The following is a 72089-nucleotide window of genomic DNA, read 5'->3' as shown; positions in this document are numbered from 1 at the left end:
CCACACAGTGTAATGCCCCTTATGCAGGATGTATGATGCCCCCCACACAGTGTAATGCCCCCATTATGCCCCTTATACAGGATGTATGATGCCCCCACAGTGTAATGCCCCCATTATGCCCCTTTTGCAGGATGTATGATGCCCCCCACACAGTGTAATGCCCCCATTATGCCCCTTATGCAGGATGTATGATGCCCCCACAGTGTAATGCCCCCATTATGCCCCTTATGCAGGATGTATGATGCCCCCACACAATGTAATGCCCCCATTATGCCCCTTATGCAGGATGTATGATGCCCTCACACAGTGTAATGCCCCCATTATGCCCCTTATACAGGAAGTATGATGCCCCCACACAGTGTAATGCCCCATTATGCCCCTTATGCAGGATGTATGATGCCCCCACAGTGTAATGCCCCCATTATGCCCCTTATGCAGTATGTATGATGCCCCCACAGTGTAATGCCCCCATTATGCCCCTTATGCATGATGTATGATGCCCTCACACAGTGTAATGCCCCCATTATGCCCCTTATGCAGGATGTATGATGCCCTCACACAGTGTAATGCCTCCATTATGCCCCTTATGCAGGATGTATGATGCCCCCATTATGCCCCTTATGCAGGATGTATGATGCCCCCACACAGTGTAATGCCCCCATTATGCCCCTTATGCAGGATGTATGATGCCCCCACACAGTGTAATGCCCCCATTATGCCCCTTATGCAGGATGTATGATGCCCCCACACAGTGTAATGCCCCCATTATGCCCCTTATGCAGGATGTATGATGCCCCCCACACAGTGTAATGCCCCCATTATGCTCCTTATGCAGGATGTATGATGCCCCCACAGTGTAATGCCCCCATTATGCCCCTTATGCAGGATGTATGATGCCCCCACACAGTGTAATGCCCCTTATGCAGGATGTATGATGCCCCCCACACAGTGTAATGCCCCCATTATGCCCCTTATACAGGATGTATGATGCCCCCACAGTGTAATGCCCCCATTATGCCCCTTTTGCAGGATGTATGATGCCCCCCACACAGTGTAATGCCCCCATTATGCCCCTTATGCAGGATGTATGATGCCCCCACAGTGTAATGCCCCCATTATGCCCCTTATGCAGGATGTATGATGCCCCCACACAATGTAATGCCCCCATTATGTCCCTTATGCAGGATGTATGATGCCCTCACACAGTGTAATGCCCCCATTATGCCCCTTATACAGGAAGTATGATGCCCCCACACAGTGTAATGCCCCATTATGCCCCTTATGCAGGATGTATGATGCCCCCACAGTGTAATGCCCCCATTATGCCCCTTATGCAGTATGTATGATGCCCCCACAGTGTAATGCCCCCATTATGCCCCTTATGCATGATGTATGATGCCCTCACACAGTGTAATGCCCCCATTATGCCCCTTATGCAGGATGTATGATGCCCTCACACAGTGTAATGCCCCCATTATGCCCCTTATGCAGGATGTATGATGCCCCCACACAATGTAATGCCCCCATTATGCCCCTTATGCAGGATGTATGATGCCCTCACACAGTGTAATGCCCCCATTATGCCCCTTATACAGGAAGTATGATGCCCCCACACAGTGTAATGCCCCATTATGCCCCTTATGCAGGATGTATGATGCCCCCACAGTGTAATGCCCCCATTATGCCCCTTATGCAGTATGTATGATGCCCCCACAGTGTAATGCCCCCATTATGCCCCTTATGCATGATGTATGATGCCCTCACACAGTGTAATGCCCCCATTATGCCCCTTATGCAGGATGTATGATGCCCTCACACAGTGTAATGCCCCCATTATGCCCCTTATGCAGGATGTATGATGCCCCCATTATGCCCCTTATGCAGGATGTATGATGCCCCCACACAGTGTAATGCCCCCATTATGCCCCTTATGCAGGATGTATGATGCCCCCACACAGTGTAATGCCCCCATTATGCCCCTTATGCAGGATGTATGATGCCCCCACACAGTGTAATGCCCCCATTAAGCCCCTTATGCAGGATGTATGATGCCCCCCACACAGTGTAATGCCCCCATTATGCTCCTTATGCAGGATGTATGATGCCCCACACAGTGTAATGCCCCCATTATGCCCCTTATGCAGGATGTATGATGCTCCCACACAGTGTAATGTCCCATTATACCCCTTATGCAGGATGTATGATGCCCCACACAGTGTAATTCCCCCATTATGCCCCTTATGTAGGATGTATGACGCCCCCACACAGTGTATTGTTCCCATAGTACCGCCATCCCCCCACACAGTATAATCAGAGGCATAACTATGATGGGACCTGTTGCTTGTTGATTTTGACCACCACCCATCCTGATATATACAGTGGGTACGGAAAGTATTCAGACCCCTTTACATTTTTCACTTTTTTTTTCATTGCAGCCATTTGGTAACTTCTAAAAAGGTCATTTTTTCTCATTAAAGTACACTCTGCACCCCATCTTGACTGAAAAAAAAACAAATGTAGAAGTTTTTTCAAATTTATTAAAAAAGAAAAACTGAAATATCTCATGGTCATAAGTATTCAGACCCTTTGCTCAGACACTCATATTTTAGTCCCATGCTGTCCATTTCCTTGTGATCCTCCTTGAGATGGTTCTACTCCTTAATTGGAGTCCAGCTGTGTTTAATTAAACTGATAGGACTTGATTTGGAAAGGCACACACCTGTCTATATAAGACCTCACAGCTCACAGTGCATGTCAGACCAGATGAGAATCATGAGCTCAAAGGAACTACCCAAGGAGCTCAGAGACAAAATTGTGGCAAGGCACAGATCTGGCCAAGGTTACAAAAGAATTTCTGTAGTACTCAAGGTTCCCAAGAGCACAGTGGCATCCATATTCCTTAAATGGAAGAAGTTTAGGACCACCAGAAGTCTTCCTAGACATGGCTGTCCAGCCAAACTGAGGAATCGTGAGAGAAGAACCTTGGTGAGCGAGGTAGAGAGGAACCCCAAGATCACTTGGCTGAGCTCCAGAGATGCAGTAGGGAGATGGAAGAAAGTTCCACAAAGTCAACTATCACTGCAGCTCTCCACCAGTCGGGCTTTTATGACTGAGTGGCCCGACGGAGGCCTCTCCGCAGTGCAAAACATATGAAAGCCAGCATAGAGTTTGAACAAAAACACATGAAGGACTCCCAGACTATGAGAAATAAGATTCTCTGGTCTGATGAGACGAAGATAGAATTATCATCAAAAAGTTCTAAGCGGTATGTGTGGCGAAAACCAGGCACTGCTCATCACCTGCCTAATACAATCCCAACTGTGAAACATGGTGGTGGCAGCATCATGCTATGGGGGTGTTTTTCAGCTGCACGGACAGGATGACTGCTTGCAATTGAAGGAAACATGAATGCGGCCAAGTACATATTCTGGATGAATACTTCTTCCAGAGTGCTTTGGACCTCAGACTTGGCTGAAGGTTCAACTTCCAACAAGACAATGACCCTAAGCACACAGCTAAAATAACAAAGGAGTGGCTTCAGAACAACTCTGTGACCATTCTTGACTGGCCCAGCCAGAGCCCTGACCTAAGCCCAATTGAGCATCTCTGGAGAGACCTGAAAATGGCTGTCCACCAACGTTCACCATCCAACCTGACGGAAGTGGAGAGGATCTGCATGGAAGAATGGCAGAGGATCCCCAAATCCAGGTGTGAAAAACTTGTTGCATCATTCCCAAGAAGACTCATGGCTGTACTAGCTCAAAAGGGGGCTTCTACTCAATACTGAGCAAAGGGTCTGAATACTTATGACCATGTGATATTTCAGTTTTTCTTTTTTATTAAATTTGCAAAAGTTTCTACATTTCTGTTTTTTTTCAGTCAAGATGGGGTGCAGAGTGTACTTTAACCCCTTAAAAGCCCAGGGCGTACTATTACGCACCTGCCCCCTGGGCTTTCAGAGCCAGGTACGTATTAGTGCGCCCTGTTGATTTTGCCCGCACATAGGCTGTGCGGGCGTGATCGCCGCCGGGTGTCAGCTGATTGTCACAGCTGACACCCGGTGCTATGTGCCTGGCACATTAACCCATGCAATGTACGATCAAAGTCGATTGGGGAGGTGATCGCCCATACTCACCTCTCCTGCCGGCGTCCAACACTGTCTGCCGCGGCTTCCCGGATGTTGCCATGTCATAAAAACATCCGGGTCACCAGACAGCAGGAGGATACTTTGGTCATATGCAGTGCACGACCAAAGTATCTTCTGCATCTGCAGCACTGACAGCCTGTATAGCACAGGGATGGTGCTCCATCCCTATGCTATACAGGTGATCAGAGTGAAAAAAGTCCTATTGTGGGAAAAAGTCTAAAAGTAAAAAAAAAATTGTTAAAAAATGAAAAAAAAAATTGTAAAAATATTAAAAAAAAAAAAATCAAAAAAATAATCCACCAAAAATAAAAATATAATGTACCCATCAATAAATATTATTATGAAAAAAAAACAACAAAACAATAAAAGTACACATATTTGGTATCGCTGCGTCCGGAACGACCTGACCTATAAAACTGTCCCACTAGTTAACCCCTTTAGTGAACACGGTAAAAAAAAAACTAAGCAGAAACCAATGCTTTATCATCATACCGCAAAAACAAAAAATGGAATAACACACGATCAAAAAGACGAATATAAATAAAAATGGTACCGCTGAAAACGTCATCTTGTCCCACAAAAAAGCAAGCCGCCATACAGCTCAATCAGCCGAAAAATAAAAAAGTTATAGCTCTCAGAATAAAGCGATGCAAAAAAAAAAATTCTATAAAATAGCTTTTATTGTGTAAAAGCGCCAAAACATAGAAAAACTATATAAATGTGGTACCGCTGTAAACGTACTGACCCGAAGAATAAAGCTGCCTTATCAATTTTACCACACGCGGAACGGCATAAAAAAATTGTAAAAAAAAAAAAACATTTCCTGAATTGTTGTTTTTTGTTTATTCTGCCTCCCAAAAATCGGAATAGAAAGCAATGTCACGTGCCTGAAAATGATACCAATAAATACGTCAACTCATCCCGCAAAAAACAAGCTGTCACATGACTCTGTCGGCCAAAATATAGAAAAATTATAGCTCTCAAAATATGGCGATGCAAAAGCTAGATTTTACAAAAAATGCGTCTTTTAGTGAGTGACAGCTGTCAATCATAAAAACCCGATATGATTCTAGTATCGCTGCAATCGCACCAACCCGAAGAATAAAGTCGTCTAATCACTTATACCGCACGAGGAACGGCGCAAAAAACAAACTCTAGGGTTAGGGTTGGGGTTGTATTAGGGTTGGGGGTAAGGTTGGGATATTTAAAAAAAAAATAGATGACGATATGGCGACTAGTGTTGAGCGCAAGTGTTCGCTACTTGAGTTTGCATCGGGTGCTCGGATATGCACATTGCGGGGATTGCTTGCCACATCTAAGCAACAGCTCTGGGAGGGTATTCTGTCCTCATGCAAAACAATTGAAGCAGAAACCATCCAAAACCTGACAAATTCAATAGATAAGAGAGTTCAAAAGCTCCTTTCCAACAAGGGGTCCTATGTGAAAATGTAACATCACCTAGAATAAAGTTTTGAGTTGAAAACTGTTGGATTTCAGTTTGTAATAACCTGCTAATGCTTATAATTTCAAAAATGACCATTTTTTTGTTCTTTATTAAAATGAAAAGGTTGAAAACTCTGCTGTGCATAATAATTTGGAACATGCATTTTGAGTGCAGTTTGAGTTTTTTTGTTTTTTTTTAAATATACTGTTATCATAGGCAGTTTGTACAAAAACCTTTCAATTGTACTCTAATAGTTATTTGACTGGAATTCATATAGGTAATTTGGGAAAATCTGAGAAAATATTATTTGCATAATAATTTGGAACACAGTGTAATGCACAGCCCATGGTCCGTACATGTAGTATAATGCACAGCCCATGGTCTGTACATGTAGTATAATGCACAGCCCATAGTCCGTACATGTAGCGTAATGCACAGCCCATAGTCCGTACATGTAGTATAATGCACAGCCCATGGTCCGTACATGTAGTATAATGCACAGCCCATGGTCCGTACATGTAGTATAATGTGCAGCCCATAGTCCGTACATGTAGTATAATGCACAGCCCATAGTCCGTACATGTAGTATAATGCACAGCCCATAGTCGTGCATGTAGTATAATGCACAGCCCATAGTCCGTACATGTAGTATAATGCACAGCCCATAGTCATCCATGTAGTATAATGCACAGCCCATAGTCATCCATGTAGTATAATGCGCAGCCCATAGTCTGTACATGTAGTATAATGCACAGCCCATAGTCATCCATGTAGTATAATGCGCAGCCCATAGTCCGTACATGTAGTATAATGCACAGCCCATAGTCCGTACATGTAGTATAATGCACAGCCCATAGTCCGTACATGTAGTATAATGCGCAGCCCATAGTCCGTACATGTAGTATAATGCACAGCCCATAGTCCGTACATGTAGTATAATGCACAGCCCATAGTCCGTACATGTAGTATAATGCACAGCCCATAGTCCGTACATGTAGTATAATGCGCAGCCCATAGTCCGTACATGTAGTATAATACACAGCCCATAGTCCATACATGTAGTATAATGCAAAGCCCATAGTCCGTACATGTAGTATAATGCACAGCCCATAGTCCGTACATATAGTATAATGCGCAGCCCATAGTCCGTACATGTAGTATAATGCACAGCCCATAGTCCATACATGTAGTATAATGCACAGCCCATACTCTTACATGTAGTATAATGCGCAGCCCATAGTCCGTACATGTAGTATAATGCACAGCCCATAGTCCGTACATGTAGTATAATGCACAGCCCATAGTCCGTACATGTAGTATAATACACAGCCCATGGTCCTTACATGTAGTATAATGCACAGCCCATAGTCCGTACATGTAGTATAATGCACAGCCCATAGTCCGTACATGTAGTATAATGCACAGCCCATAGTCCGTACATGTAGTATAATGCACAGCCCATGGTCCTTACATGTAGTATAATGCACAGCCCATAGTCTGTACATGTAGTATAATGCACAGCCCATAGTCCGTACATGTAGTATAATGCACAGCCCATAGTCCGTACATGTAGTATAATGCACAGCCCATAGTCCGTACATGTAGTATAATGCACAGCCCATAGTCCGTACATGTAGTATAATGCACAGCCCATAGTCCGTACATGTAGTATAATACACAGCCCATAGTCCATACATGTAGTATAATGCACAGCCCATACTCTTACATGTAGTATAATGCGCAGCCCATAGTCATGCATGTAGTATAATGCACAGCCCATAGTCATGCATGTAGTATAATGCACAGCCCATAGTCCATACATGTAGTATAATGCACTGCCCATACTCTTACATGTAGTATAATGCGCAGCCCATAGTCCGTACATGTAGTGTAATGCACAGCCCATAGTCATCCATGTAGTATAATGCACAGCCCATAGTCATGCATGTAGTATAATGCACAGCCCATAGTCCGTACATGTAGTATAATACACAGCCCATAGTCCATACATGTAGTATAATGCACAGCCCATACTCTTACATGTAGTATAATGCGCAGCCCATAGTCCGTACATGTAGTGTAATGCACAGCCCATAGTCATCCATGTAGTATAATGCACAGCCCATAGTCATCCATGTAGTATAATGCACAGCCCATAGTCCGTACATGTAGCGTAATGCATAGTCCGTACATGTAGTATAATGCACAGCCCATAGTCCGTACATGTAGTGTAATGCACAGCCCATAGTCATCCATGTAGTATAATGCACAGCCCATACTCATACATGTAGTATAATGCACAGCCCATCCTCTTACATGTAGTATAATGCACAGCCCATAGTCCGTACATGTAGTATAATGCACAGCCCATAGTCCGTACATGTAGTATAATGCACAGCCCATAGTCCGTACATGTAGTATAATGCACAGCCCATAGTCCGTACATGTAGTGTAATGCACAGCCCATAGTCTGTACATGTAGTATAATGCACAGCCCATAGTCCATACATGTAGTATAATGCACAGCCCATAGTCCGTACATGTAGTGTAATGCACAGCCCATAGTCCGTACATGTAGTATAATGCACAGCCCATAGTCCATACATGTAGTATAATGCACAGCCCATGGTCCGTACATGTAGTATAATGCACAGCCCATAGTCCATACATGTAGTATAATGCACAGCCCATGGTCCGTACATGTAGTATAATGCACAGCCCATAGTCCATACATGTAGTATAATGCACAGCCCCTGGTCTGTACATGTAGTATAATACACAGCCCATAGTCCATACATGTAGTATAATGCGCAGCCCATAGTCCGTACATGTAGTATAATGCACAGCCCATAGTCCGTACATGTAGTATAATGCACAGCCCATAGTCCGTACATGTAGTATAATGCACAGCCCATAGTCCGTACATGTAGTATAATGCACAGCCCCTGGTCTGTACATGTAGTATAATACACAGCCCATAGTCCATACATGTAGTATAATGCGCAGCCCATAGTCCGTACATGTAGTATAATGCACAGCCCATAGTCCGTACATATAGTATAATGCGCAGCCCACAGTCATACATGTAGTGTAATGCACAGCCCATAGTCCGTACATGTAGTATAATGCACAGCCCATAGTCCATACATGTAGTATAATGCACAGCCCATGGTCCGTACATGTAGTATAATGCACAGCCCATAGTCCATACATGTAGTATAATGCACAGCCCATGGTCCGTACATGTAGTATAATGCACAGCCCATAGTCCATACATGTAGTATAATGCACAGCCCCTGGTCTGTACATGTAGTATAATACACAGCCCATAGTCCATACATGTAGTATAATGCGCAGCCCATAGTCCGTACATGTAGTATAATGCACAGCCCATAGTCCGTACATGTAGTATAATGCACAGCCCATAGTCCGTACATGTAGTATAATGCACAGCCCATAGTCCGTACATGTAGTATAATGCACAGCCCCTGGTCTGTACATGTAGTATAATACACAGCCCATAGTCCATACATGTAGTATAATGCGCAGCCCATAGTCCATACATGTAGTATAATGCACAGCCCATAGTCCGTACATGTAGTATAATGCACAGCCCATAGTCCTTACATGTAGTATAATGCATAGTCCGTACATGTAGTATAATGCGCAGCCCATAGTCCATACATGTAGTATAATGCACAGCCCATAGTCCGTACATGTAGTATAATGCACAGCCCATAGTCCATACATGTAGTATAATGCGCAGCCCATAGTCATCCATGTAGTATAATGCACAGCCCATAGTCCGTACATGTAGTATAATGCACAGCCCATAGTCCGTACATGTAGTATAATGCACCGCCCATAGTCCGTACATGTAGTATAATGCACAGCCCATAGTCCATACATGTAGTATAATGCACAGCCCATAGTCCGTACATGTAGTATAATGCACAGCCCATAGTCATCCATGTAGTGTAATGCACAGCCCATAGTCCGTACATGTAGTATAATGCACAGCCCATAGTCTGTACATGTAGTATAATGCACAGCCCATAGTCCGTACATGTAGTATAATGCGCAGCCCATAGTCCATACATGTAGTATAATGCGCAGCCCATAGTCCGTACATGTAGTATAATGCACAGCCCATAGTCCGTACATATAGTATAATGCGCAGCCCACAGTCATACATGTAGTATAATGCACAGCCCATAGTCCGTACATGTAGTATAATGCGCAGCCCATAGTCCATACATGTAGTATAATGCGCAGCCCATAGTCCGTACATGTAGTATAATGCACAGCCCATAGTCCGTACATATAGTATAATGCGCAGCCCACAGTCATACATGTAGTATAATGCACAGCCCATAGTCCATACATGTAGTATAATGCGCAGCCCATAGTCCGTACATGTAGTATAATGCGCAGCCCATCCTCTTACATGTAGTATAATGCACAGCCCATCCTCTTACATGTAGTATTATGGCCAAGGGCTCCGTGTACTCGCTGATTTAAAAAATACCAAAACATTATCCTCACCTTCTCTCTACTCCTTCGCCGTGCGGTGTCTTTTTCTGGAGCTGCCGCTGACTTCAGCTGGAAGCGACAGGAGAGGATGATGTTACTTCCATGCGCCCCTAATGACGTACATGCCGATGTCAGCTGCTGTCCTCTGATTGGTCGGCAGCGTGTATTGTGGCACTAAGGTGAATGTCAGTCCGAGAGCACACATCCAGCTGCAGCAGGGGCTGGTGTTGGCTGGGACCGGTCACAGGAGCGACTGCGGTCATTAATCCTCTCAATATAATGCTCTCATAGTACCTCTATTTCCCCACACTGTATAATGTTCCCACAGTACCGCCATCTTCCCACATACAGTATAATGTTCCCACAGTACCGCCATCTTCCCACATACAGTATAATGTTCTCACAGTACCGCAATCTTCCCACATACAGTATAATGTTCTCACAGTACCGCAATCTTCCCACATACAGTATAATGTTCTCACAGTACCGCCATCTTCCCACATACAGTATAATGTTCTCACAGTTCCGCCATCTTCCCACATACAGTATAATATTCCCACAGTACCGCCATCTACCCACATACACTATAATGTTCCCACAGTACCACCATCTTCCCACATACAGTATAATGTTCCCACAGTACCGCCATCTTCCCACATACAGTATAATATTCCCACAGTACCGCCATCTACCCACATACACTATAATGTTCCCACAGTACCGCCATCTTCCCACATACAGTATAATGTTCCCACACTACCGCAATCTTCCCACATACAGTATAATGTTCTCACAGTACCGCCATCTTCCCACATACAGTATAATGTTCTCACAGTTCCGCCATCTTCCCACATACAGTATAATATTCCCACAGTACCGCCATCTACCCACATACACTATAATGTTCCCACAGTACCGCCATCTTCCCACATACAGTATAATGTTCCCACAGTACCGCCATCTTCCCACATACAGTATAATATTCCCACAGTACCGCCATCTACCCACATACACTATAATGTTCCCACAGTACCGCCATCTTCCCACATACAGTATAATGTTCCCACAGTACCGCCATCTTCCCACATACACTATAATGTTCCCACAGTACCGCCATCTACCCACATACACTATAATGTTCCCACAGTACTGCCATCTTCCCACATACAGTATAATGTTCCCACAGTACCGCCATCTTCCCACATACAGTATAATGTTCCCACAGTACCACCATCTTCCCACATACAGTATAATGTTCTCACAGTACCACCATCTTCCCACATACAGTATAATGTTCTCACAGTTCCGCCATCTTCCCACATACAGTATAATATTCCCACAGTACCGCCATCTACCCACATACACTATAATGTTCCCACAGTACCGCCATCTTCCCACATACAGTATAATGTTCCCACAGTACCGCCATCTTCCCACATACAGTATAATATTCCCACAGTACCGCCATCTACCCACATACACTATAATGTTCCCACAGTACCGCCATCTTCCCACATACAGTATAATGTTCCCACAGTACCGCCATCTTCCCACATACACTATAATGTTCCCACAGTACCGCCATCTACCCACATACACTATAATGTTCCCACAGTACTGCCATCTTCCCACATACAGTATAATGTTCCCACAGTACCGCCATCTTCCCACATACAGTATAATGTTCCCACAGTACCGCCATCTACCCACATACAGTATAATGTTCCCACAGTACCGCCATCTTCCCACATACAGTATAATGTTCCCACAGTACCGCCATCTACCCACATACAGTATAATGTTCTCACAGTACCGCCATCTTCCCACATACAGTATAATGTTCCCACAGTACCGCCATCTACCCACATACAGTATAATGTTCTCACAGTACCGCCATCTACCCACATACAGTATAATGTTCCCACAGTACCATCTTCCCACATACAGTATAATGTTCTCACAGTACCGCCGTCTTCCCACATACAGTATAATGTTCCCACAGTACCGCCATCTACCCACATACAGTATAATGTTCTCACAGTACCGCCATCTTCCCACATACAGTATAATGTTCCCACAGTACCGCAATCTTCCCACATACAGTATAATGTTGTCACAGTACCGCAATCTTCCCACATACAGTATAATGTTCTCACAGTACCGCCATCTTCCCACATACAGTATAATGTTCCCACAGTACCGCCATCTTCCCACATACAGTATAATGTTGTCACAGTACCGCCATCTTCCCACATACAGTATAATGTTATCACAGTACCACCATCTTCCCACATACAGTATAATGTTCCCACAGTACCGCCATCTTCCCACATACAGTATAATGTTCCCACAGTACCGCCATCTTCCCACATACAGTATAATGTTCCCACAGTACCGCCATCTTCCCACATACAGTATAATGTTCTCACAGTACCGCCATCTTCCCACATACAGTATAATGTTCCCACAGTACCGCCGTCTTCCCACATACAGTATAATGTTCCCACAGTACCGCCATCTTCCCACATACAGTATAATGTTCTCACAGTACCGCCATCTTCCCACATACAGTATAATGTTCCCACAGTACCGCCATCTTCCCACATACACTATAATGTTCCCACAGTACCGCAATCTTCCCACATACAGTATAATGTTCCCACAGTACCGCCATCTACCCACATACAGTATAATGTTCTCACAGTACCGCCATCTTCCCACATACAGTATAATATTCCCACAGTACCGCCATCTAACCACATACAGTATAATGTTGTCACAGTACCGCCATCTTCCCACATACAGTATAATGTTCCCACAGTACCGCAATCTTCCCACATACAGTATAATGTTCCCACAGTACCGCCATCTTCCCACATACAGTATAATGTTCCCACAGTACCGCAATCTTCCCACATACAGTATAATGTTCCCACAGTACCGCCATCTTCCCACATACAGTATAATGTTCCCACAGTACCGCAATCTTCCCACATACAGTATAATGTTCCCACAGTACCGCCATCTTCCCACATACAGTATAATGTTCCCACAGTACCGCAATCTTCCCACATACAGTATAATGTTCCCACAATAACCCCCCCCCACATACAGTATAATGTTCTCACAATACCACCATCCCCCCCACATACAGTATAATGATCCCACAGTGCCGCCAACCCCAATTTTATTTTATGTTTTAACACTTGGTTTTCTTCTTTTGGTGTTTTTCATGTAATATATGGAAGCCTACAGGAAAATGCTAAAAGAAACATAATATCCAGGAAAAAAAACACTGTACAAGGAGACATTAGCATCAAATAACTCCTGTCTGTGTTCTTACAAACAAGCTCTTATAAATGAGATCTAACGTGATAAAAGATTATAACCTGGGAAAGACGGGAAACATTCATGTAGACAGTCGGTGATGATGAGGTCAGCGACGGACTCTGGCCAAATTTGTTTCTAGAGCCGTATTAGAAGATGTCGTCCTCATCATGAAGTTGTTATTTCTCGTGTCATGTGTAATGTATATGACGAGAATTAGCTTTATGGAAGATGAGTCTATCAGAAACGTATTCAGCTGCAGACTCCAAGGAAGAAACTGCTTGTTGTCTGTGGCCTAAAATATATAGGTTTTATTAGTACGTCAGGGACAAAAGCAGAATGTTGTAAAATAATAAAAATACCATTGCTGCTTGGGTTTCTGGGTGATTCTTACTGAAGCAGTGGCCAACTTAGCCAGTGATTGGAAGTATGGAGGAGATGTCTAAGTCAGCAATTCAACCTGTGTTCCAGTCCATAAAAGACTAGAGAATACAACATCTACACATTCTATCTTCTGATATATTTCCCTTATTGTACAACATCTACACATCTTCTGATATATTTCCCTTATTGTACAACATCTACACATCTTCTGATATATTTCCCTTATTGTCTCCAGTAATTGTATTATTACACAGGATCTTTATGATGTTACATCGGCTCATCTTCTTCTCATTCAGGTCTCTACAATATCGGATTCTCTCAGTGAAGATCTTCTATATTAAGAGAATTTTTCTGAATCACCTATCAAGGATGGATATGGACAGAGACAAGATGGTGGAGAGGATATTACACCTCACCCTAGAGATCCTCTTCCGGCTTACTGGAGAGGTGAGAGATTCTGATGACGTCACATTACATCATTCTTATATATGGGAATAACAGATGGACAGAACTGGAGAGGTGAGGACTCTGGAAATGTCTGTAGTGAGATTTATTAATGTGTCTCTCCATAACCAGGATTACACAGTAGTGAAGAAGACCTCTAGTGGGCGCTGTCAGGACCCTGTGTCTGAGGGATGGGGAAGACCCCTGAGCCCAATCACAGGACCTCCATCTCACCCCCTGATACATAAGGACATCAATGACCAGAAGATACTAGAACTCACCTACAAGATGATTGAGCTGCTGACTGGAGAGGTGACACTGCTGGGACATTATACAGTAATGCTATGAAGGGATCGAGGGGATGACGGTATCATTGTATGTGTCAGGTTCCTATAAGGTGTCAGGATGTCGCTGTCTATTTCTCCATGGAGGAGTGGGAGTATTTAGAAGGACACAAAGATCTGTACAAGAACGTCATGATGGAGGTTCCCCAGCCCCTCACATCACCAGGTAATAGACAGGACTAAATACACACGGCCTATAATTATCTGTATGTAAAGAATGAATTCAGTCCCTGTATGTGTTTCCTCCAGATCTATCCAGTAAGAGGACAACACCAGAGAGATGTCCCCGTCCTCTTCTTCCACAGGACTGTAAACAAGAAGATCCCAATGTTCCTCAGGATCATCAGGTAGATGGAGAGAAAGTGTCATGAGATCTCCCCTATGATGTGTAGGTGGCTGTGAAGGTCTTGTGCTTAGTCTTGTTTTATCCACCAGTATTATGTGTTTTATATTTGTGTAATGAGAACGGTGGAGATGGCAGGATTAGAGCTGATCATAGATGTGACTTTTCCATCTGTCTGTGACTTTTACAATATTTGTTTCAGGGTGAAGATCTGGCCCATATTGATACTACAGAGACATATGTGAGGGGTGATAAGCGGTGTAAAGAGGAGAATCCTACATATGACTACCCAGGTGAGTAGTGACCACTAAATGCAGAAAAGTCACAGATTCTTCTCAGTCACTGGCTGTGGCTGCTTTATCGGTGGTGTAGTCCAGCCATGTCACAATCGTGTGATCAGCATTTTACCTCTAGATCACAACATTTTCCTCCATCCAAAAATGTTCACATTACTTTGTGTAGTTGTGAAAGCCCTTTTCTATAGAACTTACAACCTGGAGGATTCACCTACCCCCTGGGATTAGGAGACACTGACCGTTACCTGCCCAGATCTGTAAACTACAAAGCCAAATGACAGCGTACGTAGAATGTGCTGACAAGTTAGAAAATCACTTGAAGAAAAATTATGATGGACCTCTTAGAGAAAGCGGAGGGTAATGATGCTGTTGGCTTCCTAGATCCCTGATATCTTATTGGATGAATCTACCTTCTCTCCCTTCTGTGCTGCTGAATGTGTCATATGGTCCCTACAAGACCAGGTCCAGTCTTTCTGGCTAAACGTCACTTTTATGATCGACAACATTAAATGTGCAGTGAGGCCAAGTGTGAATTTCTGTAGAATAACAGCAGAGTTTCCCTTTATCCTGACTTTTCAATTTCTTGTCAAACCAGCTAACTTCATACAGGATTGCGATAAACTATACAGAAAACATTACACCTGTGCCATGATACATCTCTAAGCTGTGCGTGGCTGATGGCTGTAATATACATTTATTCACGCCTGCAGGAGATGTGTTGGCTCCAGCCCTGGTTTAATGGATTCACTCCACGTCATCAATTCCATTATGTTTTCAATCCTAAGGAATTCAGATTACTGCACAATCTCTCCTGAAATGGGGGTGCTAATACTTTCTCTACTCTCCTGGTCAGGACTCATAGTAGCTCCAATGGTTTATCATAAATGAGTGCAACTCCGGTTTAGTGTTGGAGCTCTCCCCTCATACATACGTTGTTGTTTGGGATGTAACATATCTTTTATTCTGTATTTTTTTCCAGGTTCATTTTGTGTGATAGCTTTATTGTGGTGGGATTTGCCTCTGTAACTTCCTGGTAGTCTTTAAAAGAAGGTCTCCATTACGTCTTCCCAATGCCCGAGGGCTAAATTTAAGACACCTCAGCTCTGCACTATTTATAAAAAGTTCTCCTTCAATGTCTAATATTTCTTCTTGAAAGTCATCTGACAGAAAATATTGGCCCTTACGATAGTTTAGATTACGAAGAACCACCGAGCCCCATACTTGTTACTCTTTTTTTACTGATGGAGACTGTTGAGTTTGATCATTTCAGTAGATGTGTTATTGTTTATAGTCACTGCTTTTTACTATAGTAGTTAGTGCCCAAAATACTCTGATTTAACCTCTTCCTGCAGCCAGTTTTCTGTTCCCAATCAGGCCCCATTTTTTAAATCTGTAACTCTGAGTATATAGATATGAAATATGAATAGCATAACCGCTGTAGAAAATAGAAATAAATGAAAAAATTTTAGAAATTTTTTTTTAGCGCATGTAAATATGAATTATGGAAAATGAATAGCATTACTGCTGTAAATAAATGAGAAATCTTAGCGCATAAATTGGCCAATTCATGTGTACCTGACAGCCGCGGTAAGGCGTTTCTCGATGTCAGGACCTACCAATGTGAATACCTCTCTAAGAGACCTCCGTCTGCTTATGTGTGGGAACGACAGATCCTGATGCATTTAAAACCACCTGCGGCATGGGGGTGGGGGTGGAGTGCTCAGTCAACGCTAAATCTAGTAACAAAGAAAATGATGGCACTTCCACTTCAAGAAATAGGTGTGAACAGGTGCTTACTAAGAGCAGCTACCTCCATATATAATGAACAAATAAAGTAGCACACTGTAACACTGAGTATATAGATATGAAATATGAAATATGAATAGCATAACCGCTGTAGAAAATAGAAATAAATGAAAAAATGTATTTGTTCATTATATATGGAGGTAGCTGCTCTTAGTAAGCACCTGTTCACACCTATTTCTTGAAGTGGAAGTGCCGTCATTTTCTTTGTTACTAGATTTAGCATTGACTGAGCACTCCACCCCCACCCCCATGCCGCAGGTGGTTTTAAATGCATCAGGATCTGTCTTTCCCACACATAAGCAGACGGAGGTCTCTTAGAGAGGTATTCACATTGGTAGGTCCTGACATCGGGAAACGCCTTACAGCGGCTGTCAGGTACACATGAATTGGCCAATTTATGCGCTAAAATTTCTCATTTATTTACAGCAGTAATGCTATTCATTTTCCATAATTCATATTTACATGCGCTAAAAAAAATGTTTCAAAAATTTTTTTCATTTATTTCTATTTTCTACAGCGGTTATGCTATTCATATTTCATATCTATATACTCAGAGTTACAGTGTGCTACTTTATTTGTTCATTATATATGGAGGTAGCTGCTCTTAGTAAGCACCTGTTCACACCTATTTCTTGTAGTGGAAGTGCCGTCATTTTCTTTGTTACCATTTTTTAAATCTGACATTTGTCACTTTATGTGGTGATAAGTGTTGGAATTCTTCACAAAGGATAATAGGAAACAAATGGACCTTACAAATTATTTTCCAACTTCTCTTGAATGTGACAATGCCCTATATATGGTTGTACACTACTGTCTGGGCACATGGCAGGTTAAGAAGGGAAGGAGCAACATTTAGCTATTTGAAGGCAGATCTTGCTGGAATAGATTGCAGACACAATGTATTGGGGGCACTGTTCATGGTCACCTGGCAACTCAAAACATGGCTACCACAAACAAACTTGGCGCTATATACTCCATTTTCCAGATCCCAGGGATTGCCTTGCTCATCACCTTTTAAACCCAAGAAGAATAGTCCGGTAGCCAGGTCAGAACCAGGAGGGCAGAGAAAATACAAAATCAGAAGACACAAGAGTAGTCAGTAAACGGGCCAGGGTCACAACAAGAAACAAATCCACAAGCCGGGAGCTGAGCACAGAGGACTGAACCAGAGGAGAACAAGGCTGTATCTGGCAGCTTCCGGCAATATGCTTCCAGCTTTAGTAGGGTGCGGTGCTTTCCAATTGGCTGAAGCAGGGAGGAGGTTACTCCATCTGCATCACACACAACCCATACTGCCAGACTGGATGGTACTACAGCTCCCAGGCACCCTAATGGTAGTGGCTGGACAAGTTCTGTGCCACCCAGAGCTTCTGGTTCTAACGTCCCTCATCACCAGTGCCACCTGCAGAATGATTAAGGTGGCTCCTGGTGACAGAAGCAGACGTCACAGAAACAGACGTCGCAGGAGCAGATCCCAGAGGAGATGGGACACACCATTTACAGAAACCTTAATATGACAAAATGGCAGAAAACCATAAAGTGACTCCATTTTGGAAATTATAACCCTCAGTGAATTAATATATAGGAGTAGTGACTATTTTGACTCCACAGGCACCTTCTGGAAATTAGCATGCAGTGGATAATGGAGAGTGAAAATGGCAAATATACTATTTTAATACCCAACACATAGTGCCCAGATTGTGCTCCAGGAGACACACACCGTAAATTAAGTGGGTTCTTCTCACTATAGTAATGCCAAATACATGGATGATAATTGTGGTTTGGGCGCAAGACTCAGAAGCGAGGGGGAGATTTGACTTTGGGAGAGCGGATATTGCTGGATTGGGTTATTGATGAGTAGAAGTTTTTATTGGTATTATTTTCGCCTACATAACATTTTTTGATGGCGTCTTATTCCATATTTTGGAGGCTGAATGAGCAAACAGTTGAACACCACGCTCTACTGGTTCATCCTATGAGGTTTTCACGTTTCACTGTTATTCTGTCAATAACTTGTCATTTCTACAGACATTTTAAGTAGAAATGTTCAAAAATATAAATTTCAAGGATATTTTATTCAAAATTAATAATTGTTTTTTTTTCTTGGCAGATGACTGTACCAGGAGATCAGAGGGACAGGAGATTTTTAAATCTGATTATCTTGAGATCCCACAGGATACAATTGAAGTGAATATCATTACTCCAGATATACCATCATCCCTCCACAGCAAAGATATTTCATCTGATCCTCTGAAACAGGTTCTGTCTTCTGATTCATTACAGACTACTAAGGAAAGTCAAAATAAAAAAATAAGCATTAAAAAACGAACTGCTCCTAAAGCAAAGAAGACTTTTTCACTTTCAGAAAATGGAAATAGGTTTACCCTCGAAAACTCTATTCTTAAACATCAAAAAATTCACACAGTGGACAATAGATTTTTTTGTTCCAAATGTGGGAGATGTTTTAACCAGAAATCAGATTTTGTGAAGCACCAGAAAACCCACACAGGGGAGAAGCCTTTTTCATGTTCAGAATGTGGGAAATGTTTTAGCTATAAATCAGTTTCGGTTAACCACCAGAGAACCCACACAGGGGAGAAGCCTTTTTCTTGTTCAGAATGTGGGAAATGTTTTAACAATAAATCGGTTTTGGTTAATCACCAGAGAACCCACACAGGGGAGAAGCCTTTTTCATGTTCAGAATGTGGGAAATGTTGTAACCAGAAATCAAATTTGATTAACCACCAGAGAACCCACACAGGGGAGAAGCGTTTTTCATGTTCAGAATGTGAGAAATGTTTTAACCAGAAATCAGAATTTATTAGCCACCAGAGAACCCACACAGGGGAGAAGGCTTTTTCATGTTCAGAATGTGGAAAATATTTTAATCGTAAAATGATTCTTGATAGCCACAAGAGAACTCACACAGGGGAGAAGCCTTTTTCATGTTCAGAATGTGGGAAATGTTTTAGCCAGAAATCAGCTTTGGTTAATCACCAGAGAACCCTCACAGGGGTGAAGCCTTTTTCATGTTCAGAATGTGGAAAATGTTTTAATCTTAAAATGACTCTTGATTGCCACAAGAGAACTCACACAGGGGAGAAACCTTTTTCATGTTCAGAATGTGGGAAATGTTGTAACCAGAAATCAGATTTGATTAAGCACCAGAGAACTCACACAGGGGAGAAGCCTTTTTCATGTTCAGAATGTGGGAAATGTTTTAACCATAAATCAGCTTTGGTTAATCACCAGAGAACCCACACAGGGGAGAAGCCTTTTTCATGTTCAGAATGTGGAAAATGTTTTAATCGTAAAATGATTCTTGATTGCCACAAGAGAACTCACACAGGGGAGAAGCCCTTTTTCATGTTCAGAATGTGGGAAATGTTTTAACAATAAATCGGTTTTAGTTATTCACCAGAGAACCCACACAGGGGAAAAGCCTTTTTCATGTTCAAAATGTGGGAAATGTTGTAACCAGAAATCAGATTTGATTAAGCACCAGAGAACTCAGACAGGGGAGAAGCCTTTTTCATGTTCAGAATGTGGGAAATGTTTTAATCAGAAATCAGAATTTATTAGCCACCAGAGAACCCACACAGGGGAGAAGGCTTTTTCATGTTCAGAATGTGGAAAATATTTTAATCGTAAAATGATTCTTGATAGCCACAAGAGAACTCACACAGGGGAGAAGCCTTTTTCATGTTCAGAATGTGGGAAATGTTTTAGCCAGAAATCAGCTTTGGTTAATCACCAGAGAACCCTCACAGGGGTGAAGCCTTTTTCATGTTCAGAATGTGGAAAATGTTTTAATCTTAAAATGACTCTTGATTGCCACAAGAGAACTCACACAGGGGAGAAACCTTTTTCATGTTCAGAATGTGGGAAATGTTGTAACCAGAAATCAGATTTGATTAAGCACCAGAGAACTCACACAGGGGAGAAGCCTTTTTCATGTTCAGAATGTGGGAAATGTTTTAACCATAAATCAGCTTTGGTTAATCACCAGAGAACCCACACAGGGGAGAAGCCTTTTTCATGTTCAGAATGTGGAAAATGTTTTAATCGTAAAATGATTCTTGATTGCCACAAGAGAACTCACACAGGGGAGAAGCCCTTTTTCATGTTCAGAATGTGGGAAATGTTTTAACAATAAATCGGTTTTAGTTATTCACCAGAGAACCCACACAGGGGAAAAGCCTTTTTCATGTTCAAAATGTGGGAAATGTTGTAACCAGAAATCAGATTTGATTAAGCACCAGAGAACTCAGACAGGGGAGAAGCCTTTTTCATGTTCAGAATGTGGGAAATGTTTTAATCAGAAATCAGCTTTGGTTAATCACCAGAGAACTCACACAGGGGAGAAGCCTTTTTCCTAATCTTTTTCTTTTTAATCCAATACATTTGAGATTTTTTTCATTAGTTTTTTTTTCTATTTTTTTTAAAAAACAAGAAACCAGTACATACAATAATAAAATAACATACCATAGGGATCACATATATGCATCTCTCCTCTATATCCTTTCAGCTTGCCCATTACCATCTGATAACTTGCAGTTACTATTTCTTACAATTAACATTCCACATTCTTGAAATCTTTTATATAACCATAATGTTGCAATAAACATTATAATCCTATACACATATAGGTGTGCTATATTACCCATACCACATGTTAAGGAATTCCAGTACACATTACAATGAAACATTAGACCTCGCCAATACCCCCCTTCCCCTATAAGTCATTGTCTCTCCAACAATAACCCCCTTGATGGCATTCCAGGTGTATCCAACCTTAAGCCCCATATTTTCTCAAATGTATTCATTCAGTTATGTTTTTTATATACCCCTTTTTCTAATCTGATATTATTTATCCTATTTTTGAGTTCACTCATTTCTGGAGGTGAGGGGTGCAATCCATTTGGATGCAATATGTTTCCTAGCTTGAAATAAAATATGCAGCATCTGAAACAACGGATACTGGAAGCCTGTGCCAGCATTTCTTCTGCGGTGTTGCTATCAGTGTGTCAAGAGTGGGAGAAGAGGGTTGCATTGACAATCCAACACAATGGGCAGCACTTTGAACACATTTTATAAGTGGTCATAAACTTGTAAAAAATTCATGAAAGAATAAAGTTATGTTAAAACCAAGCACACCATTGTTTTTCTTATGAAATTGTCAATAACTTTGATGTGTCACATGACCCTCTTCCCATTGAAAAAAATAAAGTTGGATCCAAAATGGCAGAATTCAAAATGGCCGCCATGGTCACCAACCATCTGGAAAAGTTTTCCCCCTCCCATATACTAATGTGCCACAAACAGGAGGTTGATATCACCAACCATTCCCATTTAATTTAGGTGTATCCATATAAAAGGCCCACCCTGTATATATATCAGTAAATCGTCAGCATAGAGTGAAACTCGTTCATCTAAGATACCATATTTAAAGCCTACACTATCCGGACTAGCACTCAACATACAGGCCACAAGTTCAATGGCCATCGCGGAAAGGAAGGGAGACTGGGGGCATCCCTGCCGTGTGCACCTCCCCAACGTGATTGTAGCAGATAAGAGACCGTTAGTTCTTATTTTAGCCTGAGATCCTGAGTACAAAACCTGTATGTATGATAGGAATTTGGGACCCACCCAAACCTTTTCAGAACCTCCCACAGGTATTTCCATTCTACGCCATTGAATAATTTCACCGCATCGAGAGAAAGAAAGAAAGAATAGCTTTATGTCCTATTATTACATCTGATTTATGAATATTCAAAAAAAGCCTTAGTAAATTCATTGCTGTGGACCAGTTTGGCATAAAGCCTGATTGATCCTGATGAATAATCTCTGTAATAATGTGAAATAATCTATTTGCCAGGGCCTTTGCAATAATTTTAGTGTCTACCAATAGAAGAAAAATGGGACGATATGACAGCATAGATTTTGGCATGTGACCCGATTCTAATGCTTCATTAAAAGTATCTAATAGTTTAGGGATTAGGAGATCCTTATATTCTTACATAGCAGTCGATCAGAGCCGGGTGACTTTTCATTAGCAAGGGACTGTAATGCATCCTCAAGTTCAGACATTGTCAGTGGGTTTCCTAGGTAGGAGCTACTTTCCTCTTTAAACTTAGGTAATTTTATATCCTCAAGAAACAATCCAAGTTCGTCCTCTTTTCCTCTAAATCTTGATTCATAAATACTAGAATAGTAAGTATGAAAGACATTTAGCACATTATTGTTTCCTGATGTGTTGTCTCCATTTTCTGGACCCTCCTGTGATTTATCTACGGTAGAAAGAAGATGCCCCACACTTTCCCCCTGTTCAAAATATTTTTGCTTTGTAAAGAATTGCTTGTTTTCCGCCTTAGAGATAAGATGATCATGAAATAATCTCTGAGCTGCCTCTTACTTCCGGCCATTACCAGCTGATGGGTTTAGGGTGTATTGCACCTCAGCCTGTTGTACCCCATTTTGGAGATCTTGTGTGAATTCTTTAGTTTTAGCTTTGTATCTAATAATATCTCTTATAAGTGTTCCTCTAACATAGGCCTTCATGGCATCCCATAGTATTATTATTCTTTAAACATATTTTATTGGTATTTTTGTAAAGATAATTCAAAACACATCCAAACACAAGAAAAAATCAATCCAGATGGGTCTTGCTGTTGATTCTTGAGCTTTCAGCCATACGTTGTGACATGGATCAATCCTTCCTTTCTAATTTGTTCTTATTCTCATCCTTCTTCCTTTCCCTGATCTACATGCTATTGATTATTAATCTTTGTCTAACCATTTCACACCTTTATGCAAGTTGGTTTCTCATTATGTTCTAATATCTATTACTTCTACCAATAGATTCTTATGTATCAAACAATATTTGCAGAATCATCTGTTGGGTCTTGTAGGAGTTTTTCTAGGGACCCTCTCAATCTCTCAGTGTGACACCAAACAGAGTTAACAAACGTCGTTACAATATGTGATTTCTTTTTGATTTCAGTGTTTTCCAATAAAAGTTTTTCCATTTAACAAAGTATTTGCTCATGAGTTTAATTTTTTCTGCTTCTATTCTTTCTAAATATAATAGATTTTTAATTGTGAGATGAAATCCTGTAAAGTCGGGATTGAAGATTCCAACCAGCAGCCTCGTAACATACGGTTTGCCAATAGAACCAAAACATAGAATAATGGGGGGATCTTAAACGGAGAAGTTCCCTCTTTCATTTTATCTCTAGGCCAGAAGTGGAACAATTTCATCATAAGAGGGAGTTGTGTTTTAAAGATCCACATTTCTTTAACCCCTTAAGGACCTTGGGATTTTCCGTTTTTGCATTTTTAGTTTTTGCTCCCCTTGTTCCCCGAGGTATAGCTTTTTTATTTTTTGGTCAATATGGCCATGTGAGGGCTTATTTTTTGCGGGACAAGTTGTACTTTTGAACAACATTACTGGTTTTATAATATTATGTACTGGGAAACGGGAAAAAAATTCCAAATGCGGTGAAATTGCAAAAAAATGCAATTCTACAGTTGTTTTTTTTACCACGTTCACTGAATGCTAAAACTGAGCAGCCATTATTATTCTCAAGGTTATTACGAGTTCGTAAACACCAAACATGTATAGGTTCTTTTTTATTTAAGTGGTGGAAAAAAAAAAGCCATTTTCCGAGACGCCTGGCGTCTCCATTTTTCGTGATCTGGGGCCGGATGAGGGCTTATTTTTTACGAGCCGAGCTGACGTTTTTATTGATATCATTTTGGGGTAGATACGATGTTTTGATCGCCCGTTATTGCATTTTATTGCAGTGTTGCGACGACCAAAAAACGTAATTCTGGTATTTAGAATTATTTTCTCGTTACGGCGTTTACCAATCGAATTAATTCTTCTTTTATGTTGATAGATCTGGTGATTCTGAATGCGGCGATACCAAACGTGTATGTGTTTTTTGTTTTTTTTTATTGTTTTATTTTGAATGGGGTGGAAGGAGGGTGATTTAAACTTTTATACATATTTGTTTTATTTTTTTATATTTTTAGAAACATTTTTTTACACTTTTTGTCTGCCTCTGCTGCATGCAGGCAGTGAGCAGATCACCTGTATGCAGCAGAAATGCTCACTTGTTATGAGCGCCTGAGCGCCGACCACTGGGCGGCGCTCATAGAAATAAGGACATGACAACCACAGGGGTCTGTTGCAGACCCTGGGTTGTCATGCCAACCCATCGATGACCCGGAGTCACCGATGGGCGGGGCTGATGCCTTGCTTCCGGCGCGGCAATGTTAAATGCCGCTGTCAGAGATTGACAGCGGCATTTAACTGGTTAACATCTGCGGGTGGATCGCGATTCCCCCCTTGGTTGTTGCGGGCACGTGTCAGCTGTATAAATCAGCTGACATGTGCCCGGTTCAGTGCGGGCTCAGCGCCGAAGCCCATGCTGAACTGGGGGTGATGACCTGGGGCATACTAATACGTTCCAGGTCATAAAGGGGTTAATGCAATCTAGAATAGCCCCCCAGAAGATATGTAGTCTTGGACACAGCCAAAGCCCATGTAATAAGTCCGTAGAATTCTATCAGGTTTAAGGGGCGTTTTGGGGAGATCAAAGGCGTATCTTGCTTTATGAATGATCTTAAATTGGGTTTCCCTCCACATCTCATTAGTTATTGCTTTACAGGTTTTCCCCAACCTTCTCTTATCTTAACTCCAATGTCTTGATCATTAAATTGTTTCTCCCAGTGTTTGAAAAAAAATTCAGTATTTACTCCCAACATCACATCCCTCATTGCATTGTATAAGAAAGAGATAGATGATGACGTCCTCGTGGCCCTCACTAAGCTATCAAAGCCATTAGTAGTAATTTCTAGGGAGGTGTCTTTCAGGTGACTCATGATAGAGCGTCTAATTTGTTCCAATTGTAATGTCTGATTAGGGCTTAGAGGAAATTTCTCAATCAACTCATCATCTTGATTTTTGATGTTGATCCCTCGTTTATTTTAAAAAAATTCTATCAGGTCCTCTTTTATGGATTTAATTGCCACGGGCATTTCATTACCCCCTCTATTCCCCCTGTTCTCAATTGCACACATATCGGAGAATGGTCTGAGATTCCCCTGGGTAAATATTTCACTTTGTGAATTAACGGATTCAGAGATTCTGTTCCAATTGCCAAGTCAGTCCTTGACAAGGAATGGTGTGACATTGAGTGGCATGAATATTGTCTAATTGAGGGTTTTCTTTGTCTCCAAATAACCACATACCCAATTTCTGAAAATAATCTAACCATCCCCGTAGAGGAGGCCGGGTCAGATATGTTAACCATATGTAGTCTATCCCAATGCTGGTGGAAATAATTATTGAAATCTCCCATCAAAAAACTGGAGACTTAGGAGATTCCAATGTAAAGTATAATACGTTTTTAATAATTGTATCTTTATATGGAGGGAGTTTATATAAAGCTACCAAAATTATTTTAATTCTGTATATAGACTAATATACCAATATATCGTCCCTCAGTATCCAATACAGTTTTAAGGGATTTAAATGGGATTGATTTATGAATCAAAACAGATACCCCTCCGGCGTGAGAAGAAAATTCCGAATGAAAAGCATAGTCTATCCACGACCTGCTGGTTGGTATTGATGTAGCCAAGTATATACAGCACACCTCTTGGTTGGGTCTCCCATTCCCCGCACCTTCCACGCTATAGTATTTACAAGCTTAGCCATATGTGCGCAGGGAAACAGACTAACCAGTAGACCGTTTTGAGCTGTTCCTCCACCCTCCCTTCTTTTTGCATGTACCCCTTTTTAACACATAACATAAATAACTTCTAACATTGCAATACAATCAATCAAACATCACAGACATTTCTCCCCAGAGGGAGATTGGAAGCCTTTATAAGTCCAACACCTGACTTAAAAAGAAAAACTCTTCTTCAAAACCTTTTCAGAGATTCCCGCGGTCCATATCAAATGGCATCAAGATTCAAAAGCCACCAAAGCAAAAGTGTTGATGATTATGGAGGTCCGGATTTATCTGCTTTCAATTTAGCGTCGTTGATGTCCAGCCATTGTGTAGTTTCCCGCGGAGATTCATGGATGAGCCCCTTTCCTGAGACTACAATCCTCAGGTGTGCCGGATACATCACAGAATATGGGAGTAGTAAGTCTCGCAGCCTTTTCTTTCCAGGTGTAAATTGTTCTCTGCGTTTCTGCACTTCAGCAGAGAAGTCAGGAAAGATGGCCACCTTGGTATTTTCAATGGATAAGTTAGGACAGTCACGTGATTGTATCTCTGTATTGCAGTAACTTCAATACAAAAGGCCTTGGTGGAGCTCCTGGTGGAGGGGGTCTGAAAGGCGCCCTATGAGCACACTCTATTGCCAACATAGGAGACAGCGCCTCTATTCAAAACACATCCCTGAACCAGGTCTCCATAAATTCAACCGCGTTTTTGCCTTCAGCTCTTTCTGGGACTCCTATAAGGAGTAGATTGTTTCAACAGGGCCTGTTCTCTAAGTCATCCGCTTTATTAAGCAGGGCAATCAGATTTTGTTTGTATGTTTTCATATCTTGCATAGGACACAATTGATCCTCAATATTATTAATTCTGCCCTCTGTTTCTTTAATTCTTTCAAACGCCCTTTGAATGTCTCTCCTTATAGATGACATATCTTCCTTCATAAATCCCATATGGGTGGTAATGCTGGTCAGGGACTTGTTGGACATATTGACCTCAGATAGCACATTCCTCATGGTGGGTTCCTGGTCTGTGGTATGCTCTATGTTTACTGCCGGAGCCAAGTAAATTCCTTCACTTGATACCCAGGAAAGTTGCTGCTGAATTTTTTGCTGCGTCATCTGCACTTTATCAGGAGCACTTGCTTCTCCTTGTTTCTCCCCACGCTGACCTTTAAGAGAATATACAGCAGCCTCTGTCACCCGGGCAAAGCGTCTCAGACAAGTTGCAGTCTCTGACATCTCAGTGTTTTGTTTCTTCAGCCAGTGCCATGTTGGGCTGGCTGTCTTCCTTGCCAGTGCAGCTCTTTTGACGGTTCATTCTCATCGGGGACCACCGATATCAACTCCTCACAGGTCCCGGAGTGTGTTAGGAGGTAGGATCAGCGGTATAAATCTGTTTTCTGTCGGTGCAGGCTGGGATTACAGGATTATGAGCAGGAGCTCTCAGTCCGTGTGTCTGCTCACATCAAGCATCAGGCCTCGCCCACTGCCTTGTTTTTTAATTACTTTTTTATAGTGTTCACTGAAGGGGTTAACTAGTGGGACTGTTTCATAGGTCGGGTCGTTCTGGACGCGACGATAACAATTGTACTTTTCTTCTATTTTTTTTTTCATAAAAAATATTATATAGAATTATTATTTTGTAAATGAAAAAAAAAATATTTTTACAATTTTATTTTTTCTACTTTTTTTATTACTTAGTCCCACTATGAGATTTTCACTTTCACAGCTCTGATCGCAGTCATTGTAAAGCATAGCAATGTAAGAGCTTTGCTACACTTTATAACTGTCAGTGCTGCACTGACACCAGTTAGATAGATCGTGCACTGCACATGACCTAAATAACTTGTTAGCTCTGGTCACCCGGATGTCATCATGATGACATGATGATAGGCCCCTGACGTGTGGCCTAACAATAATTTCTGATGACATATGGGACATCACCGCTTTCAGGAGAAATTATTTTATAAATTTTGGGGTCCAGTTTCACCTATTAACCCTTGTGTACCTGACAAATTTGCAGCAAATTAAAAAAATTGCATTTTTACCACTAAAATGTCATATTTCCATGACTCAATTTTATAAAATTCTGTAAGGCACCTATGGGTTCAAATTACTCACTACACCCCTAGATGAGTTCCTTAGGCAGTGAAGTTTCCAATATGGGGTCACCTGGGGCGTGTTCTGACACCTCAGGGGCTCAGCTAATGGAGCCCACAATCTATTCTAACAAAATCTACGTTCTTAAAACACAAAGCAGAAACACCAAACATGACGTAATGGAAGGCATATTACCTAAGTGGTTCAGGGTACCGAGGGTGGAGCATACCCGGTACCCTAGACCACGTAGAACAGAAGTATAAGGCATATTACCTATCTTGTCTGCTTGTCTACAAGTTTTGACCTGGCCCTCATGTTGAACACTTCCTCTAACATCTAACCAGCATCTTCTGGGCGCTCCTCTCCACAGCCGGTCACTAAGCCCCTTTCTTATATATAGAAAGTAATGCGAGTATGCCAGTGATCTTAAGCGCTAGGGTGATGGATGGGGATAAAATGGATGGGGACAATTAACCCCTTAAAATATAAGGGGTTAATTGTCCTGTTGTTACGTCATCAATTGATGGTCCAATCAGTATCTCTTGGACCCTTTTTAAACTTTCCAAGCCTACCCCCTTGTATCACCTGATGAAGACGGCCTGCCTGCTGTCTTTTTTTAATAAAAGGTCTCAATTGACCATTTAGCCCTGTTTTATTCAGCGTTTTTTTATCCCCATCCATCACTCTAGCGCTTAAGATCACTGGCATACTAGCATTACTTTCTACTGTTTGTCCCTTTGGGACTGCTGGTGGAGCTGCTTTGGGTTTTGTTTAATATTATTTCCTATTTTGGAGGAGCTAAGTGACATTTCCATTCACCGCTGTTGCAAAGACCTGCCTGCACATCGTCCAGGACCTGCATCACATGACAATGTGGCGCCCCTGAGGGTTCAATCGCCACAGGGGTACTGCACCTCACCCAGAGGTGTGGTATCTCCTTCTCAGGTAAGGATGGAGTGCTGCCCCAGACCCCAACACCTGCACCCAACACTACACTGCTCCAGGCCAGCTGGAAGGGCAAGATGCACTGTGATTTGCTGCCTTGTCCCTGGCTGGAGTGGGGGGAACCAAAGAGAGGGGGAACCATGTAGTGGGTGTGGGTGGAGGGCGTAGTTTATGGGAGCACTTTGGAAAACATATATAAAGAGAAGCCATCTTGAGAGGGAAGGTAGAAGGAGAAGGAGTCAGAGTCTGAGGAGGAGTAGTCTTGGAGAGGAGGGGAGCAGAGGCTCTTCGGGAGCTCTGCTCCAGAGTGGGGCTTAGCCAGGAAGGCCCAGGAGGGGAGCAGAGGAGAAGGCTCCGTTAAGGAAAGGGATCCCAGGGGTAAGGAAGGACCAGGAAGCCACCCATACGCCCGAATCTGCCAGGTGTCAGAGGGACCAGGCCGCAAGAGGGGAACCGGTCCCAGGACTGGCCGAGTACTTCACGTCTCAGCCAGAAAACCAGAGGCTTCTGCACTTCCAGGGTGCAGTTACCATACTCCAACATCTAAGTCACTGAGAGAGGGCACTAAGAAGGTCCGGGAACTCCAGGTTGCCCAGAGGGATCACAGAGTACCTGTTCGGGACTTTACTGGGAGGCGCAGGGCAGGAGGGAGAAGACCCAGCGCGGGAAGTCGGTCTAGAGAGGAACACACAAAAGCGGGGTCCCGTCAAGCACTCCTGATCTACCTGAGAAAGTGCTGAACCCCTGTCTGGTGAACGCGGTGCGACGCGGGAGGCTGACACCCTCACAGTGTACCTGAGGAACTTAAACAGAACTGTGAGTAAACTCGGATGACTGCACATCAGTTCCAAGGATGTCCACCCATTTCTTCTGATACATGTTGGCACCAATGACACGGCAAGGAAGGACCTACCGACAATCTGCAAGGACTTTGAAGCATTGGGGAAGAAAGTAAAAGAACTGGATGCGTAGGTAGTTTTTTCTTCTATCCTTCCAGTAGACGGGCATGGCGTCAGGAGATGGAACAGGATCCTTGATGTGAACAACTGGCTGAGATGATGGTGCAGACAACAAGGATTTGGATTCCTGGACCACGGTGTGAATTACCTCTATGACAGACACCGTGCCAGAAACGGACTACACCTCAACAAACCCGGGAAACACACATTCGCCAGGAGACTCGCAACACTCATCAGGAGGGCGTTAAAGTAGAAGAAAAGGGGATGGGAAGAAAAACGCCGGACACGAACATGAAACCAGAGAACATACTAATGAAAGATATGAAGTGCGACAAAGAAGGTCCAAGACAAGATACTTGGAAGGGAGGTAAGAAAATTTCTAATACAATCCACAGGGAGAAGATTGGAACAAAACAAAATCGTGTAAACTGCGTGCTAGCAAATGCCAGAAGCCTGACAAACAAGATGGATGAACTGGAAGCAGAAATATCTACAGGTAACTATGACATAGTGGGAATAACCGAGACATGGTTAGATGAAAGCTATGACTGGGCAGTTAACTTACAGGGTTACAGTCTGTTTAGAAGGGATCGAAGAAATCAGAAAGGGGGTGGAGTCTGTCTATATGTAAAGACGTGTCTAAAGCCTACAATACGGGAGGATGTATGGGAGGGAAATGAGGAGGTCGAGTCCTTATGGGTGGAGATACATGGGGCAAAAAACAATAATAAAATTATCATAGGAGTCTGTTATAAACCACCAAATATAGCAGAAGCCACGGAAAGTCTATTAATGAGACAAATAGATGAAGTAGCAAAAAATAACGAGGTGATTATTATGGGGGACTTCAACTACCCCGATATAGACTGGGAAACCGAAAGCTGTAGATCTCAGAAAGGAAACAGGTTTCTGTCAATTATCAAAGACAATTATTTGTCACAACTTGTGCAGGAACCAACTAGAGGGACGGCCCTTTTAAACTTAATATTAACTAACAGGCCAGACAGAATAACTGAGGTGCAGGTCGGGGGGCACCTGGGAAATAGTGACCACAACATTATACAATTCCACATGTGCTTCAGTAGGGTGCCCAGCAAGGGAGTCACAAAAACACTGAACTTCAGGAGGGCAAAGTTTGATCAGCTAAGAGATGCCCTTCACCTTATAGATTGGGATAGTATCTTTAGTAATAGGAGCACGGATAGAAAATGGGAAATTTTCAAAACAGTCCTACATAGTCACTGTAGAAGGTACATACCTTATGGGAATAAAAGGGCTAGGAATAGGAGGAAGCCAATGTGGCTAAATAAGGAAGTCAAGAGGGCAATGAAAAACATAAAAAGGGCTTTCGGTAAACTTAAACAAGAAGGCAGCGAGGAAGCGCTAATATCTTATAGGGAAAAAAACAAAATCTGTAAGAAACAAATAAGAATAGCAAAAGAGGAGACAGAGAGACTAATTGCCAAGGAAAGTAAAACGAATCCCAAACTGTTCTTTAACTATATAAACAGTAAAAGGATTAAAACTGATGGAGTTGGCCCCTTGAAAAATAACCTGGGTAAAATCATAGAGGGCGATGAGGGTAAAGCAAACCTACTCAATAGCTTCTTCTCCACTGTTTTCACAAAAGAAAACAATTTATCGGAGGAAATGCAGAGTGATAAAGTAAACCCTCCGCTAAATATCACCCACCTAACCCAGGAGGAAGTTCAGAAACGTCTAAATAATATCAAAATAGACAAGTCACCAGGCCCAGATGGCATACACCCCCGGGTACTAAAAGAATTAAGTAATGTGATAGACAGACTGCTGTATCTTATATTCAAGCACTCTTTATGGACAGGGACTGTCCCACTAGACTGGCGCCAAGCAAATGTGGTACCAATATTCAAAAAGGGGTCTAAAAGTGACCCTGGGAACTATAGACCAGTCAGCTTAACGTCTGTTGTGGGTAAATTGTTTGAAGGATTTCTTAGAGATGCTATTGTAGAATATCTTAATGATAATAACTGTCTAACTCCATATCAACATGGATTCATGAGGGATCGCTCCTGCCAAACAAACCTAATGGCCTTCTACGAGGAGGTGAGCTCACAGCTGGACCGGGGAGAGTCAGTGGATGTTGTATACCTTGACTTCTCCAAAGCGTTTGATATCGTGCCACACAAAAGGTTGGTATATAAAATGAGAATGCTTGGTCTGGGTGATAATGTGTGCAAGTGGGTAAATAGCTGGCTGAGTGATAGAAAGCAGAGGATGGTTATCAATGGAGTAAGCTCAGGGTGTGTCAGGGTTACTAGCGGGGTGCCTCAAGGGTTTGTCTTGGGCCCTATATTATTTAATATATATTATTAATGATCTAGTGGAAGGGTTGCATAGTAAAATAGCAATATTTGCAGATGATACTAAACTTTGTAAAGTAGTTAATACAGATGAGGATAGGGCACAGCTACAGGAGGATTTAGATAAATTGGGGAGTTGGGCCAAAAAATGGCAAATGGGGTTCAATGCCGATAAATGTAAGGTCATGCACATGGGAAAGAAACACAGCAGTCACCCATACATATTAAATGGGAAACCGTTGGGGAAATCTGACATGGAGAAGGACCTGGGCGTCTTGGTTAATAGCAAATTAAATTGGAGTGCCCAGTGTCAGGCAGCAGCTGCGAAGGCAAATAGAGTCATGGCATGCATCAGAAGAGGAATAGGGGCATATGATGAGAACATTGTTCTTCCTCTGTATAAAGCGCTGGTAAGGCCGCACTTAGAATATTGTGCACAGTTCTGGGCTCCGGTGCTCAGGAAAGACATATTGGAGCTAGAGAGGGTACAAAGGAGGGCGACTAAGGTAATAAAGGGAATGGAGGGACTAGAATACCCAGAGAGGTTGTTAAAATTAGGCCTATTTACGTTGGAAAAGAGAAGGCTTAGGGGAGACCTCATAAACATGTATAAATACATCAGGGGGCTGTACAGAGATCTCTCCCATGACCTGTTTATACCAAGGATGGTGACAAAGACGAGGGGGCACACTATGCGTCTGGAGGAAAGGAGGTTCCTGCACCAGCATAGAAGGGGATTCTTTACGGTCAGAGCCGTGAGACTCTGGAACTCTCTGGGAGAGGAAGTGGTGATGTCCAACTCACTTAATGAGTTCAAGAGAGGCCTGGACGCCTTTCTTGAGAACAATAAAATTACATCTTATGCTTAGTTAATTAATCCAGGGATTTAATCTGACTGCCAGATTGGTGTCGGGAAGTGAATTTTTCCTCAATGATGTAAATTGGCCTATACCGCATGGGTTTTTGTTGCCTTCCCCTGGATCAACGCTGCGGAATAGCTGCAGTGCACAAGAAATAGGCTGAACTGGATGGACGCTTGTCTTTTTTCGGCCTTATAAACAATGTAACTATGTAACTATGTAACAATTATATTGTGCAGCTTATCTCACCACCTGTAGTTAGTTAGGTGAAAGCTCCAAAATGCTTGCCTAATATGGCTGTTTATCCAAAAGGAAGGAAAGGGGGGTATAGCTGGATACATAGCATTGCATTACAGTAGATTAAAATGCAATGCAGAGTTTCTGAAGTTGAACCAAAACAAGTTTGTCATCTGGCTTCTGCAACTTGTAACATGAAAAATCCAATGAGGAGAAGAAAAGCAAGGCTAAAATGTCCTTCCAAAAATGCAACAAACTAGCAAAAGCAACAAAATGTATTGAATTCAATTCTTTCTGATTTTAGAAACTGCATTAAAGAAGGAGTGCACCGGTCCTGGAAATGCTGCAATACCAGGTCAATGCGTGGAGTGGACAGAGCAAGCTCTTTTACCATCTCCCTGTTCTAAAAATCCATTTAATATATGGTCCCCAGATAGGGGACGTATCAGATATTAAACTGATCAGAACAGATTTTGATTGAATATATCTTTTATTAGCACAGAAAATAAGTTAACAGACAGTGTACAGTGCCGCAGCCCAGTACACACAGAATTCTACATCATATTTACATAGCATGAGGATACGACGCACTAACTAGACACATCACACCCCTATGCTACACAAAATACTCAATCTGAAAGAAAAAGCGTGTCAATCAATACAGTACGACGAACCATGATAAGGGATGGGGATTGGGAAAAAGGGGATGGGGAGGGGAAAATCACAGGCCCGAAGCTTTATTGAAAGACAAGACACATAAGGGGAGAGGGGGAGGAGGAGTGTAGTCCTCATCCTCGTCCTCCGGACCGTCCACGATGGAATAGTCTCTGAGCAGGCCGAGAAGCGATAACCAGAATTGGTTTCGGCCTACGGTACCACCCTCGGATCCTGAAAAGTCCATTGGTGTAGATGGGCACCTGGACTCTCGTTAAGAAGACATGTTGTCAGCCTCTAGATCCCTTACATGCCTGCACTTTTCGGCTTGCTGCTGCTGCAATCCACGCATTTTAGATCTGCATAACTCCTCCTATTTTAGCACAGCACCCTCACCCCCTGCTGTTCCCACCCGCCTCAACACCGGTGGAAGGGAGGAGAACCAATTAAGGGGGGGGTGGAACGAGCAGCTGTCTACACTTAGCAGGAGTGTTGCTGATTACTTACCTTTCCTGCTGCTGCTGGCTGTCCAGCAGCAGACTGAAGGTGGCTGCTGCCGTGCGCAGGTATATAAAGGCTCAGAGCCTATTATGACACGCGCAGCCAGCGTTTAATTGCCACATTCCATCTACTGCAGGCAGGATACCTGGCTGGCTGAACGGCACTGAGAAGCTCACAGAGACCGACATAAGCAACAGTTTAAAAGAATGCCACAGACTAATCAACCAAACTTTTTGGGTTGGGTTATTTTTTATAGTCTGCAGGCGTTAAATGAAAGAAGTCAGTGTTCCACCAGAGGGAGACAACGTTTCAGAAAAGGCATTGGAGCAAGCCAAAAAAGACATTTTAAGTGCAGCAGAGTATAACCAGCGCACATACCTGTTAGCTCAGGTGAGTTTAAACGACTGCTGTTGATAACAAGGGCATTTGCTAAATAGATGGTGTGTGTGCAACAATATACTGAAAGAACAATTATATTGTGCAGCTTATCTCACCACCTGTAGTTAGTTAGGTGAAAGCTCCAAAATGCTTGCCTAATATGGCTGTTTATCCAAAAGGAAGGAAAAGGGGGTATAGCTCGATACATAGCATTGCATTACAGTAGATTAAAATGCAATGCAGAGTTTCTGAAGTTGAACCAAAACAAGTTTGTCATCTGGCTTCTGCAACTTGTAACATGAAAAATCCAATGAGAAGAAGAAAAGCAAGGCTAAAATGTCCTTCCAAAAATGCAACAAACAAGCAAAAGCAACAAAATGTATTGAATTAAATTCTTTCTGATTTTAGAAACTGCATTAAAGAAGGAGTGCACAGGTCCTGGAAATGCTGCAATACCAGGTCAATGCGTGGAGTGGACAGAGCAAGCTCTTTTACCATCTCCCTGTTCTAAAAATCCATTTAATATATGGTCCACAGATAGGGGACGTATCAGATATTAAACTGATAAGAACAGATTTTGGTTGAATATATCTTTTATTAGCACAGAAAATAAGTTAACAGACAGTGTACAGTGCCACAGCCCAGTACACACAGAATTCTACATCATATTTACATAGCATGAGGATACGACGCACTAACTAGACACATCACACCCCTATGCTACACAAAACACTCAATCTGAAAGAAAAAGCGTGTCAATCAATACAATACGACGAACCGTGATAAGGGATGGGGATTGGGAAAAAGGGGATGGGGAGGGGAAAATCACAGGCCCGAAGCTTTATTGAAAGACAAGACACATAAGGGGAGAGGGGGAGGAGGAGTTTAGTCCTCATCCTCGTCCTCCGGACCGTCCACGATGGAATAGTCTCTGAGCAGGCCGAGAAGCGATAACCAGAATTGGTTTCGGCCTGCGGTACCACCCTCGGATCCTGAAAAGTCCATTGGTGGAGATGGGCACCTGGACTCCCGTTAAGAAGACATGTTGTCAACCTCTAGATCCCTTACATGCCTGCACTTTTCGGCTTGCTGCTGCCGCAATCCACGCGTTTTAGATATGCATAACTCCACCTATATTAGCACAGCACCCTCACCCCCTGCTGTTCCCACCCACCTCAACACCGGTGGAAGGGAGGAGAACCAATTAAGGGGGGGGGGGTGGAACGAGCAGCTGTCTACACTTAGCAGGAGTGCTGCTGATTACTTACCTTTCTTGCTGTTGCTGGCTGTCCAGCAGCAGACTGAAGGTGGCTGCTGCCGTGCGCAGGTATATAAAGGCTCAGAGCCTATTATGACATGCGCAGCCAGCGTTCCATTGCCACATTCCATCTACTGCAGGCAGGATACCTGGCTGGCTGAACGGCACTGAGAAGCACACAGAGACCGCCATAAGCAACAGTTTAAAAGAATGCCACAGACTAATCAACCAAACTTTTTGGGTTGGGTTATTTTTTATAGTCTGCAGGCGTTAAATGAAAGAAGTCAGTGTTCCACCAGAGGGAGACAATGTTTCAGAAAAGGCATTGGAGCAAGCCAAAAAAGAAATTTTAAGTGCAGCAGAGTATAACCAGCGCACATACCTGTTAGCTCAGGTGAGTTTAAACGGCTGCTGTTGATAACAAGGGCATTTGCTAAATAGATGGTGTGTGTGCAACAATATACTGAAAGAACAATTATATTGTGCAGCTTATCTCACCACCTGTAGTTAGTTAGGTGAAAGCTCCAAAATGCTTGCCTAATATGGCTGTTTATCCAAAAGGAAGGAAAGGGGGGTATAGCTGGATACATAGCATTGCATTACAGTAGATTAAAATGCAATGCAGAGTTTCTGAAGTTGAACCAAAACAAGTTTGTCATCTGGCTTCTGCAACTTGTAACATGAAAAATCCAATGAGGGGAAGAAAAGCAAGGCTAAAATGTCCTTCCAAAAATGCAACAAAGAAGCAAAAGCAACAAAATGTATTGAATTCAATTCTTTCTGATTTTAGAAACTGCATTAAAGAAGGTGTGCACCGGTCCTGGAAATGCAGCAATACCAGGTCAACGCGTGGAGTGGACAGAGCAAGCTCTTTTACCATCTCCCTGTTCTAAAAATCCATTTAATATATGGTCCCCAGATAGGGGACGTATCAGATATTAAACTGATAAAAACAGATTTTGGTTGAATATATCTTTTATTAGCACAGAAAATAAGTTAACAGACAGTGTACAGTGCCGCAGCCTAGTACACACAGAATTCTACATCATATTTACATAGCATGAGGATACGACGCACTAACTAGACACATCACACCCCTATGCTACACAAAACACTCAATCTGAAAGAAAAAGCGTGTCAATCAATACAGTACGACGAGCCGTGATAAGGGATCGGGATTGGGAAAAAGGGGATGGGGAGGGGAAAATCACAGGCCCGAAGCTTTATTGAAAGACAAGACACATAAGGGGAGAGGGGGAGGAGGAGTTTAGTCCTCATCCTCGTCCTCCGGACCGTCCACGATGGAATAGTCTCTGAGCAGGCCGAGAAGCGATAACCAGAATTGGTTTCGGCCTACGGTACCACCCTCGGATCCTGAAAAGTCCATTGGTGGAGATGGGCACCTGGACTCCCGTTAAGAAGACATGTTGTCAACCTCTAGATCCCTTACATGCCTGCACTTTTCGGCTTGCTGCTGCCGCAATCCACGCGTTTTAGATATGCATAACTCCACCTATATTAGCACAGCACCCTCACCCCCTGCTGTTCCCACCCACCTCAACACCGGTGGAAGGGAGGAGAACCAATTAAGGGGGGGGGGGGGTGGAACGAGCATCTGTCTACACTTAGCAGGAGTGCTGCTGATTACTTACCTTTCTTGCTGCTGCTGGCTGTCCAGCAGCAGACTGAAGGTGGCTGCTGCCGTGCGCAGGTATATAAAGGCTCAGAGCCTATTATGACACTCGCAGCCAGCGTTCCATTGCCACATTCCATCTACTGCAGGCAGGATACCTGGCTGGCTGAACGGCACTGAGAAGCTCACAGAGACCGCCATAAGCAACAGTTTAAAAGAATGCCACAGACTAATCAACCAAACTTTTTGGGTTGGGTTATTTTTTATAGTCTGCAGGCGTTAAATGAAAGAAGTCAGTGTTCCACCAGAGGGAGACAACGTTTCAGAAAAGGCATTGGAGCAAGACAAAAAAGACATTTTAAGTGCAGCAGAGTATAACCAGCGCACATACGTGTTAGCTCAGGTGAGTTTAAACGGCTGCTGTTGATAACAAGGGCATTTGCTAAATAGATGGTGTGTGTGCAACAATATACTGAAAGAACAATTATATTGTGCAGCTTATCTCACCACCTGTAGTTAGTTAGGTGAAAGCTCCAAAATGCTTGCCTAATATGTCTGTTTATCCAAAAGGAAGGAAAGGGGGGTATAGCTGGATACATAGCATTGCATTACAGTAGATTAAAATGCAATGCAGAGTTTCTGAAGTTGAACCAAAACAAGTTTGTCATCTGGCTTCTGCAACTTGTAACATGAAAAATCCAATGAGGGGAAGAAAAGCAAGGCTAAAATGTCCTTCCAAAAATGCAACAAACAAGCAAAAGCAACAAAATGTATTGAATTCAATTCTTTCTGATTTTAGAAACTGCATTAAAGAAGGAGTGCACCGGTCCTGGAAATGCTGCAATATCTGGTCAATGCGTGGAGTGGACAGAGCAAGCTGTTTTACCATCTCCCTGTTCTAAAAATCCATTTAATATATGGTCCCCAGATAGGGGATGTATCAGATATTAAACTGATCAGAACAGATTTTGATTGAATATATCTATTATTAGCACAGAAAATAAGTTAACAGACAGTGTACAGTGCCGCAGCCCAGTACACACAGAATTCTACATCATATTTACATAGCATGAGGATACGACGCACTAACTAGACACATCACACCCCTATGCTACACAAAACACTCAATCTGAAAGAAAAAGCGTGTCAATCAATACAGTACGACGAACCGTGATAAGGGATGGGGATTGGGAAAAAGGGGATGGGGAGGGGAAAATCACAGGCCCGAAGCTTTATTGAAAGACAAGACACATAAGGGGAGAAGGGGAGGAGGAGTTTAGTCCTCATCCTCGTCCTCCGGACCGTCCACGATGGATTAGTCTCTGAGCAGGCCGAGAAGCGATAACCAGAATTGGTTTCGGCCTACGGTACCACCCTCGGATCCTGAAAAGTCCATTGGTGGAGATGGGCACCTGGACTCCCGTTAAGAAGACATGTTGTCAACCTCTAGATCCCTTACATGCCTGCACTTTTCGGCTTGCTGCTGCCGCAATCCACGCGTTTTAGATATGCATAACTCCACCTATATTAGCACAGCACCCTCACCCCCTGCTGTTCCCACCCGCCTCAACACCGGTGGAAGGGAGGAGAACCAATTAAGGGGGGGGGTGGAACGAGCAGCTGTCTACACTTAGCAGGAGTGCTGCTGATTACTTACCTTTCTTGCTGCTGCTGGCTGTCCAGCAGCAGACTGAAGGTGGCTGCTGCCGTGCGCAGGTATATAAAGGCTCAGAGCCTATTATGACACGCGCAGCCAGCGTTCCATTGCCACATTCCATCTACTGCAGGCAGGATACCTGGCTGTATGAACGGCACTGAGAAGCTCACAGAGACCGCCATAAGCAACAGTTTAAAAGAATGCCACAGACTAATCAACCAAACTTTTTGGGTTGGGTTATTTTTTATAGTCTGCAGGAGTTAAATGAAAGAAGTCAGTGTTCCACCAGAGGGAGACAACGTTTCAGAAAAGGCATTGGAGCAAGCCAAAAAAGAAATTTTAAGTGCAGCAGAGTAACCAGCGCACATACCTGTTAGCTCAGGTGAGTTTAAATGGCTGCTGTTGATAACAAGGGCATTTGCTAAACAGATGGTGTGTGTGCAACAATATACTGAAAGAACAAATGTATTGTGCAGCTTATCTCACCACCTGTAGTTAGTTAGGTGAAAGCTCCAAAATGCTTGCCTAATATGGCTGTTTATCCAAAAGGAAGGAAAGGGGGGTATAGCTAGATAGATAGGATTGCATTACAGTACATGGCTATGCAATGCAGAGTTTCTGAAGTTGAACCAAAACAAGTTTGTCATCTGGCTTCTGCAACTTGTAACATGAAAAATCCAATGAGGGGAAGAAAAGCAAGGCTAAAATGTCCTTCCAAAAATGCAACAAACAAGCAAAAGCAACAAAATGTATTGAATTCAATTCTTTCTGATTTTAGAAACTGCATTAAAGAAGGAGTGCACCGGTCCTGGAAATGCTGCAATACCAGGTCAATGCGTGGAGTGGACAGAGCAAGCTCTTTTACCATCTCCCTGTTCTAAAAATCCATTTAATATATGGTCCCCAGATAGGGGATGTATCAGATATTAAACTGATAAGAACAGATTTTGAATGAATATATCTTTTATTAGCACAGAAAATAAGTTAACAGACAGTGTACAGGGCCGCAGCCCAGTACACACAGAATTCTACATCATATTTACATAGCATGAGGATACGACGCACTAACTAGACACATCACACCCCTATGCTACACAAAACACTCAATCTGAAAGAAAAAGCGTGTCAATCAATACAGTACGACGAGCCGTGATAAGGGATGGGGATTGGGAAAAAGGGGATGGGGAGGGGAAAATCACAGGCCCAAAGCTTTATTGAAAGACAAGACACATAAGGGGAGAGGGGGAGGAGGAGTTTAGTCCTCATGCTCGTCCTCCGGACCGTCCACGATGGAATAGTCTCTGAGCAGGCCGAGAAGCGATAACCAGAATTGGTTTCAGCCTACGGTACCACCCTCGGATCCTGAAAAGTCCATTGGTGGAGATGGGCACCTGGACTCCCGTTAAGAAGACATGTTGTCAACCTCTAGATCCCTTACATGCCTCCACTTTTCGGCTTGCTGCTGCTGCAATCCACGCGTTTTAGATCTGCATAACTCCACTTATTTTAGCACAGCACCCTCAACCCCTGCTGTTCCCACCCGCCTCAACACCGGTGGAAGGGAGGAGAACCAATTACGGGGGGGGTGGAACGAGCAGCTGTCTACACTTAGCAGGAGTGTTGCTGATTACTTACCTTTCCTGCTGCTGCTGGCTGTCCTGCAGCAGACTGAAGGTGGCTGCTGCCGTGCGCAGGTATATAAAGGCTCAGAGCCTATTATGACACGCGCAGCCAGCGTTCCATTGCCACATTCCATCTACTGCAGGCAGGATACCTGGCTGGCTGAACGGCACTGAGAAGCTCACAGAGACCGCCATAAGCAACAGTTTAAAAGAATGCCACAGACCAATCAACCAAACTTTTTGGGTTGGGTTATTTTTTATAGTCTGCAGGCGTTAAATGAAAGAAGTCAGTGTTCCACCAGAGGGAGACAACGTTTCAGAAAAGGCATTGGAGCAAGCCAAAAAAGAAATTTTAAGTGCAGCAGAGTATAACCAGCGCACATACCTGTTAGCTCAGGTGAGTTTAAATGGCTGCTGTTGATAACAAGGGCATTTGCTAAATAGATGGTGTGTGTGAAACAATATACTGAAAGAACAATTATATTGTGCAGCTTATCTCACCACCTGTAGTTAGTTAGGTGAAAGTGACGCGCCCCCTGGGCCATGTTGTGTAGCATTGCACACGCGGGGAATACCCGGAGCCGGATCCGATAGGGTTAGTAGTCCTCGTGGCGGTGACCCGGTCCGTGCCCAGGGTGTCAAACTAAGTGGCGGAATTTTAGTGTATGATGTTATAGTGTTCGACTACGCCACCCGTTGAATGCGGTTACGAAACCGCCGCTGCAGGGCAGACCGCTGAGGCCGGTGGTACAGTTGTGCAGCGTGGGTAGTATAACCCCCAACGGGAGGGGTATGGCCTCAGGGCAGCGGACGTGGATGATGGGGAAGTAGAATTGCACGCAGGCACCAGGAACCACTCAGAGACGGTGCGGTGTAGTTCAGGGTCTTTATGTTATGTTCTGCTACCAGAGCTAAGGAAAGAGAGGAGATCTGTCCCTACGATAGGACTCAGCTGAATCCCTACGATGTAACAGGGAACCTGATCCTGCGATCAGACCTGCTAAAGTCCTAAGCTAGTCTGTACGGAGACCTATAGATGTGGGGAGGGAATCCCTACAAGTACTAAGGACTGGGAGGAATATGGGACACCTCCTAACAGAAATAGTAGCAGACAGACGAACAAACAAAATAAATAGAACATAGAGGTCCGTAGACCAAGCAAACTAACAGAGTTAGATACAGAGCACAGGCTAGCTAGAAAGTAGATATACAATGAAGTCCAGCAAAGCCAGAAGGGCGGAGCAGGATTAAATAGGCCAACAAGGTCATGTGACCAGCAAAGGAAAAAAACTAAGAGCAAGGTTCTAACACTTTACTGGTGGCAAAGGTAGACCCTCCCGGGAGTACTGGCTAGCGGTCGGGGTCTGGTCAGTCCGTGAGCAGATAGGATCTCCCCCGGCCAGGCGGAGTTGTAGGCCTCCCCAACTAATTGTACTCTTCCTGGCTACCTTGCTAGAAGCGGGTAAAAGTAGCCCACGTCCCTGAGTGTGCCGTGTGGTGCTCACCCGTATGGCCAGTGACTCGGGGCCTTCTGGTAGCCTCCGCTCCAGGGAGGCGGTGCTGGTCCCTTGCGTGTGACCGTGCCTTCGGGTTTCTTGGCCAGAGGACCTGAAATCCCCTGCCGGGCGGTTTCTGCTGCTGGGTATGGAACAGTCCCCACAGCCTCGGACTCCGTGTCCGGTGAGATCTATTCAGTCAGGACCAGCTCTACAGCTTTCAGTCCCTGACCTCTTTTGTCACTGCTCCCACAGAGCTCCTGTTCTTGCTTTTCCTGCAACTGCTCCACTCCAGACCAGACTGTGTCTCTGTCTGGGACTCCTCTTCTTCTCCTTCTCCTAACCCTGCCTCAGCCCCAGTTTATATAGGGGAAGTTCTTCCCCTCCCAGGACTGGGCAGGAGGTGTGGCATGCTTAGGGTTTCCTGACCAGGAGACCTCCCACCTGCTCACAGACGTAATATTGCTATTACTGTGGTAACCAGACCCCTGGGGTTCCACATTCCCCCCTAGTAAAATTTAGTACTCCGGGACTAAACATATTTTTAAAACATAACAGGTTATAAACAAGAACAATACAATAAGGAAAAACACGTTAAGGTGGTCACGGAGTGTCCACAACCGGGTACAAATTTTTGAAGAAATAAGGGTGTCCATTTCACCAAAGAACAGGGAGCCGTAACCAGGTAGGGGTCTGTCCTGCCCCGAGTCTTTAACAGTCTTTAGTCCGTTCCTGGGTTACGCTCCAAACATATATACAACACCTATAAATTAACTGGAAAAACATAATTATTTACAAGCAACAGTAAACAGGTAAATACCAATAAAACAGTCTGAACACTTTAGATCCTCCAACGTACGGGCAACTGGCCTCTAGTGGCCCTAGTAGACCTACGGAGCTTACTGACTGGTCCTGAGCTACAGGGTGTAGGAGCTGTCAAAGGTAAGCTGGGCAGCTGTCTACGGGCTCTTTGGCTCCCTAGGGGCACGGCAGGCTCACTATAAGCAGAGGGTCGATTCTCCTGGTCTGCTTGTGTAGGGTCTTCTGCCTCCTGGACCGGCTGCTCTTCCAGCTCTACCTGTTTTTCCGTAGGTACTTGGGATGCTGGCTGGAGGAAGGTGAGGACGGGTACCACAACAGCGCCATTTACTTGTGTCCAAGACCGAGGGAAGTCTCCGAGTACAGTACTGACCATCTCTTCCCTTTTCTCTGCGGGTCGAGGGTTTTCTTGATCTTCTTCAGGGTTTCGTAGCTGCTCGGGACACTTCTTCAGGTGATCTCGGGAGACAATGGCTGTGGTTTCTCCTCCATCCTTACTGATTGTGCAGACTTTTGGGTTTTCATGGCTTGATGGCAGTACGGTGTACGGGTCCTTCTCCCACTGGTCGTCCAACTTGTGGAGCCGTCTTTTCCTCTTCAAGACCTGCTCTCCAGGTACCAGGGGAACAGCGGGAGCATACTGGTTGTAAGTCTTCTCCTGTCTTTCTCTTGCTTGACAGAGACTTCGCTCAACGCTCTCCTGTACTTTCCGGTACTGCTGCTGCCTCTCTGTGTCCCAGTCTGCTTCTGGTGAAGTGTCCTCGGGTGTCAGGACTCCCATATCCAGATCAACAGGCAGCTTACCAGGTCTTGCTCTCATTAGGTAAGCCGGGGTACAGTTGGTAGAACCTACAGGGATGTGGTTGTATAGGTCCACCAGATCAGGCAGTTTCTCAGGCCACAGACTGCGTTCTTCCAGGGGCAATGTTTTCAGAAGGTCTATCACCACCTGGTTCATCTTCTCGCAGAGTCCATTGGTTTGCGGATGATAGGGTGTTGTTCTTATCTTCCGGCAGCCATACAGAGTGCAGAACTCCTGGAAGACTTCCGCTTCAAAGGCAGGTCCTTGGTCCGTCAGCACCTGCTCTGGGTATCCGTGTGGACGGCAGAAGTGCTGCTGGAAGGCTCTAGCTGCTGTTTGAGCCGTTAAGTCCTTGACGGGGACTACAACCAAGAACCGGGAGTAGTGATCCACGATGGTTAACGCATAGACGTAGCCACTTCTGCTGGGGGTCAGTTTTACATGGTCCAAGGCTACCAGTTCCAACGGCTGCCTGGTGACGATGGACTGCAGGGGGGTCTTCTGGCTGGCACGGTCCTTCCTTCTTAGGTTGCATGGGCCACAGTCTCTGCACCACCTCTCGATGGTTCCTCTCATGCCTACCCAGTGGAACCGCCCGCGCAGCAGGAACTCTAGCTTCTTCCATCCGAAGTGCCCAGCTCCATCGTGGTATGCCTCCAGTACCATAGCCGCGTCTCTTCTTGGCACCACTACTTGCCAGATCAGTTCATGCGTCCGGGAGTTAACCATTCTGCGGCACAACTTCCCCTTGTAAAGGAACAGTCGACTCTTCTCAGCCCACAGTTGCTTGGTCTCCTCCGGAGCGTCTGGGTCAAGGCGGGCATCTGGCTGAGTCAGCATCTCCTTCACCAGTCAGACGGCGGGGTCACTGTCTTGCGTTTCCGCCCAGTTGTAATGAGGTAAGGGGTTGAACGTAGCGGATTGCTTACCCCTTACACGGTGGGAATACTGGGTAGTCCCATGACGGTGGAACGCGGGGAGTTCAACTTCTTCCAGTTCCTCTGGATCTTCCCCTACGTCCGGTAGGTTTGGCATTCTGGACAAGGCATCCGCGTTGGTATTGGAGCGTCCTGCCCGGTATTTGATCGTGAACTCATAGTTGGTCAGGCGGGCCATCCATCTCTGCTCCAGGGCACCGAGTCTTGCAGTGTCCAGGTGTGTCAACGGGTTGTTATCCGTGTACACGGTGAACCGGGAAGAGGCGAGGTAGTGCTTAAAGCGTTCGGTGACTGCCCACACCACTGCCAGGAACTCTAGCTTGAATGAGCTGTAATTCTCAGGGTTTCTTTCGGTGGGTTGCAGTTTTCGGCTGGCGTAAGCAATTACCCGTTCTCTCCCCTGCTGGATCTGGGACAGTACGGCTCCTAGCCCGATGTTACTTGCGTCGGTGTAGAGGATAAAGGGCTGGCTGTAATCAGGGTATGCCAGGATTTCATCCCCCGTGAGGGCCATTTTCAGCTGGCGGAAGGACTCTTCTTCCAGCTTCTCCCATCTGAAGGGCGGCTTCTGGTTCTTGGCCTTCCTGGACTGGCCTATCAGGAGGTCCTGCATAGGAGCTGCCTTTTTGGTGAAACCGGGAATGAACCTTCGGTAGTAGCCTACCAACCCGAGGAACTGCCGCATTTCCTTTACGCTGGAGGGTCTTGGCCATTCCTTAATCGCGGTGATCTTATCAGGGTCGGGAGCCACTCCGTCAGCACTCACCACGTGTCCCAGGTACTGCACTTTTGGTTTTAGCAGGTGACACTTCGACGGTTTCACCTTCAGACCGTAGTTTGCCAGGGCTTCAAACACTTCCGCCAGATGTTTCAGGTGGTCCTCGTAGGTTTTGGAATAAACTATAACATCGTCCAGGTACAGCAGGACCGTCTCAAAGTTCCGGTGTCCCAGACAGCATTCCATCAATCGTTGGAAGGTTCCTGGTGCGTTGCAGAGTCCGAACGGCATGCAGGTAAACTCGCTAAGTCCCATCGGGGTGGTGAATGCGGTCTTCTCCCGGTCCGCCTCTGCTACAGGAACCTGCCAGTACCCGCTAGTGAGATCCAAAGTGGAGAAGAAGTTAGCAGATTTTAAAGCAGCCAAAGACTCCTCTATCCTTGGTAAGGGGTACGCGTCTTTGTGTGTGATACGGTTGATTTTCCGGTAATCTACACACATTCTCATGGTGTTGTCTTTCTTTTTAACCAAGACTAGTGGAGCTGCCCAGGGGCTACAGCTATCCCTGATTACCCCAGCCTCCTTCATGTCTCTAAGCATCCCCTTGGCGTGTTGGTAGTGTGCAGGGGGTACGGGACGATACCTCTCCTTTATGGGAGGATGGTCTCCCGTGGGGATGTGATGTTCCACTCCCTTTACTCGCCCAAAGTCTAGCGGGTGTTTACTGAACACTCTCTCGTATTCCTGGATCACCCGGTAGACTCCCTGCTTTTGGTGAGCGGGTGTGGAGTCAGTACCCAAATGCAGTTGCTGACACCAGTCCTCCATTTGTTGCTTAGAGCCGTTACCTTCCTCTGGATGAGATGGAGGCAAGGGTTCCACGGACTGTACAGAATTTTGGTTGATGGTATACAATTTGGCTAGCGTAGCATACCGGGGCAGGTACACTTCCCTCTTCCCAATATTTATTATGCGAACGGGCACCCTCCCATGGCGTACATCAACCACCCCCCGTGCCGTCAAAATGGTGGGCCTACTATCTGAGTAGACTGGTTCTACCATTGCCTGGTAATCTCTACCTCTCAGACCAATAGCTGCCTGGCACCAAATCATCATTTCACTTTTCGGGGGCATGGCAATAGGGAAAGGGTCACACATTCTCACGCTACCAATCTCACTACCGGAGAGTTCCACCTGTTGCCGTCGCATCAGTGCCCGGATCTCTTTTTGGAGCACTCGCTGCTGGCCGGAGCTGGCGTTCTTGGCAACCTGCTGTAAAATGAGAATCACCTCTGCAAGACAATTTTCAATCACATTAGTTCCTAGAGTTATCTTTGGGTGACTCTCGCGCTTGTCAATGTCCACAATGATCAGTCCCTGTGCTGCCAGTTCGACTTTACCGATTTTAATGGTCACCTCTTTAAATCCGATCTGTGGCACGGGCTGACCATTGCTGGCGATGATACTCAAGTCGTCGTCTGGGTAGCGGGTTATATCCGAGTCATTCCAGTACTGCTTGAAGAGCACGTACGGGATGGTGGTGACCTGTGACCCGGTGTCAAGTAGGGCACTCATAGGAATGCCATCCAGTACCACAGGCAAGACTGGACGTCCTCCCACGTATTTGTCACGCCAGTTCGATGGGCCTGGTGATCTTATTCCTAGGGGTTGGCCCTCTACCCCAGGTTGTGCCAGTTTAAAGGACAGTACCTTGCCATATGTCCGGGTTGATTGCAGCGGCGGCAGATGGGTTGTCCGTCCTCGTTGTATCGGTCGCTGGGTCTTCCTCTGGCCGGTGGGGTCCTCCTTGGTCGGCGCCACGGGATATCCTCCGGTCCGGATGCCAGCTGGATCTTCCCTGGAGTAGAAACCTGTAAAGACTGCACAGTTCGGGTTAGCGCGGCAACGCTTTTAGTTAGCTCTTGGACCTGATGGTGCAGGTCTGTAGCCGGGTCATTGTTTAAAGCCTGCGCATCAGCTCCCACAGGCCCTGCCGACAAGGGCGCCGTCTCCTGGTGGTAAGTGGTAGCAGGGCGTTTGTGGGTCACAGCGCCACCTGGTGCCGGTTCTCGGAGCACCCGGATGGCTCTGTCCTTGAACTGTGCAAAGTCCAGATGAGGGTCCTGTAAGGCCATTGCTCGCAACTGGGTTCGGTGGGCATTGCAATGTAGACCCTCTATAAATTGTTCAGTCAACAGCTTGTCTTCGTTTCCCACGCCGTCAGGGTCGGCCTGCTTAATGACTCTCAGGGCCTCTTGTAGGTTTAGTGCATAGTCCCTTATATTCTCATGTGCTCGCTGCTTGCACCCGTAGAATCTAAGCTTGATCTCGGCTGAGGTACGGGTATCAAAGGTGTCCTTCAGCCGGGCTAGTATCTCTGCGACAGTCCTCCTCCTCCCAAGTGGCCAGGACTTTACCTCCCTTTGGGCTGCCCCTGTTAATTGAGCCACCAGGATGCTCACTTTTTGCTCTTCTGTGAGGGGGTACACCTGGAAGAGGCTATCCAGCCTTTCTCTGAAGTCATTTAGGGTATGTGACTCCCCTGAGTACTGGGGTAGCCAGGCTGCCCCTGGGATATAGGGCATGGTGAAAGGCATGACCGCAGCAGCGGTGGCGCTGGCGGTGGCTGTGGCAGTGAAGCTCTCCTCCGTATCCGACATCCTCCTCCCCCCTAGTGGACCGTGGCCTACCTGGCGATGATCCTCTTCCGTAGGCCGCGGCTCCGCAGTGGATCGTCAGGGTTGAGGATCTTCCGTCGCGCTCCTGTGACGTCGGCGTCTGCTGGGCTCCTTCCAGGACCTTACGCAACGTCCGGACGTGAGGCGGAGCTTCAGTTCTCGCGCACTTTCGGAGTTCACGCCCCTCTTCTTCCCGCGCGGCATCCTCAAGATGGCGTCCAATGGCAGGAAAACTCCACGGATGGCGGGAAGAAGGCAGAAGATGGCGTCGGATGGCGGGAAAACTCCACGGATGGCGGGAAGAAGGCAGAAGATGGCGTCGGATGGCGGGAATCTTCACCACAGGTTAGTTTAACAGTCTTTTTCAGGCACGCAGTACCCGGTGGTTGCGGGCACGGAATCCTGCCGACTACGCCAAAAGTTGACGCGCCCCCTGGGCCATGTTGTGTAGCGTTGCACACGCGGGGAATACCCGGAGCCGGATCCGATAGGGTTAGTAGTCCTCGTGGCGGTGACCCGGTCCGTGCCCAGGGTGTCAAACTAAGTGGCGGAATTTTAGTGTATGATGTTATAGTGTTCGACTACGCCACCCGTTGAATGCGGTTACGAAACCGCCGCTGTAGGGCAGACCGCTGAGGCCGGTGGTACAGTTGTGCAGCGTGGGTAGTATAACCCCCAACGGGAGGGGTATGGCCTCAGGGCAGCGGACGTGGATGATGGGGAAGTAGAATTGCACGCAGGCACCAGGAACCACTCAGAGACGGTGCGGTGTAGTTCAGGGTCTTTACTGGTGGCAAAGGTAGACCCTCCCGGGAGTACTGGCTAGCGGTCGGGGTCTGGTCAGTCCGTGAGCAGATAGGATCTCCCCCGGCCAGGCGGAGTTGTAGGCCTCCCCAACTAATTGTACTCTTCCTGGCTACCTTGCTAGAAGCGGGTAAAAGTAGCCCACGTCCCTGAGTGTGCCGTGTGGTGCTCACCCGTATGGCCGGTGACTCGGGGCCTTCTGGTAGCCTCCGCTCCAGGGAGGCGGTGCTGGTCCCTTGCGTGTGACCGTGCCTTCGGGTTTCTTGGCCAGAGGACCTGAAATCCCCTGCCGGGCGGTTTCTGCTGCTGGGTATGGAACAGTCCCCACAGCCTCGGACTCCGTGTCCGGTGAGATCTATTCAGTCAGGACCAGCTCTACAGCTTTCAGTCCCTGACCTCTTTTGTCACTGCTCCCACAGAGCTCCTGTTCTTGCTTTTCCTGCAACTGCTCCACTCCAGACCAGACTGTGTCTCTGTCTGGGACTCCTCTTCTTCTCCTTCTCCTAACCCTGCCTCAGCCCCAGTTTATATAGGGGAAGTTCTTCCCCTCCCAGGACTGGGCAGGAGGTGTGGCATGCTTAGGGTTTCCTGACCAGGAGACCTCCCACCTGCTCACAGACGTAATATTGCTATTACTGTGGTAACCAGACCCCTGGGGTTCCACAAAAGCTCCAAAATGCTTGCCTAATATGGCTGTTTATCCAAAAGGAAGGAAAGGGGGGTATAGTTGGATACATAGCATTGCATTACAGTAGATTAAAATGCAATGCAGAGTTTCTGAAGTTGAACCAAAACAAGTTTGTCATCTGGCTTCTGCAACTTGTAACATGAAAAATCCAAAGAGGGGAAGAAAAGCAAGGCTAAATTGTCCTTCCAAAAATGCAACAAACAAGCAAAAGCAACAAAATGTATTGAATTCAATTCTTTCTGATTTTAGAAACTGCATTAAAGAAGGAGTGCACCGGTCCTGGAAATGCTGCAATACCAGGTCAATGCGTGGAGTGGACAGAGCAAGCTCTTTTACCATCTCCCTGTTCTAAAAATCCATTTAATATATGGTCCCCAGATAGGGGACGTATCAGATATTAAACTGATAAGAACAGATTTTGATTGAATATATCTTTTATTAGCACAGAAAACAAGTTAACAGACAGTGTACAGTGCCGCAGCCCAGTACACACAGAATTCTACATCATATTTACATAGCATGAGGATACGACGCACTAACTAGACACATCACACCCCTATGCTACACAAAACACTCAATCTGAAAGAAAAAGCGTGTCAATCAATACAGTACGACGAACCGTGATAAGGGATGGGGATTGGTAAAAAGGGGATGGGGAGGGGAAAATCACAGGCCCGAAGCTTTATTAAAAGACAAGACACACAAGGGGAGAGGGGGAGGAGGAGTTTAGTCCTCATCCTCGTCCTCCGGACCGTCCACGATGGAATAGTCTCTGAGCAGGCCGAGAAGCGATAACCAGAATTTGTTTCGGCCTACGGTCCCACCCTCGGATCCTGAAAAGTCCATTGGTGGAGATGGGCACCTGGACTCCCGTTAAGAAGACATGTTGTCAACCTCTAGATCCCTTACATGCCTGCACTTTTCGGCTTGCTGCTGCTGCAATCCACACGTTTTAGATCTGCATAACTCCACCTATTTTAGCACAGCACCCTCACCCCCTGCTGTTCCCACCCGCCTCAACACCGGTGGAAGGGAGGAGAACCAATTAAGGGGGGGGGGTGGAACGAGCAGCTGTCTACACTTAGCAGGAGTGTTGCTGATTACTTACCTTTCCTGCTGCTGCTGGCTGTCCAGCAGCAGACTGAAGGTGGCTGCTGCCGTGCGCAGGTATATAAAGGCTCAGAGCCTATTATGACACGCGCAGCCAGCGTTCCATTGCCACATTCCATCTACTGCAGGCAGGATACCTGGATGGCTGAATGGTACTGAGAAGCTCACAGAGACCGCCATAAGCAACAGTTTAAAAGAATGCCACAGACTAATCAACCAAACTTTTTGGGTTGGGTTATTTTTTATAGTCTGCAGGCATTAAATGAAAGAAGTCAGTGTTCCACCAGAGGGAGACAACGTTTCAGAAAAGGCATTGGAGCAAGCCAAAAAAGAAATTTTAAGTGCAACAGAGTATAACCAGCGCACATACCTGTTAGCTCAGGTGAGTTTAAACGGCTGCTGTTGATAACAAGGGCATTTGCTAAATAGATGGTGTGTGTGCAACAATATACTGAAAGAACAATTATATTGTGCAGCTTATCTCACCACCTGTAGTTAGTTAGGTGAAAGCTCCAAAATGCTTGCCTAATATGGCTGTTTATCCAAAAGGAAGGAAAGGGGGGTATAGCTGGATACATAGCATTGCATTACAGTAGATTAAAATGCAATGCAGAGTTTCTGAAGTTGAACCAAAACAAGTTTGTCATCTGGCTTCTGCAACTTGTAACATGAAAAATCCATTGAGGGGAAGAAAAGCAAGGCTAAAATGTCCTTCCAAAAATGCAACAAACAAGCAAAAGCAACAAAATGTATTGAATTCAATTCTTTCTGATATTAGAAACTGCATTAAAGAAGGAGTGCACCGGTCCTGGAAATGCTGCAATACCAGGTCAATGCGTGGAGTGGACAGAGCAAGCTCTTTTACCATCTCCCTGTTCTAAAAATCCATTTAATATATGGTCCCCAGATAGGGGACGTATCAGATATTAAACTGATAAGAACAGATTTTGATTGAATATATCTTTTATTAGCACAGAAAATAAGTTAACAGACAGTGTACAGTGCCGCAGACCAGTACACACAGAATTCTACAACATATTTACATAGCATGAGGATACGACGCACTAACTAGACACATCACACCCCTATGCTACACAAAACACTCAATCTGAAAGAAAAAGCGTGTCAATCAATACAGTACGACTAACCATGATAAGGGATGGGGATTGGGAAAAAGGGGATGGGGAGGGGAAAATCACAGGCCCGAAGCTTTATTGAAAGACAAGACACATAAGGGGAGAAGGGGAGGAGGAGTTTAGTCCTCATCCTCGTCCTCCGGACCGTCCACGATGGAATAGTCTCTGAGCAGGCCGAGAAGCGATAACCAGAATTGGTTTCGGCCTACGGTACCACCCTCGGATCCTGAAAAGTCCATTGGTGGAGATGGGCACCTGGACTCCCGTTAAGAAGACATGTTGTCAACCTCTAGATCCCTTACATGCCTGCACTTTTCGGCTTGCTGCTGCTACAATCCACGCGTTTTAGATCTGCATAACTCCACCTATTTTAGCACAGCACCCTCACCCCCTGCTGTTCCCACCCGCCTCAACACCGGTGGAAGGGAGGAGAACCAATTAAGGGGGGGTGTGGAACGAGCAGCTGTCTACCCTTAGCAGGAGTGTTGCTGATTACTTACCTTTCCTGCTGCTGCTGGCTGTCCAGCAGCAGACTGAAGGTGGCTGCTGCCGTGCGCAGGTATATAAAGGCTCAGAGCCTATTATGACACGCGCAGCCAGCGTTCCATTGCCACATTCCATCTACTGCAGGCAGGATACCTGGCTGGTTGAACGGCACTGAGAAGCTCACAGAGACCACCATAAGCAACAGTTTAAAAGAATGCCACAGACTAATCAACCAAACTTTTTGGGTTGGGTTATTTTTTATAGTCTGCAGGCGTTAAATGAAAGAAGTCAGTGTTCCACCAGAGGGAGACAACGTTTCAGAAAAGGCATTGGAGCAAGCCAAAAAAGAAATTTTAAGCGCAGCAGAGTAACCAGCGCACATACCTGTTAGCTCAGGTGAGTTTAAACAGCTGCTGTTGATAACAAGGGCATTTGCTAAATAGATGGTGTGTGTGCAACAATATACTGAAAGAACAATTATATTGTGCAGCTTATCTCACCACCTGTAGTTAGTTAGGTGAAGGCTCCAAAATGCTTGCCTAATATGGCTGTTTATCCAAAAGGAAGGAAAGGGGGGTATAGCTGGATACATAGCATTGCATTACAGTAGATTAAAATGCAATGCAGAGTTTCTGAAGTTGAACCAAAACAAGTTTGTCATCTGGTTTCTGCAACTTGTAACATGAAAAATCCAATGAGGGGAAGAAAAGCAAGGCTAAAATGTCCTTCCAAAAATGCAACAAACAAGCAAAAGCAACAAAATGTATTGAATTCAATTCTTTCTGATATTAGAAACTGCATTAAAGAAGGAGTGCACCGGTCCTGGAAATGCTGCAATACCAGGTCAATGCATGGAGTGGACAGAGCAAGCTCTTTTACCATCTCCCTGTTCTAAAAATCCATTTAATATATGGTCCCCAGATAGGGGATGTATCAGATATTAAACTGATAAGAACAGATTTTGATTGAATATATCTTTTATTAGCACAGAAAATAAGTTAACAGACAGTGTACAGTGCCGCAGCCCAGTACACACAGAATTCTACATCATATTTACATAGCATGAGGATACGACGCACTAACTAGACACATCACACCCCTATGCTACACAAAACACTCAATCTGAAAGAAAAAGCGTGTCAATCAATACAGTACGACGAACCGTGATAAGGGATGGGGATTGGGAAAAAGGGGATGGGGAGGGGAAAATCACAGGCCCGAAGCTTTATTGAAAGACAAGACACATAAGGGGAGAGGGGGAGGAGGAGTTTAGTCCTCATCCTCGTCCTCCGGACCGTCCACGATGGAATAGTCTCTGAGCAGGCCGAGAAGCGATAACCAGAATTGGTTTCGGCCTACGGTACCACCCTCGGATCCTGAAAAGTCCATTGGTGGAGATGGGCACCTGGACTCCCGTTAAGAAGACATGCTGTCAACCTCTAGATCCCTTACATGCCTGCACTTTTCGGCTTGCTGCTTCTGCAATCCACGCGTTTTAGATCTGCATAACTCCACCTATTTTAGCACAGCACCCTCACCCCCTGCTGTTCCCACCCGCCTCAACACCAGTGGAAGGGAGGAGAACCAATTAAGGGGGGGGGGTGGAACGAGCAGCTGTCTACACTTAGCAGGAGTGTTGCTGATTACTTACCTTTCCTGCTGCTGCTGGCTGTCCAGCAGCAGACTGAAGGTGGCTGCTGCCGTGCGCAGGTATATAAAGGCTCAGAGCCTATTATGACACGCGCAGCCAGTGTTCCATTGCCACATTCCATCTACTGCAGGCAGGATACCTGGCTGGTTGAACGGCACTGAGAAGCTCACAGAGACCACCATAAGCAACAGTTTAAAAGAATGTCACAGACTAATCAACCAAACTTTTTGGGTTGGGTTATTTTTTATAGTCTGCAGGCGTTAAATGAAAGAAGTCAGTGTTCCACCAGAGGGAGACAACGTTTCAGAAAAGGCATTGGAGTAAGCAAAAAAAGAAATTTTAAGTGCAGCAGAGTAACCAGCGCACATACCTGTTAGCTCAGGTGAGTTTAAACGGCTGCTGTTGATAACAAGGGCATTTGCTAAATAGATGGTGTGTGTGCAACAATATACTGAAAGAACAATTATATTGTGCAGCTTATCTCACCACCTGTAGTTAGTTAGGTGAAAGCTCCAAAATGCTTGCCTAATATGGCTGTTTATCCAAAAGGAAGGAAAGGGGGATATAGCTGGATACATAGCATTGCATTACAGTAGATTAAAATGCACTGCTGAGTTTCTGAAGTTGAACCAAAACAAGTTTGTCATCTGGCTTCTGCAACTTGTAACATGAAAAATCCAATGAGAAGAAGAAAAGCAAGGCTAAAATGTCCTTCCAAAAATGCAACAAACTAGCAAAAGCAACAAAATGTATTGAATTCAATTCTTTCTGATTTTAGAAACTGCATTAAAGAAGGAGTGCACCGGTCCTGGAAATGCTGCAATACCAGGTCAATGCGTGAAGTGGACAGAGCAAGCTCTTTTACCATCTCCCTGTTCAAAAAATCCATTTAATATATGGTCCCCAGATAAGGGACGTATCAGATATTAAACTGATAAGAACAGATTTTGATTGAATATATCTTTTATTAGCACAGAAAATAAGTTAACAGACAGTGTACAGTGCCGCAGCCCAGTACACACAGAATTCTACATCATATTTACATAGCATGAGGATACGACGCACTAACTAGACACATCACACCCCTATGCTACACAAAACACTCAATCTGAAAGAAAAAGCGTGTCAATCAATACAGTACGACGAACCGTGATAAGGGATGGGGATTGGGAAAAAGGGGATGGGGAGGGGAAAATCACAGGCCCGAAGCTTTATTGAAAGACAAGACACATAAGGGGAGAGGGGGAGGAGGAGTTTAGTCCTCATCCTCGTCCTCCGGACCGTCCACGATGGAATAGTCTCTGAGCAGGCCGAGAAGCGATAACCAGAATTGGTTTCGGCCTACGGTACCACCCTCGGATCCTGAAAAGTCCATTGGTGGAGATGGGCACCTGGACTCCCGTTAAGAAGACATGTTGTCAACCTCTAGATCCCTTACATGCCTGCACTTTTCGGCTTGCTGGTGCTGCAATCCACGCGTTTTAGATCTGCATAACTCCACCTATTTTAGCACAGCACCCTCACCCCCTGCTGTTCCCACCCGCCTCAACACCGGTGGAAGGGAGGAGAACCAATTAAGGGGGGGACGAGCAGCTGTCTACCCTTAGCAGGAGTGTTGCTGATTACTTACCTTTCCTGCTGCTGCTGGCTGTCCAGCAGCAGACTGAAGGTGGCTGCTGCTGTGCACAGGTATATAAAGGCTCAGAGCCTATTATGACACGCGCAGCCAGTGTTCCATTGCCACATTCCATCTACTGCAGGCAGGATACCTGGCTGGTTGAACGGCACTGAGAAGCTCACAGAGACCGCCATAAGCAACAGTTTAAAAGAATGCCACAGACTAATCAACCAAACTTTTTGGGTTGGGCTATTTTTTATAGTCTGCAGGCGTTAAATGAAAGAAGTCAGTGTTCCACCAGAGGGAGACAACGTTTCAGAAAAGGCATTGGAGCAAGCCAAAAAAGAAATTTTAAGTGCAGCAGAGTATAACCAGCGCACATACCTGTTAGCTCAGGTGAGTTTAAACGGCTGCTGTTGATAACAAGGGCATTTGCTAAATAGATGGTGTGTGTGCAACAATATACTGAAAGAACAATTATAATGTGCAGCTTATCTCACCACCTGTAGTTAGTTAGGTGAAAGCTCCAAAATGCTTGCCTAATTTGGCTGTTTATCCAAAAGGAAGGAAAGGGGGGTATAGCTGGATACATAGCATTGCATTACAGTAGATTAAAATGCAATGCAGAGTTTCTGAAGTTGAACCAAAACAAGTTTGTCATCTGGCTTCTGCAACTTGTAACATGAAAAATCCAATGAGGGGAAGAAAAGCAAGGCTAAAATGTCCTTCCAAAAATGCAACAAACAAGCAAAAGCAACAAAATGTATTGAATTCAATTCTTTCTGATTTTAGAAACTGCATTAAAGAAGGAGTGCACCGGTCCTGGAAATGCTGCAATACCAGGTCAATGCGTGGAGTGGACAGAGCAAGCTCTTTTACCATCTCCCTGTTCTAAAAATCCATTTAATATATGGTCCCCAGATAGGGGACGTATCAGATATTAAACTGATAAGAACAGATTTTGATTGAATATATCTTTTATTAGCACAGAAAATAAGTTAACAGACAGTGTACAGTGCCGCAGCCCAGTACACACAGAATTCTACATCATATTTACATAGCATGAGGATACGACGCACTAACTAGACACATCACACCCCTATGCTACACAAAACACTCAATCTGAAAGAAAAAGCATGTCAATCAACACAGTACCACGAACCGTGATAAGGGATGGGGATTGGGAAAAAGGGGATGGGGAGGGGAAAATCACAGGCCCGAAGCTTTATTGAAAGACAAGACATATAAGGGGAGAGGGGAGGAGGAGTTTAGTCCTCATCCTCGTCCTCCGGACCGTCCACGATGGAATAGTCTCTGAGCAGGCCGAGAAGCGATAACCAGAATTGGTTTCGGCCTACGGTACCACCCTCGGATCCTGAAAAGTCCATTGGTGGAGATGGGCACCTGGACTCCCGTTAAGAAGACATGTTGTCAACCTCTAGATCCCTTACATGCCTGCACTTTTCGGCTTGCTGCTGCCGCAATCCACGCGTTTTAGATATGCATAACTCCACCTATATTAGCAGAGCACCCTCACCCCCTGCTGTTCCCACCCACCTCAACACCGGTGGAAGGGAGGAGAACCAATTAAGGGGGGGGTGGAACGAGCATCTGTCTACACTTAGCAGGAGTGCTGCTGATTACTTACCTTTCTTGCTGCTGCTGGCTGTCCAGCAGCAGACTGAAGGTGGCTGCTGCCGTGCGCAGGTATATAAAGGCTCAGAGCCTATTATGACACGCGCAGCCAGGGTTCCATTGCCACATTCCATCTACTGCAGGCAGGATACCTGGCTGGCTGAACGGCACTGAGAAGCTCACAGAGACCGCCATAAGCAACAGTTTAAAAGAATGCCACAGACTAATCAACCAAACTTTTTGGGTTGGGTTATTTTTTATAGTCTGCAGGGGTTAAATGAAAGAAGTCAGTGTTCCACCAGAGGGAGACAACGTTTCAGAAAAGGCATTGGAGCAAGCCAAAAAAGAAATTTTAAGTGCAGCAGAGTAACCAGCGCACATACCTGTTAGCTCAGGTGAGTTTAAACGGCTGCTGTTGATAACAAGGGCATTTGCTAAATAGATGGTGTGTGTGCAACAATATACTGAAAGAACAATTATATTGTGCAGCTTATCTCACCACCTGTAGTTAGTTAGGTGAAAGCTCCAAAATGCTTGCCTAATATGGCTTTTTATCCAAAAGAAAGGAAAGGGGGGTATAGCTGGATACATAGCATTGCATTACAGTAGATTAAAATGCAATGCAGAGTTTCTGAAGTTGAACCAAAACAAGTTTGTCATCTGGCTTCTGCAACTTGTAACATGAAAAATCCAATGAGGGGAAGAAAAGCAAGGCAAAAATGTCCTTCCAAAAATGCAACAAACAAGCAAAAGCAACAAAATGTATTGAATTCAATTCTGTCTGATTTTAGAAACTGCATTAAAGAAGGAGTGCACCGGTCCTGGAAATGCTGCAATACCAGGTCAATGCGTGGAGTGAACAGAGCAAGCTGTTTTACCATCTCCCTGTTCTAAAAATCCATTTAATATATGGTCCCCAGATAGGGGACGTATCAGATATTAAACTGATAAGAACAGATTTTGATTGAATATATCTTTTATTAGCACAGAAAATAAGTTAACAGACAGTGTACAGTGCCGCAGCCCAGTACACACAGAATTCTACATCATATTTACATAGCATGAGGATACGACGCACTAACTAGACACATCACACCCCTATGCTACACAAAACACTCAATCTGAAAGAAAAAGCGTGTCAATCAATACAGTACGACGAACCGTGATAAGGGATGGGGATTGGGAAAAAGGGGATGGGGCGGGGAAAATCACAGGCCCGAAGCTTTATTGAAAGACAAGACACATAAGGGGAGAGGGGAGGAGGAGTTTAGTCCTCATTCTCGTCCTCCGGACCGTCCACGATGGAATATCTCTGAGCAGGCCGAGAAGTGATAACCAGAATTGGTTTCGGCCTACGGTACCACCCTCGGATCCTGAAAAGTCCATTGGTGGAGATGGGCACCTGGACTCCCGTTAAGAAGACATGTTGTCAACCTCTAGATCCCTTACATGACTGCACTTTTTGGCTTGCTGCTGCTGCAATCCACGTGTTTTAGATCTGCATAACTCCACCTATTTTAGCACAGCACCCTCACCCCCTGCTGTTCCCACCCGCCTCAACACCGGTGGAAGGGAGGAGAACCAATTAAGGGGGGGGGGTGGAACGAGCAGCTGTCTACACTTTGCAGGTGTATGCCCAGTGGTGGCCACTCTTAGTCTCGGAATTCCGCTAATGTTTAACAATGCTTTGGAACTCTTCCATTGTTTTCGGAATTTCGCTGATGTTTATCAATGCTTTGGAACTTTTCCATTGTTCTCGGAATTCTGATGAAGTTTAAAAATACTTTGGAACTGTTCCATTGTTCTCGATATTCTGGTGAAGTTTAAAAATGCTTTGGAACTTTTCCATTGTTCTTGGAATTCCAGTAATGTTTTACAATGCTTTGGAACTCTTCCATTGTTCTCGGAATTCCGCTGATGTTTAACAATGCTTTGGAACTCTTCCATTGTTCTCAGAATTCCGCTGAAGTTTAAAAATGCTTTGGAACTCTTCCATTGTTCTCAGAATTCCGCTGAAGTTTAAAAATGCTTTGGAACTCTTCCATTGTTCTCGGAATTCTGCTGAAGTTTAAACATGCTTTGGAACTTTCCATTGTTCTCGTAATTCCGCTGATGTTTAACACTGCTTTGGAACTTTTCCATTGTTCTCGTAATTCCGCTGATGTTTAACACTGGTTTGGAACTCTTCCATTGTTCTTGGAATTCCACTGAAGTTTAAAAATTCTTTAGAACTCTTCCTTTGTTCTCGGACTTCCGCTGATATTTATCAATGCTTTCGAACTCTTCCATTGTTCTCGGAACTCTGCTGAAGTTTAAACATGCTTTGGAAATTTTCCATTGTTCTCGTAATTCCGCTGATGTTTAACACTGCTTTGGAACTCTTCCATTGTTCTCAGAATTCCGCTGACGTTTAAAAATGCTTTGGAACTCTTCCTTTGTTCTCGGAATTCCGCTGATATTAATCAATGCTTTCGAACTCTTCCAGTGTTCTCGGAACTCTGCTGAAGTTTAAAAATGCTTTGGAACTTTTCCATTGTTCTTGGAATTCCACTAATGTTTAACAATGCTTTGGAACTCTTCCATTGTTCTCGTAATTCTGCTGATGTTTAAATATGCTTTGAAACTCTTCCATTGTTCTCAGAATTCCGCTGAAGTTTAAAAATGCTTTGGTACTCTTCCATTGTTCTCGCAATTCCGCTAAAGTTTAAAAATGCCTTGGAACTCTTCCATTATTCTCGGAATTCCGGTGAAGTTTAAATATGCTTTGGAACTCTAACACTGTTCTCGGAATTCCGCTGAAGTTTAAAAATACTTTGGAACTCTTCCATTGCTCTCAGAATTTCACTGAAATTTAAAAAAGCTTTGGAATTGTTCCATTGTTCTAGGAATTCTGCTGAAGTTTAAAAATGCTTGGGAACTCTTCCATTGTTTTTAGAATTCCGCAGATGTTTAACAGTGCTTTGGAACTCTTCCATTGTTATCGGAATTCCGCTGAAGTTTAAAAATGCTTTGGAACTCTTCCTTTGTTCTCGGAATTCCGCTGATATTTGTCAATGCTTTCGAACTCTTCCATTGTTCTCGGAACTCTGCTGAAGTTTAAAAATGCTTTGGAACTTTTCCATTGTTCTTGGAATTCCACTAATGTTTAACAATGCTTTGGAACTCTTCCATTGTTCTCGTAATTCCGCTGATGTTTAAATATGCTTTGGAACTCTTCCATTGTTCTCAGAATTCCACTGAAGTTTAAAAATGCTTTCGTACTCTTCCATTGTTCTCAGAATTCCGCTGAAGTTTAAAAATGCTTTGGAACTCTTCCATTGTTGTCGGAATTCTGCTGAAGTTTAAACATGCTTTGGAACTTTTCCATTGTTCTCGTAATTCCGCTGATGTTTAACAGTGCTTTGTAACTCTTCCATTGTTCTCGGAATTATGCTGAAGTTTAAAAATGCTTTGGAGCTCTTCCATTGTTCTAGGAATTCCGCTGATGTTTAACAATGCTTTTGAACTCTTCCATTGTTATCGGAATTTCGCTGAAGTATAAAAATGCTTTGGAACTCTTCCATTGTTCTCGGAATTCTGCTGAAGTTTAAAAATGCATTGGAACACTTCCATTGTTCTCAGAATTCTGCTGAAGTTTAAAAAAGCTTTGGAATCCTCCATTGTTTTCGGAATTCCGCTGAAGTTTAAAAATGCTTTGGAACTCTTCCATTGTTCTCGGAATTCCGCTGAAGTTTAGCAATGCTTTGAAACTCTTCCGTTTTTCTCGGAATACTGCTGAAGTTTAAAAATGCATTGGAACTCTTCCATTGTTCTCAGAATTCTGCTGAAGTTAAAAAATGCTTTGGAATTCTTCCATTGTTCTCGGAATTCCACTGAAGTTTAAAAATGCTTTGGAACTCTTCCATTGTTCTCGGAATTCTGTTGATGTTTAACAATGCTTTGGAATTCTTCCATTGTTCTCTGAATTCTGCTAAAGTTTAAAAATGCTTGGAACTCTTCCATTGTTCTCAGAATTGCGCTGAAGTTTAAAAATGCTTTGGAACTCTTCCATTGTTCTCGGAATTTCGTTGAACTTTAAAAATGCTTTGGAACTCTTCCATTATTCTAGGAATTCTGCTGAAGTTTAAAAATGTTTTGGAACTCTTCCATTATTCTTGACATTCCGCTGAAGTTTCAAAATGCTTTGGTATTCTTCCATTGTACTCGGAATTTTGCTGAAGTTTAAAAATGCTTTGCAATTCTTCCATTGTTCTCAGAATTCTGCTGAAGGTTAAAAATGCTTTGGAACTCTTCCATTGTTCTCGGAATTATGCTGAAGTTTAAAAATGCTTTGAAGCACTTCCATTGTTCTTGGAATTCCGCTGATGTTTAAAAATGCATTGGAACTCTTCCATTGTTCTCGGAATTCTGCTGAAGTTTAAAAATTCTTTGGAACTTTTTCATTGTTCTCTGAATTTTGCTGATCGGTAACAATGCTTTGGAACTCTTCTCTTGTTCTCGGAATTCCGCTGATGTTTAACAATGCTCTGGAACTCTTCCATTGTTCTCGGAATTATGCTGAAGTTTAACAATGCTTTGGAACTCTTTCATTGTTCTCGGAATTCTGCTGAAATTTAAAAATGCATTGGAACTCTTCCATTGTTCTCGGAATTCCGCTGAAGTTTAAAAATGCTTTGGAACTCTTCCATTGTTCTCGGAATTCCGCTGAAGTTTAACAATGCTTTGAAACTCTTCCACTGTTTTCAAAATACTGCTAAAGTTTAAAAATGCATTGGAACTCTTCCATTGTTCTCACAATTCTGCTGAAGTTAAAAAATGCTTTGGAATTGTTCCATTGTTCTCTGAATTCCGCTGAAATTTAAAAATGCTTTGGAACTCTTCCATTGTTCTGGGAATTCTGCTGATATTTAACAATGCTTTGGAACTCTTTCATTGTTCTCGGAATTCTGCTGAAGTTTAAAAATGCTTGGAATTCTTCCATTGTTCTCAGAATTCCCTGAAGTTTAAAAATGCTTTGGAACTCTTCTATTTTTCTCGGAATTCCGCTGAAGTTTAACAATGCTTTGGAACTCTTCCATTATTCTTAGAATTTCGCTGAAGTTTAAAAATGCTTTGGAACTCTTTTATTGTTCTCGGAATTCCGCTTATGTTTAACAAGCTTTGGAACTCTTCCGTTGTTCTCGGAATTCTGCTGATATTTAACAATGCTTTGAAACTCTTCCATTGTTCTTGGAATTCCGCTGAAGTTTAAAAATGCTTTGGAACTCTTCCATTGTTCTCGGAATTCTGATGAAGTTTAAAAATGTTTTGAAACTCTTCCATTGTTCTCACAATTCTGCTGAAGTTTAAAAATGATTTGGAACTCTTCCATTGTTCTGGAAATTCCGCTGATATTTAACAATGCTTTGGAATTCTTCGATTGTTCTCAGAATTCTACTGAAGTTTAAAAATGCTTTGGAATTCTTCCATTGTTCTCGGAATTCCGCTGAAGTTTAAAAATGCTTTGGAACTCTTCCATTGTTCTCGGAATTCTGCTGATGTTTAACAATGCTTTGGAATTCTTCCATTGTTCTCTGCATTCTGCTGAAGTTTAAAAATGCTTAGAACTCTTCCATTGTTCTCAGAATTGCGCTGAAGTTTAAAAATGCTTTGGAACTCTTCCATTGTTCTCGGAATTCCGTTGAAGTTTAAAAATGCTTTGGAACTCTTCCATTGTTCCTTGAATTCCGCTGATTACTAACAATACTTTGGAACTCTTCCATTGTCATCGGAATTCCGCTGAAGTTTAAAAATGCTTTGGAACTCTTCCATTGTTCTCGGAATTCCGCTGAAGTTTAACAATGCTTTGGAACTCATCCATTGTTGTCGGAATTCTGCTGAAGTTTAAACATGCTTTGGAACTTTTCCATTGTTCTCGTAATTCCGCTGATGTTTAACAGTGCTTTGGAACTCTTCCATTGTTCTCGGAATTATGCTGAAGTTTAAAAATGCTTTGGAGCTCTTCCATTGTTCTTGGAATTCCGCTGATGTTTAACAATGCTTTTGAACTCTTCCATTGTTATCGGAATTTCGCTGAAGTATAAAAATGCTTTGGAACTCTTCCATTGTTCTCGGAATTCTGCTGAAGTTTAAAAATGCATTGGAACACTTCCATTGTTCTCAGAATTCTGCTGAAGTTTAAAAAAGCTTTGGAATCCTCCATTGTTTTCGGAATTCCGCTGAAGTTTAAAAATGCTTTGGAACTCTTCCATTGTTCTCGGAATTCCGCTGAAGTTTAGCAATGCTTTGAAACTCTTCCGTTTTTCTCGGAATACTGCTGAAGTTTAAAAATGCATTGGAACTCTTCCATTGTTCTCAGAATTCTGCTGAAGTTAAAAAATGCTTTGGAATTCTTCCATTGTTCTCGGAATTCCACTGAAGTTTAAAAATGCTTTGGAACTCTTCCATTGTTCTCGGAATTCTGTTGATGTTTAACAATGCTTTGGAATTCTTCCATTGTTCTCTGAATTCTGCTAAAGTTTAAAAATGCTTGGAACTCTTCCATTGTTCTCAGAATTGCGCTGAAGTTTAAAAATGCTTTGGAACTCTTCCATTGTTCTCGGAATTTCGTTGAACTTTAAAAATGCTTTGGAACTCTTCCATTATTCTAGGAATTCTGCTGAAGTTTAAAAATGTTTTGGAACTCTTCCATTATTCTTGACATTCCGCTGAAGTTTCAAAATGCTTTGGTATTCTTCCATTGTACTCGGAATTTTGCTGAAGTTTAAAAATGCTTTGCAATTCTTCCATTGTTCTCAGAATTCTGCTGAAGGTTAAAAATGCTTTGGAACTCTTCCATTGTTCTCGGAATTATGCTGAAGTTTAAAAATGCTTTGGAGCACTTCCATTGTTCTTGGAATTCCGCTGATGTTTAAAAATGCATTGGAACTCTTCCATTGTTCTCGGAATTCTGCTGAAGTTTAAAAATTCTTTGGAACTTTTTCATTGTTCTCTGAATCTTGCTGATCGGTAACAATGCTTTGGAACTCTTCCCTTGTTCTCGGAATTCCGCTGATGTTTAACAATGCTCTGGAACTCTTCCATTGTTCTCGGAATTATGCTGAAGTTTAACAATGCTTTGGAACTCTTTCATTGTTCTCGGAATTCTGCTGAAATTTAAAAATGCATTGGAACTCTTCCATTGTTCTCGGAATGCCGCTGAAGTTTAAAAATGCTTTGGAACTCTTCCATTGTTCTCGGAATTCCGCTGAAGTTTAACAATGCTTTGAAACTCTTCCACTGTTTTCAAAATACTGCTAAAGTTTAAAAATGCATTGGAACTCTTCCATTGTTCTCAGAATTCTGCTGAAGTTAAAAAATGCTTTGGAATTGTTCCATTGTTCTCTGAATTCCGCTGAAATTTAAAAATGCTTTGGAACTCTTCCATTGTTCTGGGAATTCTGCTGATATTTAACAATGCTTTGGAACTCTTTCATTGTTCTCGGAATTCTGCTGAAGTTTAAAAATGCTTGGAATTCTTCCATTGTTCTCAGAATTCCCTGAAGTTTAAAAATGCTTTGGAACTCTTCTATTTTTCTCGGAATTCCGCTGAAGTTTAACAATGCTTTGGAACTCTTCCATTATTCTTAGAATTTCGCTGAAGTTTAAAAATGCTTTGGAACTCTTCTATTGTTCTCGGAATTCCGCTTATGTTTAACAAGCTTTGGAACTCTTCCGTTGTTCTCGGAATTCTGCTGATATTTAACAATGCTTTGAAACTCTTCCATTGTTCTTGGAATTCCGCTGAAGTTTAAAAATGCTTTGGAACTCTTCCATTGTTCTCGGAATTCTGATGAAGTTTAAAAATGTTTTGAAACTCTTCCATTGTTCTCACAATTCTGCTGAAGTTTAAAAATGATTTGGAACTCTTCCATTGTTCTGGAAATTCCGCTGATATTTAACAATGCTTTGGAATTCTTCGATTGTTCTCAGAATTCTACTGAAGTTTAAAAATGCTTTGGAATTCTTCCATTGTTCTCGGAATTCCGCTGAAGTTTAAAAATGCTTTGGAACTCTTCCATTGTTCTCGGAATTCTGCTGATGTTTAACAATGCTTTGGAATTCTTCCATTGTTCTCTGCATTCTGCTGAAGTTTAAAAATGCTTAGAACTCTTCCATTGTTCTCAGAATTGCGCTGAAGTTTAAAAATGCTTTGGAACTCTTCCATTGTTCTCGGAATTCCGTTGAAGTTTAAAAATGCTTTGGAACTCTTCCATTGTTCCTTGAATTCCGCTGATTACTAACAATGCTTTGGAACTCTTCCATTGTCATCGGAATTCCGCTGAAGTTTAAAAATGCTTTGGAACTCTTCCATTGTTCTCGGACTTTTGCTGATGTTTAACAATGATTTGCAACTCTTCCATTGTTCTCGGAATTCCACTGATGTTTAACAATGCTTTGAAACTCTTTCATTGTTCTCGGAATTCCGCTGAAGTTTAACAATGCTTTGGAACTCATCCATTGTTATGGGAATACTGCTCTAGTTTAAAAATGCATTGGAACTCTTCCATTGTTCTCAGATTTCTGCTGAAGTTTAAAAATGCTTTGGAACACTTCCATTGTTGTCAGAATTCCGCTGAAGTTTAAAAATGCTTTGCAACTCTTTCATTGTTCTCAGAATTCTGCTGAAGTTTAAAAATGCTTTGGAACTCCTCCATTGTTTTCGGAATACTGCTGAAGTTTAAAAATGCATTGGAACTCTTCTATTGTGCTCAGAATTCTGCTGAAGTCAAAAAATGCTTTGGAACTCTTCCATTGTTCTCAGAATTCCCTGAAGTTTAAAAATGCTTTGGAACTCTACAATTGTTCTCGGAATTCCGTTGAAGTTTAAAATTGCTTTGGAACTCTTTCATTATTTTCGGCATTCCACTGAAGTTTAAAAATGCTTTGGTATTCTTCCATTGTTCTGGGAATTCCGCTGATGTTTAACAATGCTTTGGAATCAATCCATTTTTCTAAGAATTCTGCTGAAGTTTAAAAATGCCATGGAATTCTTCCATTGTTCTCGGAATTCTGCTGAAGTTTAAAAATGCTTTGGAGCTCTTCCATTCTTCTCGGAATTCCGCTGATGTTTAACAATACTTTGGAACTCTTCCATTGTTCTCGGAATTCTGCTGAAGTTTAAAAATGCTTGGAGCTCTTCCATTGTTCTCAGAATTGCGCTGAAGTTTAAAAATGCTTTGGTACTCTTCCATTGTTCTTGGAATTCCGAGCAGTTTAAAAATGCTTTGGAACTCTTCCATTATTCTCGGAATTCCGCTGAAGTTTAAAAATGCTTTGGAACTCTTCCATTATTCTTGGCATTCCGCTGAAGTTTAAAAATGCTTAGGTATTCTTCCATTGTTCTCGGAATTTCGCTGAAGTTTAAAAATGCTTTGGAACTCTTCCATTGTTCTCGGAATTCTGCTGAAGTTTAAAAATGCTTTGGAACTCTTCCATTGTTCCTGGAATTCCGCTGATTATTAACAATGCTTTGGAACTCTTCCATTGTTATCGGAATGCCGCTGAAGTTTAAAACTGCTTTGGAACTCTTCCATTGTTCTCGGACTTTTGCTGATGTTTAACAATGATTTGCAACTCTTCCATTGTTCTCGGAATTCCGCTGATGTTTAACAATGCTTTGAAACTCATCCTTTGTTATGGGAATACTGCTCTAGTTTAAAAATGCATTGGAACTCTTCCATTGTTCTCAGAATTCTGCTGAAGTTTAAAAATGCTTTGGAACTCTTCCATTGTTCTGGGAAGTCCACTGATGTTTAACAATGCTTTGCAATACTTCCATTGTTCTCAGAATTCTGCTGAAGTTTAAAAATGCTTTGGAACCCTTCCATTGTTCTCGGAATTATGCTGAAGTTTAAAAATGCTTTGGAGCTCTTCCATTGTTCTTGGAATTCCGCTGATGTTTAACAATGCTTTGAAACTCTTCCATTGTTCTCGGAATTCTGCTGAAGTTTAAAAATTCTTTGGAACTTTTTCATTGTTCTCTGAATTTTGCTGATGGGTAACAATGCTTTGGAACTCTTCCATTGTTCTCGGAATTCCGCTGATGTTTAACAATGCTCTGGAACTCTTCCAATGTTCTCGGAATTACGCTGAAGTTTAACAATGCTTTGGAACTCTTTCATTGTTCTCGGAATATTGCTGAAATTTAATAATGCATTGGAACTCTTCCATTGTTCTCGGAATTTTGCTGAAGTTTAAAATTGCTTTGGAACTCTTCCATTGTTCTCGGAATTCCGCTGAAGTTTAACAATGCTTTGAAACTCTTCCACTGTTTTCGGAATACTGCTGAAGTTTAAAAATGCATTGGAACTCTTCTATTGTGCTCAGAATTCTGCTGAAGTTAAAAAATGCTTTGGAACTCTTCCATTGTTCTCAGAATTCCCTGAAGTTGAAAAATGCTTTGGAACTCTACCATTGTTCTCGGAATTCCGTTGAAGTTTAAAATTGCTTTGGAACTCTTCCATTATTCTCGGAATTCCGCTGAAGTTTAAACATGCTTTGGTACTCTTCTATTATTTTCGGCATTCCGCTGAAGTTTAAAAATGCTTTGGTATTCTTCCATTGTTCTGGGAATTCCGCTGATGTTCAACAATGCTTTGGAATCAATCCATTTTTCTAAGAATTCTGCTGAAGTTTAAAAATGCCATGGAATTCTTCCATTGTTCTCGGAATTCTGCTGAAGTTTAAAAATGCTTTGGAGCTCTTCCATTCTTCTCGGAATTCCGCTGATGTTTAACAATGCTTTGGAACTCTTCCATTGTTCTCGGAATTCTGCTGAAGTTTAAAAATGCTTGGAACTCTTCCATTGTTCTCAGAATTGCCCTGAAGTTTAAAAATGCTTTGATACTCTTCCATTGTTCTCGGAATTGGGAGAAGTTTAAAAATGCTTTGGAACTCTTCCATTATTCTCGGAATTTCGCTGAAGTTTAAAAATGCTTTGGAACTCTTCCATTATTCTTGGCATTCCGCTGAAGATTAAAAATGCTTTGGAACTCTTCCATTGTTCTCGGAATTCTGCTGAAGTTTAAAAATGCTTTGGAACTCTTCCATTGTTCCTGGAATTCCGCTGATTATTAACAATGCTTTGGAACTCTTCCATTGTTATCGGAATTCCGCTGAAGTTTAAAAATGCTTTGGAACTCTTCCATTGTTCTTGGACTTTTGCTGATGTTTAACAATGATTTGCAACTCTTCCATTGTTCTCGGAATTCCGCTGATGTTTAACAATGCTTTGAAACTCTTCCATTGTTCTCGGAATTCTGCTGAAGTTTAAGAATGCTTTGGAACTCTTCCATTGTTGTCAGAATTCCGCTAAAGTTTAAAAATGCTTTGGAACTCTTCCATTGTTCTCAGAATTCTGCTGATGTTTAAAAATGCTTTGGAACTCTTCCATTGTTCTGGGAAGTCCGCTGATGTTTAACAATGCTTTGCAATACTTCCATTGTTCTCAGAATTCTGCTGAAGTTTAAAAATGCTTTGGAACCCTTCCATTGTTCTCGGAATAATGCTGAAGTTTAAAAATGCTTTGGAGCTCTTCCATTGTTCTTGGAATTCCGCTGATGTTTAACAATGCTTTGGAACTCTTCCATTGTTCTCGGAATTCTGCTGAAGTTTAAAAATTCTTTGGAACTTTTTCATTGTTCTCTGAATTTTGCTGATGGGTAACAATGCTTTGGAACTCTTCCCTTGTTCTCGGAATTCCGCTGATGTTTAACAATGCTCTGGAACTCTTCCAATGTTCTCGGAATTACTCTGAAGTTTAACAATGCTTTGGAACTCTTTCATTGTTGTCGGAATATTGCTGAAATTTAATAATGCATTGGAACTCTTCCATTGTTCTCGGAATTTCGCTGAAGTTTAAAAATGCTTTGGAACTCTTCCATTGTTCTTGGACTTTTGCTGATGTTTAACAATGATTTGCAACTCTTCCATTGTTCTCGGAATTCCGCTGATGTTTAACAATGCTTTGAAACTCTTCCATTGTTCTCTGAATTCCGCTGAAGTTTAACAATGCTTTGGAACTCATCCATTGTTATCGGAATACTGCTCTAGTTTAAAAATGCATTGGAACTCTTCCATTGTTCTCAGAATTCTGCTGAAGTTTAAAAATGCTTTGGAACTCTTCCATTGTTGTCAGAATTCCGCTGAAGTTTAAAAATGCTTTGGAACTCTTCAATTGTTCTCAGAATTCTGCTGAAGTTTGAAAATGCTTTGGAACTCTTCCATTTTTCTGGGAAGTCCGCTGATGTTTAACAATGCTTTGCAATTCTTCCATTGTTCTCAGAATTCTGCTGAAGTTTAAAATTGCTTTGGAACTCTTCCATTGTTCTCGGAATTATGCTGAAGTTTAAAAATGCTTTGGAGCTTTTCCATTGTTCTTGGAATTCTGCTGATGTTTAACAATGCTTTGGAAGTCTTCCATTGTTCTCGGAATTCCGCTGAAGTTTAAAAATGCTTTGGTATTCTTCCATTGTTCTCGGAATTTCGCTGAAGTTTAAAAATGCTTTGGAACTCTTCCATTGTTCTCGGAATTCTGCTGAAGTTTAAAAATGCTTTGGTATTCTTCCATTGTTCTCGGAATTTCGCTGAAGTTTAAAAATGCTTTGGATCTCTTCCATTGTTCTCGGAATTCTGCTGAAGTTTAAAAATGCTTTGGAACTCTTCCATTGTTCCTGGGATTCCGCTGATTAGTAACAATGCTTTGAAACTCTTCCATTGTTATCGGAATTCCGCTGAAGTTTAAAAATGCTTTGGAACTCTTCCATTGTTCTCGGACTTTTGCTGATGTTTAACAATGATTTGCAACTCTTCCATTGTTCTCGGAATTCCGCTGATGTTTAACAATGCTTTGAAACTCTTTCATTGTTCTCGGAATTCCGCTGAAGTTTAACAATGCTTTGGAACTCATCCATTGTTATGGGAATACTGCTCTAGTTTAAAAATGCATTGGAACTCTTCCATTGTTCTCGGAATTTCACTGAAGTTTAGAAATGCTTTGGAACTCTTCCATTGTTCTCGGAATTCCGCTGAAGTTTAACAATGCTTTGAAACTCTTCCACTGTTTTCGGAATACTGCTGAAGTTTAAAAATGCATTGGAACTCTTCTATTGTGCTCAGAATTCTGCTGAAGTTAAAAAATGCTTTGGAACTCTTCCATTGTTCTCAGAATTCCCTGAAGTTTAAAAATGCTTTGGAACTCTACCATTGTTCTCGGAATTCCGTTGATTTTTAAAATTGCTTTGGAACTCTTCCATTATTCTCGGAATTCCGCTGAAGTTTAAAAATGCTTTGGTACTCTTCCATTATTTTCGGCATTCCGCTGAAGTTTAAAAATGCTTTGGTATTCTTCCATTGTTCTGGGAATTCCGCTGATGTTTAACAATGCTTTGGAATCAATCCATTTTTCTAAGAATTCTGTTGAAGTTTAAAAATGCCATGGAATTCTTCCATTGTTCTCGGAATTCTGCTGAAGTTTAAAAATGCTTTGGAGCTCTTCCATTCTTCTCGGAATTC

The 72089-nt window shown here is 43.3% G+C and overlaps 1 protein-coding gene and 11 pseudogenes across 1 annotated transcript; 1 reads left to right on the top strand and 11 right to left on the bottom strand.

Moving 5' to 3' along the window:
- The first annotated feature begins 14369 nt into the window (after positions 1–14369).
- LOC141178685 (uncharacterized) lies at positions 14370–20608 on the top strand. Its single transcript, XM_073660572.1, has 3 exons — positions 14370–14591; positions 14666–14789; positions 19179–20608. Exons 1-3 carry the CDS (start codon positions 14370–14372, stop codon positions 20459–20461), a joined length of 1629 nt encoding a protein of 542 aa, XP_073516673.1. The 3' UTR covers positions 20462–20608.
- Positions 20609–34571: 13963 nt separating this feature from the next.
- On the bottom strand, positions 34572–34740 carry LOC141178729 (U2 spliceosomal RNA; annotated as a pseudogene).
- Positions 34741–36208: 1468 nt separating this feature from the next.
- LOC141178730 (U2 spliceosomal RNA) lies at positions 36209–36377 on the bottom strand (annotated as a pseudogene).
- A 1471-nt stretch (positions 36378–37848) lies between these two features.
- Positions 37849–38017, bottom strand: LOC141178732 (U2 spliceosomal RNA; annotated as a pseudogene).
- Positions 38018–39490: 1473 nt separating this feature from the next.
- On the bottom strand, positions 39491–39659 carry LOC141178733 (U2 spliceosomal RNA; annotated as a pseudogene).
- A 1467-nt stretch (positions 39660–41126) lies between these two features.
- On the bottom strand, positions 41127–41295 carry LOC141178725 (U2 spliceosomal RNA; annotated as a pseudogene).
- Positions 41296–51162: 9867 nt separating this feature from the next.
- LOC141178718 (U2 spliceosomal RNA) lies at positions 51163–51331 on the bottom strand (annotated as a pseudogene).
- Positions 51332–52801: 1470 nt separating this feature from the next.
- LOC141178720 (U2 spliceosomal RNA) lies at positions 52802–52970 on the bottom strand (annotated as a pseudogene).
- A 1467-nt stretch (positions 52971–54437) lies between these two features.
- LOC141178722 (U2 spliceosomal RNA) lies at positions 54438–54606 on the bottom strand (annotated as a pseudogene).
- A 1468-nt stretch (positions 54607–56074) lies between these two features.
- LOC141178724 (U2 spliceosomal RNA) lies at positions 56075–56243 on the bottom strand (annotated as a pseudogene).
- Positions 56244–57706: 1463 nt separating this feature from the next.
- Positions 57707–57875, bottom strand: LOC141178719 (U2 spliceosomal RNA; annotated as a pseudogene).
- Positions 57876–59340: 1465 nt separating this feature from the next.
- Positions 59341–59509, bottom strand: LOC141178726 (U2 spliceosomal RNA; annotated as a pseudogene).
- Positions 59510–72089: the final 12580 nt, after the last annotated feature.

Source organism: Phyllobates terribilis, unplaced genomic scaffold (assembly GCF_046119375.1).
Source record: "Phyllobates terribilis strain yellow unplaced genomic scaffold, ASM4611937v1 Scaffold_29__1_contigs__length_15306474, whole genome shotgun sequence".
Lineage (NCBI taxonomy): Eukaryota > Metazoa > Chordata > Amphibia > Anura > Dendrobatidae > Phyllobates > Phyllobates terribilis.
This window is presented reverse-complemented; position numbering and strand designations above follow the sequence as displayed.

Coding starts and splice junctions, on each gene's coding strand:
- LOC141178685 (XM_073660572.1), top strand. CDS start 14,370: ATGTCTGTAGTGAGATTTATTAATGTGTCTCTCCATAACCAGGATTAC. Junction 14,592..14,665: donor TTGAGCTGCTGACTGGAGAG/GTGACACTGCTG, acceptor TGTATGTGTCAG/GTTCCTATAAGGTGTCAGGA. Junction 14,790..19,178: donor CCAGCCCCTCACATCACCAG/GTAATAGACAGG, acceptor TTTTCTTGGCAG/ATGACTGTACCAGGAGATCA.